Genomic DNA, 56098 nt, shown 5'->3' with positions numbered 1-56098 from the left:
ATGTCACTGGGGTGGGGAGTGGCATGAGGGGAGGCTTAAAACTGCTGGGGCTTCTGCATGGGGGGGCCGGGTATGGGGCCTGGGATGTGATACCGAATTGAGAGCTAGGTCTGGCTGTATCTGTGTATATTTTGTGAGTTGGAGGTGGGGATAGAATTTAGATTGTGTGTGTGTGTGTATCAGTGAGGTGTATGTCTGTGTGTATCTGAGTCCGTATGCTAGTGTGGGACTGTATGTGTATCCATGCCTGTCTCCTACCTGTGGAAGTGTGTGAGGGTGCTCAGAAAAAGTCCCTTGCAGGCAGCAGGATTCAGCACAGTTGTGGAGCCTGACTCTCATCTTCCATAGCTTGTAAAAGGAGTGTTGTAAGGTGGTTCCAAAGGGCTCTCTCTGCAGGTCTGCGGGTCAGCTGTCCTTGCCGAGCTGGAGCTGGCCTGTGTGCCCTCTGCACCACCTGGCTGTAGCCTCTGCTAGCTGCCAGTGCGGTGAGCTAAGGTTGATCTCCCGGTGTTAGGAAAGTTGGTGTTGGCACGCAGGCAGCTCCTAATGGAAGTTTGGAAACAGAGCCATATCCACGTTGGGAGACACCGGGACTTTACTGGCCCATGGTGTGACTCTCCTGAAATCGTTATCAAGGGGTTTAGAAGGTGCGGGTCTGATGATGTAATCACTAGAGAGAGTTCCGCTGCCTTACCTGTACCATTGGTCACTGCCCGCCCCACCCCTGCCAACTCCAGCCAGGCTGTCGGGGAACAGAAACGACAAGGCCACTGTGAAGGGAGGGCTTCTTGCCACCTCCCAGGGGGCGGTGCCCCTCCTTGATACTTAGGGCTGGCGCATAAGGAAGAAGCAGTTTCAGTCACCCAGGCAGAGAGGCAGGTGGGCCGGAGGAGGGCTGGCAGCCCGCCAACCCCAAGGGGCATTCTCTTCCCTTCCAGGCTGCGGTCACGGAGGACCAGTAAGGCTGTGGCAATACCAGTAGCTGAGAATGCCCCAGGCCCTGGAACAAGCAGATGGCAGATGGGCCTGGGTCGTCCTGCTAGCCTCCCTGGTGACCCAGGCCCTCACCCTGGGCTTCCCTTCCTGCATTGGCATCTTCTTCACTGATCTGCAACGTGACTTCCAGGCCAGCAACACTGAAACCTCGTGGTTCCCCTCCATCATGGGGGCCACCATCCATGGCGGGGGTGAGTAGCTGGAGGAGGTGCGAAGGAAGAAGGGTTGGGAGGCTGGGGACAGCACCATCTTCCTGACATACTAGGTCCTTCTCTCTGAAGTCATAGGCCTCACCGGGATGTCCTGAGAGTTTTTCTCTTTCTTTCTTTCTTTCTTTCTTTCTTTCTTTCTTTCTTTCTTTCTTTCTTCTTTCTTTCTTTCTTTCTTTTCTTTTCTTTTCTTTTTTTCTTTTTCTTTCTTTCTTTCTTTTTTTTTTTGATTTGTTTTTTTTCGAGACAGGATTTCTCTGTATAGCCCTGGCTGTCCTGGAACTCACTCTGTAGACCAGGCTGGCCTCGAACTCAGAAATCCGCCTGCCTCTGCCTCCCAAGTGCTGGGATTACAGGCGTGTGCCACCACGCCCAGCCAGTCCCGAGTGTTTCTTGATCTGAGCAGGGTCCGGCCCACTTGGCTACACTGAGTCCCATCCTGAGAAGGCTGGGCTTGCTGGGATGGGAGACAGAGGGCCATCTGAGGCAGGAAGCCAGTCCATGATCCCAGAGTCCTCTCAGTGACCAATCTGGAGCAGAGGCATTAGATGACACCCTGAGTGACAGCTAGTGCTGGGACCAGAAAACCCAGGCCGTCTCCCAGGACATTCTGTCCTACAGTAAGGAGATAACAGCCAGCTCCCTGTCCAGCTCCTGTGTTATGAGGTGGCAGAGACCTACCTCATGGGTCCTGGAATTAGAAGGAGCTACATGGGGCTGACAATTATTAGTAAATTAGAGATCCTCACTGTGACTTCATAATAAGAAAGGACAAGCCAGAGAGAGGGGACACAGGAAAAGCCCCATCTCCCCGTCCCCACACCCCCACTGAGGGTCCTTCACGGAGTCTGGAGCTCAGAGAGAAGGCCGACACCTGTTGGCACCAGCAACCCCAATGGTCAGAGTCCCAGGTCTGTGTCCTGAGTTAAGTGACCTCTCCTCAGCCCCTGGGAGATGGATGACTCAACAGACAGAGACCACAAATGGCCACTGGGTCAATGAAAGTGAGAGCCAACTCTCCGTAGGCCACACACACATACACACACATACCACACCACACATACACACACACACCACACACATACACACACACACACACACACACACCACACACACACACATACACACACACACACCACACACATACACACACACACACACCACACACACACACATACACCACACACATACACACACACATACACACACACACACACACACACACACACACATACACACACAGGGCTTGGCTGATCCCTGTGCCCTTCCTTCCTCCTCGTAGCTGCAGCCTGATGAATATTCCAGATACTTTTCTCACACCAGGAAACAGGAAACTTGGGGTGGAGGGGGAGGATTGCCAGCCTCCACAATGAGCCATGAATTGACCTCTGGGGAAGTGTGGACTTAGGGTAAGAAGGAGAAGCCAAGGCTGGCCCAGAAAGTGGGGCATCTTGGCCTTCAGGGCTGGAGAGTGCAGTGGGAATCTCAGAAGGATCTTGTGAGGGGCCTGGGTGAGAGACTGGAGCGGAGACTAGGCATCCTGTGGAAACCCCAATACCGGCCAGCTTCAGGCTGGCTACCCTGTTGTAGCTTTGTGAACAAGTTGATGCTGTTACTCACCCCGAGTGTTGGAGAGAGGAGGCAGGCCTAGTGCCTGGTCTGCAGAGTCCGGGGAGGGGACTCAAGGCAGAGGGCACGGTTGGCTCAAGATCCCCACCCCAACTCCACTCCTTCCCTGTGACTCAGAACTCTTCCCAAGGTCACCTTCCTGAGGCAGGTGAAGTCTCAGAGGTGGGGAAGACGGGTGCCTGGCGTCACACCCAACCAAGGCTTCTTTCACTCTGCAGTAGCAAAGAGCGGCCTCTCAGCAGTGTGGGCATGACTGCATGCGAGCACCAGTTATTCCCTCTCCCTTTGTTGTTCTCAGATCAGGCAGCCCACGGCCCACACATACTGAGCTTCCTCCCACGGAAGATACACAGGCTCGAGAGCCGTGTGTGTGTGTGTGTGTGTGTGTGTGTGTGTGTGTGCTCTCGCACTTTATCTCTGCCCTCTGGCAAAGTAACGGAGGGGGGGGGGGAACTCCATTGCATGTGTTTCCTGGGCACAGGATGCCTGTGAACGTGTGACCCTGTGAGATATCTAGGGGCAGCTGGCCAGTCCGACTGGTTTCTACTTGCCAGGATGTGGGGCTAGTGAGAAAGCCACCGGGTGAGACAGGCCCTTCTCTATGTGGTGCCAAATGTTTAAGTATGGATTCAGGAAGCTTCAAGTGGATTGCTTTGGTGGCTTCTTTCCTTCCTTCCTTCCTTCCTTCCTTCCTTCCTTCCTTCCTTCCTTCCTTCCTTCTTTCCTTCCTTCCTTCCTTCTTTCCTTCCCTTTCTCTCAGTCTTCTCCCCTCTCTATCTCTCAAACTGTCCCTCTTCCAGCCTCTCTGTATTTCTTCCTCTTAGAATCTTTCTGTTTTATTTTTTCCCTCTCCCTCACCCAATCTCTCTCTCTCCAAAAGAGCCAAAGGCCTACATGCCAAACATGCTCTCTACACCTGAGTTCCATCTCCAGCTCTAGGCGCAAGGATTGGTGGGTGGCTAGAACCAGCAAGCGAGCGAGCGAGGGGAGCAGACATCCGGTCTGATGCTCTCCCCAACACTCCAAAGGTCAGAGTGAGGAGGTTCAGAATACTCCAGGACCCGGGGCAAATGTATGAGGTGGGAAGATTGTGGGGTGGGCGGAAGAGTGTGCAGAGATCAAATGTTCTAGGAGGTTCTTTCTGGAGCAAACCACAAGCAAGGGTATGATAGTCACTTGATCGTGACTCCAAACTGCAGTTGTTCTCGGCTTAGGTTAGTGAAGGGTCTGCTATGCCCTCCAGATGTCCTTATTGTGATTACACCGCACAACAGCTAGTCTGACCACTCATACGGTAGCAGAGGAGACTGAGGCAGAAAAGAGCATCAGATTTTGCTGTGGCCAGACTGTGGCGAGGTGGGGACCAGAAGCCATGCTAGCAGATTTTAGTTATCTCTTAACACCCTGGCTAGTTCCTACGAGCACCCTCACCCAGCCCCACTGAGCCCTGACTCCACACATTCTCACCCACTGCTACCTTTCTGACCTACAGGGCCCCTGTGCGGCATCCTGATCAAACGTTTCGGCTGCCGAGTGACCATGATACTGGGCGGGGTGCTGGCCAGCCTGGGCATGGTGGTCAGCACCTTCTCTGCCTCCCTCACGCACCTCTTCATCACCGCAGGACTGATCACAGGTGACCATCATCTTCTCCAAAGTGCTTAGAGTCTAGAGAAGTCAGACGAGGGCCAGGTGTCTGAGAATGTTTAAAGCCCTCAGAGTAGATGAGAGGTCAGGACCGGGGGTGTGACAGCATCCCTGCCTGAGAGAATGTCTATAAGTGTTAGAGGAGTCTTGAAGGAAGCAGATCCAGTTGTGGGGATCATTGTGAGTAGGCCAGACTGGACTACATGAGTTCCAAACCAGCTTGAGGTATAGAATAAAACCCTGTCTCAAGTGAAAAAGAGAGCTCCTATTAAGCCCCAACTCCCCAACTCCCTCTTTTGTTTAATTTTTTGTTTGTTGTTTGTTTTTCAAGACAGGGTTTATATATATTCATTTTTATATGTACCAGTATGTATGTCTGTATATCACACTCATGTCTGGTATCCTGGGAGGCCAAAAATAGAGCATTAGATCCCCCAGAACTGAAGTTACAGAGAGTTGTAAACCACCACGTGGGTGCTGGGGCTTGAGCCCAAGGCCTCTCTAAAGAGTAGCGGGGGCTCTTGACCATTGAGAGTTCTCTCTCCAGTTCCTAAGCCCCCATGCCTTCAAGTTTTCACTCTGCTAGGAACCAAGACTTTGCTATGAGAACATTTTGTTTATTTGTTTGTTTGGTTGGTTGTTCATTGGTTTGGTTTTGGGGTTTTCAAAACAGGGATTCTCTGTGTAGCCCTGGCTGTCCTGTAAATCAGGCTGGCCTTGAACTCAGAAATCCACCTGCCTCTGCCTCCCAAATGCTGGCATTAAAGGCGTGCACCACCACTGCCTGGCCAGAGGACTCTTTTGTTGGGAGCTTTTTCTCCAGCACTGACCACTGGGGGCACAGGAGGCAAAGCAGCAGGTAGACTCCTCACTCCTGGGAGGCAGCATCTCAGCTAAGCATATTCCAGACAGAAAACATGGCCCTGGCAAAGGTCACAAAGTCTGAAGGCAGCTTGCTGTCTGGAGGAGTTGATGGGACTTGATCCTGGTGATTGACAAGGAGTAGACTGAGCCGGATTCCAGGGCTTAGGCCAGAATCAAACCACACCAGTCTTCGGAGGCATAGAAGACACTTAGGATGTTTTTCAAATGTGACAGGAAATCTTTCAGAGGCCTTAGGTTGATGTTTAAAATGTCAATGAGAAGAACAAGATGGCCCAATGGCTCGGAGTATATACTGCTCTTGCAGGGGACCTGAGTTTGGTTCTTAGAATCCCTGTAAAGTGATTCACAACCACAGGTCAATCCAGCTCAGAGGCTCTGATGCCTCTGACCTCTGAAAGCACTGAACTCGGGTACGTACACACACTCATGAATGCACACACACACACACACACGCATACACACACAAGTATACACACACATGCACATACACATATGTGTACACACATGCATACATATGTGCATAGCTATATATACATAATTAAAAATAAAATAAATCTAGGGCCTGGAGAGATGGCTCTGCAGTTGCTCTTGCAAGAGGACCTGGGTTCAGTTCCTGGGACCCACATGGTGGCTCACAACTATCTGTAACTCCAATTCCAAAAGATCCTATGTTCTCTCCTGACCTCCAAGGGTACCAGACATGAACATGGTCCATATACATACATGCAAAACACATAAAATGAATAACTCTAAATAATTTTCTGAGACAAGCTCTCACTACATAGCTCTGGCCAGCTTGAAACTCACTGTGAAGACCAGGCTGGCCTGGAATTATAGGCCTCTACCTCCTGAATTCTGGGATTAAAGTCATTTGGAGCAGGGCAGTGGTGGCACATGCCTTTAATCCCAGCACTTGGGAGGCAGAGGCAGGCAGATTTCTGAGTTCAAGGCCAGCCTGGTTTACAGAGTGAATTCCAGGACAGCCAGGGCTACACAGAGAAACCCTGTCTCTAAAAACCAAAACAAAACAAAACAAAAAGTCATTCGGCACAGTGAAACCTGGCTCTAAAAGAAAGAATGAAAGGAAGGAAGGAAGAAGGAGAATTAAGGCACTGTAGTACTTGCAGAGGGGAGCGGAGAGGAGGAGCTGGGTGTGATGCTTATAAGGAGGTCAGGTACCTTCCATCATGAAAACTTGGAAGTGTGTCTGTCCTAGGGCCAAAGGAGGACAGACATGGAACCTGAGCCAAGACCCCCTACTCCATGTGGAGGTGAAAAGTCCTACAAAGTCCCTGAGATGGTGTCCCCTCTCGCACTGCAGGCCTGGGCATGTGTTTCAGCTTCCAGTCAAGCATCACAGCAGTGGGCTTGTATTTTGTCCGCCGGCGGCCGCTGGCCAATGCACTGGCCTCCATAGGAATCTCCTTAGGCGTCACGCTCTGGCCACTTCTGGCCGGATATCTTTTGGAAACCCTGGGCTGGAGGGGCGCCTTCCTCGTCGTTGGTGGCATCTTTCTCCACTGTTGCGTATGTGGAGCCATGCTGAGGCCTGTTGCCACCAACGTGGTCCCTGAGCCCACCAACGTGGTCCCTGAGCCCAAAGAAGATCCCCTTCTACCTCCCGAGAAACCTACGCGCAGCTGCCTGGCAACGTGCGTCGCGAGCATCCGGTACCACCTGGCTTTTGACATCCTTCGGCACAATATGGGCTTCTGCGTATACATCGTGGGTGCGACATGGATGATCCTGGGTCTCCCACTGCCGCATATCTTCCTGGTGCCGTACGCTATGCATCATGGGGTGGATGAATACTGGGCAGCAATGCTCATGTCCATTATCGGCTTCTGCAACATCTTCTTGCGGCCCGTGGCAGGGCTGCTGGTAGGCAGGAAGAGCTTGGCTGCCTACCGGAAGTACCTGTTTGCCTTGGCGATCCTCGCCAATGGGCTCACCAATCTGATGTGCACAGCGTCGGCAAATTTCCAGGTGCTGCTGGCCTATTGCCTGGTGTACAGCCTGTCCATGTGTGGGGCCGGGATCCTCATCTTCCAGGTTCTAATGGACATTGTCCCGATGGATCGCTTCCCCAGTGCCCTGGGCCTCTTCAGCATCCTGTGTGGCGTGGCTTCTCTCGTCTCTCCACCATTGGCTGGTGAGAGCCTTGGGAGGGAAGGCAGCCAGGCATACCCAAGTGGGGCCTCTATCTAGGTTGGGCAAAGGAGACCATGTGGACACATTTGAACCCAGTGTACCATTGTCACAAGGCACTTGGAATCCGTGATCCTTTCCTCTCCCCAGCAGCTCAGTGACCATGCTATGGTGTTACTTGTCTGACCCTCAAGGTATAAAAACTACAGGCTTGGCCAGGCATGGCGGCCTATGCCTGTAATTCTGCCAGCTGGGAAATGGAGGCAGGAAGATCTTTGGCTACATAGCAAGTTGGGAGCAACCTGAGCTATATAAGGCCCTGTCTCAAGCTTACCATCAGAGAGAGAGAGAGAAAGAGAGAGAGACAGAGACAGAGAGAAAGAACAAAGAAAGAATACTTGCTTCCCTTACAGAGGACCCAGGTTCATTCCCAGCACTCAGAGTGGTGGTTCGCAACTGTTCATAACTCCAGCTCCCTGGAATACAGCGCCCTCTTCAGGCCTTCTCAGTATACTTACATACACTCAGCCAAAACAATCTAACTTTTTTTTTTTTTTTTTTTTTTTTTTTTTGGTGTTTTCGAGACAGGGTTTCTCTGTATAGCCCTGGCTGTCCTGGAACTCACTTTGTAGACCAGGCTGGCCTAGAACTCAAAAATCCACCTGCCTGTTTCCCAAGTGCTGGGATTAAAGGCATGCACCACCTTCACCTGGCTCAGGCAAAACAATCTTAAACATAAAATAAATAGATCTTGTTTCAAGGGAGGGAGGGACTGGAGAGGTGGCTCAGAGGTTAATAGCACTTCTGCTCTTACAGAGGACCTGAGTTCAGTTCCTAGCACCCACAGAGTGGTTCACAGTCATCTGTAACTCCAGTTTTAGAGGCACCAATGCTCACCTTTGGTCTCTGTGGGTACCACACACATGCAGCACATATACATACATGAAGATAAAATATGCGTACACTTAAGGAAAAGATTTTTTTTTTCTGTTTTGGCTTTTTGAGACAGGGTTTCTCTGTGTAGCCCTGGCTATCCTGGAACTCACTCTGTAGACCAGGCTGGCCTCGAACTCAGAAATCCGCCTGCCTCTGCCTCCCAGAGTGCTGGGATCAAAGGCATGTGCCACCACTGCCCGGCTAAGGAAAAGATTTTTAAGGGTCTGGAGAGGGAAGGAAGAACAGAAAGAGAGAAAAGTTTTGTAGTCCAGGCTACAGGAATCTGTCATGTGCCTGTCTGGCCCTCTGCTCCTGTCAGTGAGGCATGGTGGTAAGAGGCCTCGCTGTAAGGATCTCAAGCAAAGAGCATGACCTGTGTTAACTGTGATTAACACCCTGGCTCTCCTAGTTCCCACGTTTGAGTCCCAGGAAAATCCCCGTTCTTCTCTGAGCTAGAATGCCAACTACAGAGTGCAGAGGAGAGCACGCACCAGCTCACCCACTCGGGCCATCACTGAGTGCACGCCACCAAACTGCACTGTTGAGGCTTGGGGGTGGGGTGGGGGGGTGGATGTGGGGATTCGTGCTAGGAAGGAAACAAGCAGAATTTGTAAGACCTGTAGGGGAAAGGCTACTGTACAGCAGAGGGAGGGCCCTTCAGAGCAGGTGGGAGGAGTCTGGTGCCAGAGGGTGTTCAGCAAGCAAGTGCTGTGACAGTCACTAAGGTCAGGCCTTGAAGCTCAGCTGTGTGAGGGTTTGGTGGTGGTGGTGGTGCTTGGTCGATTGGTTGGTTGGTGGGTCGGTTGGTTTCTCAAGACAGGGTTTCTCTGTGTAGACGAGGCTGTCCTCGGACTCATAGATCCACCTGCCCACCTGTGTCTGCCTCCTGAGTGCTGGGATTAAAGGTGTGCCCCTCCCCCCAGTCAGTGAGACTTTTCCCTAAATTTGAGTTCCAGTTTCCAAGGAAGCCTTGCTGCAAAAGAGTCCCAAATTATCCAGAAAGAGACAGGGTTAGGGCCTGAGGCAGGGTTAGGGCTGAGCAAAGTGCTTGGATCCCAGCAGCCCTTCAGTCTGTTTCCCTCTGCCTCCAGGGTAACAGGCCCTTCGGCTCTCTCCTGGGGAGGATTCTGTCTAGGCCAAAAGCCAAGAGTCTCCTCCCTCCTTTCACCACACAAGTATCTGTTTGCACTTCCCAGGGCTCAGCCACAATTTCCTATTAGTGGAGACAAAACTAAAGTCTCTGCCCACACTAGTCTAGTCGGAGGAGCAGACTAACTTGTCCTCTGTTCCCCAGGACTGCTGCTGGACAAGACCAACGACTTCAGCTACGTTTTCTACTTGTCCAGCGCCTTCCTCATCTCTGGTGCTCTGTTCATGGGCGTGGGCTTCTATGCTGAAGAGAAGAAGAAGAAGAAGAAGAAGAAGCAGAAGCAGCAGCTGAAGCGAGATGGGCAAGCCAAGATGGAGGACGCCACCTCAGAGATGACCTCAATGTGCGCTCTTACCTCAGAAGACAAGGACAGTGCCAAGAGGCAACCGTACCCTGAAAACACCTATGTGACCAATGTCTGAGCTCCAGAGATCACATGTGACCTGCCTCTGAGCTCTGAAGACAGTAAGGGGAACCTTCCTTCCAGGAAGGTGGGTATAGAAGTAGGCCTTCCTGGCTTTCTTCTTTGGGCCCGGAGAAGACTGGTCTGAGTCGTGCATGCAGCAGGCACGCCTCGCTACCTTGGGCTGACTCCTCACAGTTGGTCCTACAGCCCAACACTCTAGGGTTTCTCATCCAGACATTCTTCCCATGTCAACTGTCTTTGTCCTTCTTGGCCTCAGACGATTTTTGAAGAATTTGCTTCTCTTCCAAGAACTTACTTACTGCTCTTCTCTTCCCAAATAACCAAGCCTGACCCCCTCAGGTCAGGAATGTTATGGGAGCTTGCTGCTTCAAGAAGCCGAGTCTCATGCTAACTGGAGCCCTAGCAGAACCATGGATGAAGGACCAGGAGAAGAAACTGGCCTTGGTACGAGATTGGTACTAACTGGCTGTTTGGGGGAATGCTGGTCCTAACCTCTCCCAAGATCAGGAAAAGAGACTTCTCTGCTGGCCTGGAAGACGCCCTCTTGCTTGGGTCTCAGAAGTTATAAAGTCTGAAGAGTCTTCAGCCATTGAGCATGGCCTGAACCAGAATCTTCTCTTTTACCCGGCTCTGTATCCATGTAGGGGAAGGCAGGCCTTTGACTAACCAGGAGACAACAAGGCAAGCTAGGTAACTTAAGGAACATTATAAAAACTGAGTCTATATATGCAAATGTTAGTCTGTGCTCTGCTCTTGGCCTCTGAGATTCACCTTTCTCCAGGATGTGTTGGAGGTATCAGCCCTGAGGCGGTTACTGGCTGTCAGCAGCTGCTGCTAGCCTGAGTCCACGGCCTTGAGCTATGTCCACAAACATTTCTGGTGCTGGTCTCTGAGGTCATCACTTAAGGCTAGTTGTCATCAGCATAGGCTTGTCCCAGCAGGGTACTCCAGGGAATGGGAAAACAATCTGTTTGAATTATATACAAAACCATTCCCTGCCGCGGGTCATGAACTCTGGACTAATAAAAGAGGAAAACAGGCCTGAGTAAATTTCCTCCCATACCCCCAGCCTGGCAGGAACTTCTTGGGCTTGTTTGTTGGTTCAGGCTCGACCAGGCTCTGGCAAGGAAACCTTATCAGGAAAAACGATTTTATTTTCACGCCTGACGCCAGCCTTCCTCCTCCACGAGTCCATCTGGCATGAATAAGCATCTTTAGGATTATTCCGGCTCCTCTAGGGTGCTGTCATGAGTGCCCCCTCATGGCCAAAGGAAGTACTGCAGCGGTGCATTTGCTGAACTGCTTTGGGCAATTGTGTTCAGTGCCTCTAGACCTTGAGTGGAGACTGCTGTGTAGGTAAATGTGCTTGCTGCCACGCCGACAACTTGAATTTGATTCCTGGGACCCACGTGGGAAAGGAGAGGCCCCACTATCACAAGTTGTTCTGTGGCATGCGCACACACACACACACACACACACAAATAAATGTTATTTAAAAATTTTTTTTTGCCTGAATGAGACGTCATCTTCTAATTGAAAAGTCTACTTTTATGTCTAATGTCCCCAGTGCTTTCCTGATCCCAACTTAGAACTGAGCTTGAGGACCAGGCATAGTTTCTACCCTGGGGGGGGGGGCGCGGCAAACACCAGGACCTATTTTTTTCATTCTAATGGAAAACAGAGTTGGGGGCTGGCTAACAGGCCCACGTCCTGGAAACACTCCAGGTAAAATAGAATCTCCGGCTTGGGAATTTTCATCGCACTTGCCCGCTGATTATAACGGCATTAATCTATGGGCAACAAGCAAAGAAGAAACGCAGAGGGCCCAAATGTAGTTTAGTCAAGTACTCTCTCCTTCAATTCAATCTCCAGCCCCACCCGGGCCCAGGAAAGCTATGATCCCAGCTCTTTGGATCCTGGGGCTTGGAGAGAACTTGGAAGCAAGGTCTACTCATTTGTGGCCAGGAATTGCTTTGGACCATCTCTGCAAGATTTTGAGGGGAATCTGCAAAGTGTCTGTTCTGGAATCTCAAAGGCTCCTGGTCCCCAGGTCTTTGATGCTCTTACTGGTCAGACACCATCTTGAGCTGAGATGTAAGAAGCCAGGCTTCTTACAAAACCTAAAGGGCACCGAGTGCTCACAGAGCCATCTCGGTACACAAGCACCCAAACGAAGGTTAAAACTCTTGGTTGATACTGGGCATGGATTGATCACAGGGACTTGAACCCCCGAGGAGGCGGCCAGGGAAAGGTGAAGTACATAAACCATCTGCTGTGATTCAGGTCCCTGGTACCAAACATAGAGCTAGTACATGACCCCTGACCCTACTGCCTACATTTTCTACCTCCATGACAGTATAGCAAAGCTGGCCCCCTTCCTGATGCTCCTTGTGACCCTAAGATTGGGTTTGACGGGTGTCTTGTTTTGTTGACAGGGTCTTGCCTGGTAGCCCTGACTTGCCTCAGAGACTAGACTGTTTTTTGTTTGTTTGTTTGTTTTTCCCAGACAGGGTTTCTCTGTGTAGCACTCACTCTGTAGACCAGGCTGTCCTGGAACTCAGAAATCCACCTACCTCTGCCTCCCAAGAACTGGGATTAAAGGCGTGTGCCACCACTGCCCGGCAACTAGGCTGTTTTTTTTTTAAGATTTATTTATTTATTATATTATTATATATCATATTATTAATATATAATAATATAATTAATATATTATATTATTAATATAATTAATATATATTATATTATTATTTATTATATGTAAGTGCACTGTAGCTATCCTCAGACACTCCAGAAGAGGGAGTTAAATCTCATTACAGATGGCTGTGAGCCACCATGTGGTTGCTGGGATTTGAACTCAGGACCTTTGAAAGAACAGCCGGTGCTCTTAGCCGCTGAGCCACCTCTCCAGCCCAACTAGACTGTTCTTAAACTCCGAGTTCTGGGATTAAACTATCACCATGCTGGGCGGTGGTGGTGCACGCCTGTAATCCCAGCACTTGGGAGGCAGAGGCAGGCGGATTTCTGAGTTCGAGGCCAGCCTGGTCTACAGAGTGAGTTCCAGGACAGCCAGGGCTATACAGAGAAACCTTGCCTCGAAAAACCAAAAAAAAAAAAAAAAAAAAAAAAAAAAAAAAAAAAACCCAAAACTATCACCAAGTCTTGATGACCTTAATATCCGTCTGCATGCCTGTCACTCCATCCATCTTTCTCTCCCTCCCTTTCTTCCTTTTCCCTCCTTCCTCCTTTTCTCCTCTCTCCCTCTTCTCTTCCCTCCTTTCTCCTTCTTCGCATCCCTGCGTCGGCAGTGCAGCTGACGTTTAAAGCCTCCAGCCCTAGAAATCCGGGCGGGAAGCCCAGGAGGCACCCAGTAACCACGCCCAATCCTGTCCTGGTCCTGCCCACTTGGGGCGGGGCTAGAGCGACTTCCGCCCTGAACCCGGAAGCGGTGTGGAGAGCTCGGTGAGGGGCGTGCCTTCGGTCATAAAAAGCCACGGCGTCTCACCCGGGTTGCATTTTGGTTTTCAAACCCGGCTCTGATAGGATCCTGAGAGCCCCCGGCCTTCCCCACAGCGCACCCCTAGCTGCCAGTCACTGCAGACTCGGATCTCAGGGCAAGACTGGGTTTGCCGCCGCCGGGACAGGTCCGGATCCAGACGAGGGTTTCGACCTTGTGGCTTCAACACGAGCTCCCAACTCCTCCCAACTCCGCCGCCCCAGCCATGGCACAGAAACCCAAGATAGACCCCCACGTCGGGCGGCTAGGCTACCTGCAGGCGCTGGTCACGGAGTTCCAGGAGACGGAGAGCCAAGGTGAGAGGTGTGGGGTGGGCACGAGGGTACCCAGCAGGGCTCTGATGGCAGCAGCGCCCAGGCCCGACCCCAGTGCTGCTTCCCATTGCAGACGCCAAGGAGCAAGTCCTCGCCAACCTTGCCAACTTCGCTTATGACCCGGGCAACTACCAGTACCTACGGCAGCTACAAGTCCTGGACTTATTCCTTGATTCTCTGTCAGAAGAGAATGAAAATCTAGTCAAGTTTGCTATCGGTAAGAGTTAGGCTGGTTTTCCCCCACCCCCCAAGATATGGATTAGAGCGACTTGAGAGAGAGTCAGGCATGATGCCACTCTGTAAAACCAGCATTATGGGAGGCTGAAGCAGGAGGACTGCGGCGACTGGGGGCCTAGTCTGGGATACAGAGTAAGACTGTCACTAAACAAACTAGTGTTTGGGATGGGATCTCATCGGCTAAGGCAGACCTCCCTTGTGTGGACCACCACCTCCTCCACACATTGTCCGGGTCACAGCTCGTTCCAAACAAGTCTGGAAGTCATTGTTAGCTCTCGGAGTCTTTTCTTCCTCTTAGAAAAGAGATTATAGCCGGGCAGTGATGGCGCACACCTGTAATCCCAGCACTCTGGGAGGCAGAGGCAGGCAGATTTCTGAGTCTGAGGCCAGCCTGGTCTACAGAGTGAATTCCAGGACAGCCAGGGCTATACAGAGAAACCCTGTCTTGAAAAAACCAAATCCGAGCCGGGCCGTGGTGGCGCACGCCTGTAATCCCAGCACTCTGGGAGGCAGAGAGGCAGGCGGATTTCTGAGTTCGAGGCTAGCCTGGTCTACAGAGTGAGTTCCAGGACAGCCAGGGCTATACAGAGAAACCCTGTCTCGAAAAAACCAAATCCAAAAAACAAAAACAAAAACAAAAAAAAAAAAAAAAAAAAAGAAGAAAGAAAGAAAAAAAGAAGAAAAAAAAGAAAAAACCAAATCCAAAAAAAAACAACAACAACAACAAAAAAAGATAATAAGCAAGGAAAATGGGGTGAAACCTCTTTGAAAGAAGTTTGGAGCTTGCTCTTGTATTGTTTACTGTCAAGAGATGCACAGGTGACTTGGAATTTGTAGCTTAGGACTCCTGCAATTGAATTGTTGTAAGACTGTTTGAGTTATTCAATATGCCAGGCAGTGGCACGCCTTTAATCCCAACACTTGGGAGGCAGAGGCAGGAAGATTTCTGAGTTCGAGGCCAGCCTGGTCTTCAGAATGAGTTTCAGGACAGTCAGGGCTACACAGAGAAACCCTGTCTCAAAAAACAAAAAGAGTGAATTATTCAAGATAGGTTCTTTTAAATGTGCTGTGTATGTGGTGTGTGTGTGTGTGTGTGTGTGTGTGTGTGAGTGAGTGTGAGTGTGAATGAGTGTGGGCATGCATGTGCACCACGCTGTGTGCATGAAGTTTTTCAAAAGTCGGTTCTCACTGAGTATAGTGGCACAAGCCTTTTATCCCACAACTCTGAAGACAGAGGTAGGTGGCTCTTTCTGAGTTCCAGGCCAGCCTAGAATAAGTGTTGAATTCTAGACCATCTAGGGCTACGTAGTAAGATGTTACCTCTAAAAAATAAGGTAGAAGTAGTTGTTGTTTTGTTTTCCGCTTTCTGTTGCTAAGTCAGGATCTCTTGTGTCTTCAGTATACTCCTAGGCTAACCCATGAGCTTCCAGCCGACCCAACGTCCATCTCTCCTTAGAGTGCTGGGGTTCCAGATACCCACCCCTGTATCTGGTTTTCTTTTCTTTTTGGGGGGGTGGGGGAGGGTAGAGACAGGGTTTCTCTGTGTAGCCCTGGCTGTCCTAGAACTCACTCTGTAGACCAGGCTGGCCAGGAACTCAGAAATCCTCCTGCCTCTGCCTCCCAAGTGTGCCACCACTGCCTATCTGTTTTGTGTCTGGTTTTCTTATGTCGGTTCCCGGCATCGAACTCATGTCATCAGGTCTGTGTGGCGGGCTCTTGTGCCCACTGAACCGTCTTCACTGCCCCATGAGAGGTAGTGATTATTGGGTAGTCTGTAACGAAGGTACTGGTTCAGGTTCTAGGGAGATGGTGAGCAGGTTGGTAATTATATTCTAGAAGTGGAGCTAGGTGGCCAATAAACCAGCAAAGTAGAAATAAACAACAAACTCAGATGGAGCAACAGGAGGCGGCGCTACTTTATGATACTTACACGCCACTTCCGTTTCAGCCACCTTGGATAATACGATGTAGACAAAGAACCTAAGCAGGAAGCTGTTAGAGGTAAGGCTGATGTGTTAGGGATATTTTTAGTGAAGAGGCAGATGGAACATGGAGAAATTAGAGGAGTTGGCACAGGGGCTTTGGATCTAGATCGTGGGAAGAAGTTTAGAATTTAAGAACAGATTCTTTCAGCACATACCTTTAAAAAATAACCTTTCCCAATAAAATAAAATAAAATAACCTTTCCCGTAAGTACGAAAGGAACCCTAGATACACTGAGAAAGACTAACTTCAGGGCTGGGATGCGGCTCGGTGAGGGGCACCGGTGTTAGGGTGCGTAGACCACACACCCAGGGCGCACAGTCAGTCCTCAGCACTGGAAGAAGAGAATTCCAATACTGTTTAATGTTTAGTTATGCAAAAATTTCTAATAATACCCCAAAGAAGATTCTTTTTTATTAATGGGGAAGGACAGGGCATTTAAGGTCTCACTATGTAGCCCTGGCTGGTCTGAAACTTGTCTGCCTTGTGGGTTCTGGGATTTAAGGTTGTTCTGCCATCCCTGGCCCTCAGAGGATGATTTGTAGAGTAAGTTCCTCTACCATGTGACTCCTAAGGATGGAATTCAGGTCATGGAGCTTGACGGCAAGTGCCTCTACCCACTGAGCCATCTTGCAGGCCCAAAAGGACATCTTTTGGTTGTTGGTTTGTAACTAGGATCCAGTCTGGGACCTGCATATTTCATCTTAGCGAGACCTCTTCATGTTGCACATAAGCCTTTTATTTTATAGCAAGTTGAGAAAACTTGAAGAGACTGGAAGTATAACTCAGTATAGCGTGTGTGGCCTGTTCCTGTAATCCCAGCACAGGAAGTCGGGACAGACAGACAGACAGAGAGCTCAGGAGCACCTTCAGCCATGTAGTGAGTCCAATTTTGAGCCACTCAAGACTCTTTCTCAGCAAAGAAGAAAGAAAAAGAAAAAATTCCAAAGATAAGAGTTCCCGCATATTCACACCCACCTTTTCCTATTCTTAACTCCTAGCATTGTCTGGTTCGTTTGCTGTAATTAATGAGCTGGTATTGATCCACCGCCATTAGCCTGTCTTTATCCGTATCCCTATCATTCATATGACCTTCACTTTTTTCCTAATACACTTTTTCTGGCCCAAGATCCCACAGGACATACATGGCATTATCAGGCCTCATTTGGGTGTTTTTGTTGTTTCTGAGACAGGGTCTCACTGTAGCTCTGGCTTGCCTGGAACTCATGTTAGGATCATTTAGTGCCAGTGTGACCTAGCTCTCTATTTATTTATTTATTTATTTATTTATTTATTTATTTATTTATTTATTTTGGCTTTTTGGATTTGGTTTTTGTTTTGTGGTTTTTTTTTTTTTTTTTTTTTTTTTTTTGAGAACTCATGTTAGGATCATTTAGTGCCAGTGTGACCTAGCTCTCTATTTACTTATTTATTTATTTAGGCTTTTTGGATTTGGTTTTTGTTTTGTGGGTTTTTTTGGTTTGTTTTTTGTTGGTTTTTTTTTTTTTTTTTTTTTTTTTTTTTTTTTTTTTTTGAGACAGGGTTTCTCTGTGTAGCCCTGGCTGTCCTGGCACTCACTCTGTAGACCAGGCTGGCCTCGAACTCAGAAATCCACCTGCCTCTGCCTCCCAGAGTGCTGGGATTACAAACCTAGCTCTCTTGATTCACCTTCATGGCCTGGCTTTTGTCAGATGTCTCTGTTATGAAGCCGCCGCACCCCCCCCCCCCCAGTATACTCGGGACAGAGGTTATTACATAAATTATCTTAAATCTCTTTAAAAAATTTTTTTACATTTATTTAATATGTGTCTGTGTTTATGTGTGTGTGTCATGATAGTAACATGAGGTCCAGGGACAACATGTAGGGTCCGTGATCTCCTACCATGTGGGATCAAGGAAGGAAGCTCAGGTGGTGGCACACACCTTTAATCATAGCACTTGGGAAACAGAAGCAGTTGGATTTTTGTGTGTTCAAGGCAAGCCTGGAGCACTGCCAAGCACCTGAGTGAGTTCCATGATAGCCAGGGCTACACAGAGAAACCCTGTCTTGAAAAGCCAAGCCTGCCCTACTGTTGTTGCCCTCTGAATGGTGACAGTGGCCACCCTTCTCCCTGGGAGCCGTAGAGCTCTCCAAAGTAGGCTGCCGACTCTGGAGAGAATCACTCAGTCACAAAGATGTTCCTCCAGGTTCCAAACAGCATCTGCCCTGCTGGCTCCTCCTCCCCAGAAGGCAGCGTTGCCAGCACAGGGCACCCCCTCTGCCAGCTTGGAGGCTCCAGGGAGACTGGGTCTGAGCTCTGGGCAGTTTCCCTAAGCGATGACCACGTCCTGCCCCAGGATCTGTCGGTTTTCTTCCTGTTCTTCTGTCTTCATGCAGTCCGAGTCTCGAGTCTCAAGTGTGCCTCCAGTGCTCATCTTTGAGTCCCTGGGGTGCTGTGTTGATCTGACTGCTCTTGTATTTATCATATGCAACTTAAAGGAGAGTCCCAGTGGGAGCTAGATGGAGATTCCATGGCCGTTGTCACTTCCCGACCTTGGGCTGCCTCTGGCACTAAGGGGAGCACTGCCAAGCACCTGTTCTGCTGCTGAAAGCACTGGGAGCACCTAAAGTGGTGATCTCCCTGAGAAGCACTGGCTGTGCCGTCTCTGCTGCCTGGCTGTGCCCAAAGCTCAGGGTCGCATTTAATCACAGAGGAGCTAGCAGCTGCCGGGCAGTGGTCTTAGTCAAGAGAAAGCTGCCCATGATTGTGACCTTGGTTGAGAAGAGGCTGGATTACGAGGCACCAGCTGCATCTCAGTAATACTCGAAGAGCGGATGAAAGAGTGGAGAGGAAAGCTCCAGTTAAAAACCTCTTGTATCCCTGTCCATCCCAGGGCAACATGGAGGTGCAGAGAGCCCACAGGAGGATTCTGCTTCTCTGAAAACTGGTTCTTAGGTTGCCACAGGGCACGGGGCAGTTGCTAAAGCAGGATCCATTCCTTTGAGAAGCCAGATTAAATTGGCTTCCTAGATCTTGCAATATATATTACTGCCACCAGGTGGCAGCAGTGCTCAATGACTAAATCCCCTACAGCCTCTTTGGAGCAACGGTGTAGTTAACGTCTTTGACATTTGAAAAGACTTGGTTTTTTTTCTTACTTATTTTTATTTTATGTGCATTGGTGTTCTGCCTGCATGTATGTCTGTGTGAGGGTGTTGGATCTCCCGGAACTGGAATTGTAGACAGTTGTGAACTGCCATGTAAGTGCTGAATTGAACCTGGGTTCCCTTAAAGTTCAGCCAGTGCGCTTAACCTCTGAGGCCTCTCCAGCTCTGTCTTCTTCTTTTCCAGTAAAGCATGTGTGCACAGTCCCAGCTACTTGGGAGTCCTAGGCAGAGTGTCTCTTCTAGTTTGAGATCAAGCAGGCTTATTTTAGGCATAATAGTTAATGTGTGTTTTAAATATGTGACACACAGCTGATCAGTGTGGTACAGTGTTTACAGAATTCAAGAGAGTGATCCCCGTATGGCATGGTGGTACGTGATGTAATCCAGCATGGGAGCCGGAGGCTAGCGGAGCTCCAGAAGTTCCAGAGCAGCCTAGTGTACCCGGGAATTCCAGGCCCGCAGGCTACACAGGAAGGCCTTCTCATGTGCATACATGCACACAGGCATGACCACAAGTACACTGCTTGTGTATTTTCCGCTTCCTCACAGCTGGTGACAAGCATTTCCAGGGTGCTGAAGTAAACCCAACAACAGATTAGTGCCCTATGAAGCTTTGTGTGGATTTTTATAAAAATGTTTTAGGCGAGCAGTGGTGGTGCACGCCTTTAATCCCAGCACTTGGGAGGCAGAGGCAGGCGGATTTCTAAGTTCAAGGCCAGCCTGGTCTACAGAGTGAGTTCCAGGACAGCCAGGGCTATACAGAGGAACCCTGTCGCCAAAAAGCCAAAAATGCATCACATTATGATTGTGCATGTGATGCAGGAGGGGTGTACATACAACTTCACGGGGTCAGTTCTCTCCTCCCACCCTTACATGGGTTCCTGAGGTTAGAGTTTGGTCACCAGGCATGCTCAGGTACCTTGACCTGCAATCTCACTGACATGTTTTTATTTTTATTTTTTGTCTCTCTGTGTAGCCCTATCTGTCCTAGAACTCACTCTATAGACCAGGCTGGCCTTGAACTCAGAGATCTGATGAAAGCCATGCACTACCACCGCCTCTCTACCCTTTAGCCCCAGGCAGTCCCTTTGAGAGTCTTTCCCAGCACCAGCTCCGTCTCTGCAACTCCATGTCACCTGTGTCTCCAAGTCCAGCTCTTTCATCTCAGGTTCCTTGGTCAGGGGTTTCTATGGTTACCGGTGTCCAGCAGAGCCCTGCCTGTGCCTCTTGCCTGTAGCTCTCCCCACCCCCACCCCCATCTTTGTCTGTTTAAAGCAAATTCTTTAGCTAGTCAGGACTCGCTCTTCTCTCTTCTTTCCTTTCTGGTGGTACTAGGAGTGGGCCCAGGGGTGCGTGCAAGCATCCACCACAGCCACACCCAGTCTGCCCTTCTCTGTTTTGTAACTATCTTGTAAATGGAGTATGAGGAATGCACGGTAAAGTACACACAGTTTAGTGAGTTCTTGCATTCACTGAGGTACGTCCCTGCGCGTCCCGGCAGCTCCCTGGATGAGCCCGTCTTGTTCTCCCCACGCCCCAGGCGAGCTCACTCTCACCCTCACCCTCACCCTCACCCTGTACATTGCCTTCTCCTGCTCTTGCTCTTTATTTAGGTGATCCATCCCAAAGCTAGCTCTAGAAATGCATTTTAAATTTAAAACAATTCTTCTTTTATATATTCTCACCCCTACTGCAATTTTCCCTCCCTTCCCTCTCCCACTTCCCCCTCTCTCCCCTTTATGAGTCTCTCCCTCCCGCCTTCTCCCTCCCAGATCCACGCCTTCTGTAACTCCACTAAGAAAAGAACTGATGTGCCTGCTGGGGACATCAGCCAGCGCTGCATATCAAGCTGTGGTAGACCAGGCACAACCCTCACATAAGGCTGGACAGGCACCCCGCTAGGGGGAGAAGGGTTCCTCGAGCAGGCAGAAGAGTCAGGGACACCCCTGCCTCCACTCTAGGGTTCCCACAAGCACACCAAGCTTCTCAGCCAGAACATCTGCAGAGGACCCAGGTCAGACCCCACAGGCTCCTGATTCTGCGTCCTCATGAGCCCTGGTCAGTTGCTTCTGTGAGCCAAGTCCTCCTGGTGTGCCCTTGAGCTCCACCTAGTGCGTGGCTGTGGGACTCTGCATCCGTTGCTAGACGAAGTCTCCTTGGTCTCTTTGATGGTGATTCTGCTAGGCTCCTGTCCCAGAATGCGCTGCAGGTAGGACGGACCGAGGTCGGAGGTTTGGTGGTGGCTTGGTGTCCCAGTCCCTCTCCTTGAGGCCTCACCTGATTGCAGAAGGCCAGGCTCTGTCTAGACTTTGCTAGGGTTTCTCGCCTCGATCCCTTGGACTTTCCATTGCACTGCATTTCCACCTTTTCCCTGAAATGCCCTCCTACAGTTTCAGTCCTTTCTCCCAGTGTTTTCTCTCCTTCCGCCCCCACTAAATCTGGTTGCAGGAAGGCATGGTGGCACAGGCAGTTGGGAGACAGAGGCAGATGAATTGCTAGGAGCTCAAGGCCAGCCTGGTCTACACAGCAAGTTTCAGACCGGCTAGAGCTACACTATGAGACCCTATCACATACACCTACACACCAAGAAAATTCATTCTTTCTATGTGTGCTTTTTTTTTTTTAAAGATTTATTTATTTATTATATGTAAGTACACTGTAGCTGTCCTCAGACACCCCAGAAGAGGGCGTCAGATCTCATTACGGGTGGTTGTGAGCCACCATGTGGTTCCTGGGATTTGAACTCAGGACCTTTGGAAGAGCAGTCGGTGCTCTTAACCGCTGAGCCACCTCTCCAGCCACCTCTCCAGCCACCTCTCCAGCCCCCTATGTGTGTGTTCTTGAGTGTGGAGGCCAGGGGTGAGTGCTGAGGGTTATCGTCTGTGGCTCCCACTGTGGGTTCTGAAGGTACAGGGTCTCATTGAATCTGGAGCTCACCAAACACACACACACACATGCTCACACACTCTCCCGTCGTCTCTGCCCTTACAATGAAGAAGTTACAGACCCACACAATTATGTCTGGCTTAATTATATTGGTGCTAGGATCAAACTCAGCCAAGTACTTTAACAACTGAGCCATTTCCCAAAATCCAAAATTTATATTTTTGTTTCATCTCTGAGGCGTGCACCACCGTTGCCCAGCCCCACAGCCCTTAGCTCTTTGCAGCAGCCAGGCTCAGGGAGGCGGACTGAGGCTGGGGTCTGGGACTTGGTCTTGGTGCCCAGCCCATTCTTGTCTTAGAAACTCTGCCCTTCCCCTGGGCCCCCTCCCCCATTCCTCATTTCCTCGGATGCTGTCAGCGAAGCAGAGGGGCTGGCAGCCCTGATGGCCGGTAGCCCAGTCAGTGAGTGAGAAGCCAGAGCGAAGCAAAGTGTTCCTCTTAGAAAAGCCCTACAGGCTGGCAGTGGTGTTGCATGCCTTTAATCCTAGCTCTTGGGAGGCAGAGATGGGTGGATTCTGAGTTCAAGGCCAGCCTGGTCTACAGAGTGAGTTCCAGGACAGCCAGGGCTACACAGAGAAACCCTGTTTCGAAAAACCAAAAAGAAAAAAAAAAAGAAAAGGCCTACAGGGTCAGTGAGTTGAGGGGACCTGACCTGAGAGAATGGAGGGAGGGCTCTCGCTCACCTTCCTTGTGTAGACGCGGGTTTTGGTTCTTGTATCAGTGTTCTTGCCTGCATGAAAGGACATGCACTACATGCGTGCCTGATAGCTATGGAGATCAGAGGGCATTGGCACCCCTGGAACTGGAGTCACAGGTAGTCGTGAGGCACCATGTAGGCACTGGGAACAACTCAGGTCCTCTGGAAGAGCAGTCAAAGCTCTAGACCTCTGGGCCACCTCCTGACAGTGTTTAACTCCAGAGTCCCTGGTCTCAGTCTAGATACTCCTGCTCTCCAGAGTCTAGTAACAGCACAGCATGGCGTGTCCATTCCACTCAGAGGACACGTAAAGGCCGGACTTCCTGAGGCCTTGGCAGAGGACTGGGGCTTGATGACCTTGCAGTCCTTGTCCATGGGCAAACTTCTGCCCAAGTCCGAGTGCTTCCTCGACTCAGTAGCCAGAGAGAGGCTGGGAGGGGAGGGGAGAGGAGGGGAGGGGGGCCACGCCCAAAGCACAGGCTCATCCTTGCCTTTCTCCAGGGGGGCTCTGCAACCTGTGTCCTGACAAGGCCAACAAGGAGCACATCCTGCAAGCAGGCGGCATCCCGCTCATCATCAGCTGCCTGTCCAGTCCCAACGAGGAGACCGTGCTATCTGCTGTCACCACACTCATGTTCCTCAACTCCCCGGGCCGCCGCTCCCGCCCGGAGCTGACCTCCCTGCCCGTGGTCCAGTGCATGCTGCGCTTCTCTCTCTCGGCCAACACAAGGCTCCGGAACCTGGCCCAGATATTCCTAGAGGACTTCTGCTCCCCAAGCCAGGTGGCTGAGGCCCACAGCCAGGAGGCCCATTCTGCCCTGGGTATCCCACTGCCAAAGACTGAGGCCCCACAGCAGCCCTGATCCAGGGAGCGATCAAGACCCTGCCACTCCCTGCCCGAGACCAGTCCCAGCACAGGTCCAGGAGGCGGAAGGCTGACAGTGTCTGAGCCCATCCTGCCCCAGCTGAGCAGGTGCACGCACTTGCAGTCTTGATCCGACAGGCATTTCCATCCAGGAAAAGCAGTAGGAGTGAAGAGGCCAGATTCGGTGCTTAGAGGAGAAAACCAAAGCTGGCACTCAAGAAACTCCAGACAGAAGACCAGCTCTGCCCCCAGTGCCCAGCTAATACCCTCATGTAAGAAACTCTACCTGAGCGGGAGAAGTGGCTAGCGGTTAAGAGACTGACTGCTCTCCCGAAGGTCCTGAGTTCAAATCCCAGCAACCACATGGTGGCTCACAACCATCCGTAATGAGATATGATGCCCTCTCTGGAGTGTCTGAAGACAGCTGCAGTGTACTTACAAATAATAAATCTTTAAAAGAAGAAGAAGAAGAGGAGGAGAAGAAGAAGAAGAAGCAGCTGTGCACCTGGAGACTGGCCAGCAGCGTGAGTGGCCAGCGTGATGTTGATGGAGCGAGATGAATCAGCCTATGGTCGGGGAGACGCAGTGGTTAACTCCTCCGGTGTTGAGGCTGAGTATCTGGGCGTGGTAGCGCTGACTTGGATGGCTCTGCAGACCCCGAGTCAGCCGTCCACACAGCCCTGCCCTCTGCTAGGCACCCAGTGAGAACTGCAGAGGTTCAGGGGGTCACGGCTTAGTGAGTGTTAACTGAATGGCCATGGGGCCTGAGCAAGGCCCTGCAGGTGTGGGAGCAGACTGAAAGAGCACAGGGCACACCTTTTCCCACAGGATGGGGAAGGCCCTACATAGGTCCTGGGGTATAGACAGCAAGACAGTGACTCAGCTGCCAAGTGTGACACCCCTGGCCCTTTGAAAGCATTGCTCTGCCCCCTTTGCCTATGGGTCGGGTCTTCTGACACTTGGGTGGGAGCCCTGAACGTGAACCCTTCACGGGCTTTCCCAGTCAGCTTCCTGCCATGAGCTTGTCATGAGGTGCTGTCGACCCCTTAGGATCGAGGCAGACCTTCAGTAAGGACACTCAGAACTAGATGTCAGAGGACTACGTGGGCTCATTGGATCCCTTGAGAAACAGAAGCAGGAAGATAGATGGGTCTGGTCCAGCCTACCCAGTGAGGCCCTGACCACAAAGGTCCCATAGTGTCTAACAGACAGCAAGCTCCTATAACTGCTGACCCTGCCCTCCTCTGCCAATGAGAAGAAAAAAAATTGGGACTGTGGGAAAAGTGAAAAGGGTAGGCCTGATGAGAAGTAGGGGCTTAGGAAAAGTGGGGGCCCTGGTCACTCAGCATTGACACCCCACCCCAAAATGGCAACGAAAACTAGAGGAAGGAAATCTACAAGGGCTGGAAGGGAGCTATCCACACAGCCACTGGGTGAAGGGAGGGAGGGAACCTTAGCAGTGTGGCTAACTCTCCCCCAGGCAAAGGGTTTCAAAGAACCAAAGCCTTGTGTTTGGATTTTATTTTATTAAAAAACCTGATCTTTCCACCGTATTCATGTGCTAGTCTCATTCATTCTGGGTGCAGGCTTCATGGGCGGGGCCAGGAGGCCGTTATTCAAATGGCTCCCTGGTTAAAGACAGTCAGCTGTCCAGGCAGGGGCCGGCTGACCCACCTCGGTCCTTCACAGGCTGGCCCGCTTGCTCTCTATGATCCCTCTCCAGTCGTCACTCCAGGACAGCAGCCGTCTCCTGGTGGGGGGCAGGACCAGGTGCTGGTTGTGGCAGCAGGTGAACAAGATGTGTTCCCAGCTTGGGGTCTCTTCCAGGCCTGGGCAGTAAAGGCAGTGTGAGGCTATAATCTGGTTAGTTTTACTCCTCTCCTTGATCCCTGTGGGGTGGGGGGGGGGGGGTGGCAGTGGGGTGTCTCAAGGTTAACTGGCCTCACCTTGAATGTTGTCTTTGTCATCAATGAGCAGGTCTCCCATGACCACTGTCTTGTCCCTAGTCAGGATAATCCGCTCCAAAAACTGTGGCCCCAGGTTCTGCTCCACCCAGCGGTACTGTATAGTTGGGGAAAAAGGTCATTGGAGCTTGCCAGGCTCAGAATGCAAGTAAGGCATGAGGGCTAAGTGGGACTAAGCCCTCAAAGCGCGGGACCCCTTTCACCCAGACCCATTTTCTGAAGCGTATTTTTTAAATTAAAATCGGAAAGCCAAATGCGCAGGCGCTGGCACCTTTTCGCCCACACAGTGGTGGTACTTGAGCAGTGGGCTGGTGCAGATGAAGACCTCGGTGCTGCGGAGGGAGAGGGTGCAGTTAGGCCTGGGACACTGGCCGTCTTCCCGCCGCCCCCTCCTCACCCTCCTTACTCTTGCATGTCGTTCATTTCTCGCAAAGCGTCCAAGGCCCCAGGGATGGGCTCCAAGTTTAGGAAAAAGCCTGGAGCTTCATACACACTGACCAGTTTTTCCTGAAAGAGAGATATCTTGGTCCCGCGACTGCTTTCCAGCAGGGGGAGCCCCAGAGAGGACCCACAAAAAAGGTTCTGCAGGAGACCTCGGTTCGTGTGTGTGTGTGTGTGTGTGTGTGTGTGTGACCCACAAAAAAGGTTCTGCAGGAGACCTCGGTTCGTGTGTGTGTGGGTGTGTGTGTGTGACCCACAAAAAAGGTTCTGCAGGAGACCTCGGTTCGTGTCTGTGTGTGTGTGTGTGTGTGTGTGTGTGTGTGTCTGTGTGTGTGTGTGCGCGCGCGCGCGCGCGCGCCAAGCTTTCTGGTTCGGGATGAACTGTGGGTTCACACAGCTTGGCTGCCTAGAAGAGAACTCAGACTAGAGGTTCCCCATCGGGTCTCCCTACCTCCAGGTCCGGCCGCAGGGCTCGGTACTGCTCGTTGGCGAGGAAGCCCCGGCGCTGTTCCAGCGGCACGTGCGGGTCCCCGGGAAAGCGGCGGCGGAAACCCTGCAGGAGGGCGGACTCGAAGTCAGCTAGCACGCCATCCATGTCCACCAGCACGCGCACCGGCCGCTTCACCGCCATTGCCACGCCCGGGATGTCCGCGGAGCAAGGCAGCAAGCAAAGAGGATGCCAGACCCAAGGAGCTTCCGGGAAGAGGGGAGGGGCGGGCTGGGCCCGACTCCTCATTTGCATAGAGTGGCCAACGAGGTGCCCAGGATGGCATTGCGTCCCTTACAACGCTGCCGCTCCTGAATCCCTCTCTCGTGACCTCCAAGATCTGAAATATGTTCTTGGCAACAGGGAACCTGCTTTGCATGTTGAATGCATACTTTGCCTCTCCCGTGCTTGTCCAGGCTGGAAGCTGTCAGGATCATGAGTCTCCCAGTTCAAGGTAAGAGAAGGAGCCCTTAAAGGCAACCGTGGCCATGAGCTGGGACTCATAAACCAGACTTAATTTGAAACAGTAGCATTGTTTTTTTTTTATTTATTTATTATATGTAAGTACACTGTAGCTGTCTTCAGACACTCCAGAAGAGGGATTCAGATCTCATTACGGATGGTTGTGAGCCACCATGTGGTTGCTGGGATTTGAACTCAGGGAAGAGCAGTCAGTGCTCTTAACCGCTGAGCTATCTCACCAGCCCAGCATTTTTTTCAATCTGAGTCCACTACTTTCTTCCGTGGAACCCAGGTCTCTCTCCTGTAGAATCGAAAGCTTCTGTCCTAAAAAATGTTAAAACGTTCATACACACACAACCTGTTCTTGTAAATTTCAGAGTCCATGGTGATATCACATCAATTTTCCAACCTATAAATGCAGATTTAAGTAAGCGAGCCTCTTACTAGTCTTTCTTTTGTAGTACTTTTTGTTTTTTCTGACTTGGGGTTTTGCCACACAGCCCTGGCTGTTCTGAAACTATGTGAACTATTTGAACTTCAAACTCCCATTGATTTGCCTGCTTCTGCTTCCCATGTGCTGGGTTTAAAGGTGGGCACCGCTACACCTGGGTATGACATGACTTCTAAACCATGACAGAAGGATGTCAGTATGGAGCCCAACATCTCACTTGAAGAAAAGCCAGTTTGAAACAACAAAGGGGTTGGGTATGGTGGCCCACATCTTTAATCCTAACACTCAGGAAGCAGAGGCAGGCCGACCTCTGAGTTCCAAGACAACCAGAGCTACATATCGAAGACCCTATCTTAAAATAAACAAATTTCAAAAACACAAAAAAGCAAACAAACCCTGTCAAACAAACAATAACAACAACATATCCCAGTAAGTTCTTACTTAGGGACTGATTTTTCACTAAGCCAAGCCAATTTTCACATAAACTGAGTTAAAAGGTCCATCTGCTGTTTTTTCTCTCCTGCCCTTTCAGTAACTTTTATTTAAAAATATTTTAAGAATCCCATGCATGTATACAATGTTTTTTACCCTATTTACCCCCAGACTTCCCCCAGCATCCTCTGAACACCCCCTTATTTTATTTTATTTTATTTTATTTTTTGCAACAGGGTTCTATGCACCCAGGTTTGCCACAAATTCACCGCCTATCTGGGCTAGCCACTAACTCCTGATGCCCCTGCCCCCATCTCAAATGTTGGGATTAAATGCATGCAGCACTGCACCCCACTTTATTTTTTTAAAGATTTATTTATATGAGTACACTGTAGCTGTCTCCAGACGCTCCAGAAGAGGGTGTCAGATCTCATTACAGATGATTGTGAGCCACAGTATTGTTGCTGGGATTTGAACTCAGGATCTTTGGAAGAGCAGTCAGTGCTCTTAACCGCTGAGCCATCTCACCAGCCCCTGCACCCCACATTTTTAAGACTATTTTTTAAATATTTTACCTGCATGTCTGTATGTGCACCACATACAAGCACGCAGAGGCCAGCAAGCTTCAAGGCCATGGAGCTGGAATTAGAACCAGTTGTAAGCTGCTAAGTGGGCACTAAGAACTCAACCTGGATCTTCTGCAAGAGTGGATAGATCTTGTTTTGAGGCAGGGTTTCTCTGCATAGCCCTGGCTGTCCTGGATCTCCCTTCATAGACCAGGCTAGCCTCAAACTCACAAGAGATCCACCTGCCTTTGCTTCCTGAATGCTGGGATTAAATGTGTGCAACGACCGCCTGGCCCAGCTTACATTAAGCACTGCAGTCCTCCAAGCATATCAACCCCATTGATCAACACATGGTTTGAAAATGTTGAGTTTACAGATTCTTGTTTTTGGGTTTTTTTTGGTTTTGAAACAGGTTTCTCCGTGTAGCCCTGGCTGTCCTGGAACTCACTCTGTAGACCAGGCTGCCCTTGAACTCAGTACACATTCTTTTTCTAACTTGGGGTGTTAAACCCCTTCCTCCAAATGTTTCCAGACAGTCCCCTAAAATCTGTTCCAATAATGCTAAGGCTGGCTGATCCTCCACATCCCCCCTCCCCCAAACACCTGCCACCAGGTGCTTATCTCTATAATACAAGTTAAGGCCAAATACCAAGTTAGAACACCAACTAGGGAACTCCCTTCCCATGAGTCCCACCCTTGCTAAGAGGCTGAGAAAAATGGGTACAGGTTTACTCCGTGAGATTCATAGTAGAAAACCAGGCCTTTAAAAGCCATTGCCCTATTCAGGAAGCTAGCCTGTTGCAGTACACAGAAATGATCATAGGTTTCAGCTGTCTGTAAAATGTTTTCTAACAGTATAGGAATACAGTGTCCATCTCTTCAGCCACACCAGGACATCAGATCCCATTACAAGATGATTGTGAGCAACCATGTGGTTGCTAGGAATTGAACTCAGGACCTCTGGAAGGGCATCTAGCACTGCTGAGCCATTGGCTCCTGCCCTGCCGTAAGCAGTCTTAACTGCTAAGCCATCTCTCCAGCCCTGTAATCTCTACTCTCAAAGATGCACCTAGTAGTTCCACGGTCTGGCTTTGCCAGTAACTATTAGGCTCAAAAGACAGGCAAGGGGGAGCCCAGCCTGTCAGAAACACAGGTGGACCTAGAGGCAGGTCTTAAAGCCAGATTTGGGAACCATAGGACATTGTGACAGTTGATCTAAACCTTCCTGTCGTCCATCCACCCCGTCTGTGGGGCGGCCTGCTGTAGCTCTGGGGACTTTCCCTTCGTCGCCTGCATCACTGAACATTAACCATTATGGATGATCTCAAAGTAGAGATCTACCTTGGCACTAGGAGTAGGAGCACATGATGGGATGGGGTGACAGTGAAAGTGACAAGGAAACAGAAAGGATCTCCACAGAGAAGGCTGGCTGCAGAGGGTCAAAGTCATGGCCTCCTACACCCGCCCCGGATCCAAGACCGTCCTAAATGTTAGTCTGATCGACCCTACATAAAGAATCAGAGGTAGGAAAGCCCATCCTGACCAGCGAGGGTGGTGTACTGCAGCCTGGGTAATGCTGACATGAACTCAAGGCAAAGCAAGAGCAACAGGGTGACAATCTGTCTCAAAGGAAAAGAATAAAATCTAACCTGCATTTTTTGGAGAAAATTACACTTCCCCTTGGACTTTCACACTACACTGCTCAGCTTTGTTCTGGTTTTTTTAACAATTTTAACTTATTTACCCAGACATGTGTGTCTTTATGACTGTATGCTATGTATATTGGGGGGGTGCTAGAAGAGGGAGGGAATCCCACCTGGACCTCCTGTGTATTGCTAGCAGAAGTGAGCCACCTGCTGAGGGTGCTGGGACTTCAACTCAGATTCTCTGGAGTAGAATCCCAGGGGGTGAGCCATTTCGCCAGCCCCATGGGCTCAACTTTAAATGCTTTATCAAATGATCAAATGCCATTAGGTGGCATTGTTTCTAGGAAAGGAAAGGTCCAGGAAGGACTTTCAATCATTGTCAGAAAGACAGGACTGGAATGCAACTCCACTGGCATGCAGGAAACTGTAGGAAACCCTCAGTGGGTTCCATCTCCAGCACTATGTAAACTGGGCATGGTGGCACACACCTATACTACAGCACTTGAAGGTGGAGTCAGCAGTACAAGGGCAGCTTGTGTCACTGTCACACACTCACACACACACACACACACACCTCTACCTTAAAAAAATAAAGACAAAACACAGAGCTTCAAAAGGTGGGAGTTGTTTACTTTAAGCAACAGTCCACAGAAGTACAGATGTCAAGGATGAGACTTTCCTCACGGTCAAGCACCAGCGTCAGCACACAGCAGAGTTCCTCCATTAGGAGGTCCCCATGGGTGGGACGGGCGCCTATAGCCTTCCTTGTGTGCTTCATCTTGCAATTCCAGGTAGCTTGCTTGTATACCTGCAGCCATCCTCTGCTCTGCCCAGCAGCTGGCCAGTTGCAGTGGCCGCTGGCATCCTCAGGGTATGAAAGGCAGCTCCTCTGCAGGCAGCAGGATGTGAGGTGCAGCTGCTTTGACCACTCCATGTGCACAGGAAGGGACACTTAGCAACGGACACTGATGGTGGGGCAACAGCAAGGAGAGCGCAGTGGTGCTCGCCCTGTGGACAGCTGGGAGCAGGGGCTGCCGGGCAGTGCCTGTGGCTGCTATCTGTCCCATCACAATAAAGCCAAGGACAGTGTCAAAAACCTGGTACATAAGAGTCTACACATCAGGAACCAGATCATTTCTTCTTAAAACAGTCTACTACTCCAGTCTACTACTAGAAAACACTCATGCCATGGCCCAGACCCAGGAGTCAGACAGACAGAAGGAAACAGAAGAAAGAAAGAAAGCAGGGAAGACAGCGGTACATAAAGTGCTTCTCCTTTAATGAACAAATCTGAAGGATGTACAGCCAGGCTCACGCTGTGCAGTTCACAAGCATGGAAAAACAAACAAACGGAAGGACAGAGTTCCAACACAAGAAGCTAACCCAAGACCAGGCTGGACTTGCCGCCGGGGGGGTTTCTCCTGGATGGCGCCGGGGCCGGAGCCACTGGGCTGGGCACGGGAGCAGCGGGCACCGGCTTCTCTTCCATCTGCGCCAGGTTGGCTTGGAAGTCTGTGTCCACGTTTTCTAGGAAAACAAAATTTCAAAATGGTTCAAACAACTGGAAACAAACAGGGCAGGAGGTAATACATGCCTTTAGTTCCATGTGCTGGAGGCAGGAGAATCAGGAGTTCAAGGCCATACTGTGCTATATAAAATGTTTGAGGCCAGTCAATGGTTACAGACTGACACCTTTTCTAAAAACAAAATATATGAACAGACTGTATCTGCAGTCTGTGCATGTATGCGGAGGCAGAGTGTGATCTGGTGACTGCTTTTGGGTGGGTCTCTCGCAGATGCTTCAGTCTCCACTGTCCACAGCACTGGGTTGCAGGAGGATGTGGCAGCGCCCAGATTTGAATGGGTGACGGGTCAGGCTCTCTTACTCGGCGTGCCACTGCCCAGCGCCAGGAGCTTTGAACTTGTGGCCTTCCAAAGGTCTCCTAGATGGTGTGTTTTAGGACTACACACCATACTGGCAACTCCATTTATGAATCTTGAAGTCAATAGCCATGGAATGACATAACTATTCAGCTACATGTAAAAGTCCTGCCTGAAGCTTTTTTCCCCTAAAAGAAGAGAGAAAAGATCCCAAGTATCTGGCTACAATTCCATTACTCAAGAAATAGGATCAAATGGACAGCACCTGTTTTTGTTTGTTTTTGGTTTTTTGAGGCAGAGTTTCACTGTGTAGCCCTGGCTGTGCTGGAACTCACTATATGATGCATGCCTTTAATCCCATCACCCAGGAGGAAGAGGGGGTAGATCTCTGTAGGCCATCTGGTCTGAGTTACAGGAGAGATAAGGCTACATACAGAAACCCTGGCTCAAAAAAACAAACTAAATAAAATTATCTTCCAACAACTCTATGGCAGGCATTTATAGGTGCCCTGTGTAATCAATGAACCTATTTAATTTTTCACAGTAGATAAAGCCAAAAAGCAAAAAGAATACAAAAACAATTCTACAGACTAAACACTAGACAGGAGCTGTCAGGAGACTGTTGTGAACCCCAAGAGTTCCAACGGGAAGTGGAGGGCAGATAATGTCCAAGGCCAGCCAGGGTCACCATAAGACTTTGCCTCAGGAATACAGTATTTCTGGGTAGAGGTGGCGCACGCCTTTAATCCCAGTACTTAGAAGGCAGAGGCAGGTGGATTTCTGAGTTTGAGGCCAGCCTTGTCTACAGAGTGAGTTCCAGGACAGCCAGGGCTACACAGAGAAATCCTGTCTCAAATAACTAAAATTAAAATTAAAAATATAAGAACAAAACAATGAGAGGAAGTCAAGGACTAAGTATAGCCAGGCGTGCAGTGCACACCTGAGACAGGTGTAGCCAGGTGTGGCAGTGCACACCCAGACAGTCACATTTGACTGCAACCCCAAATTGACAGTCCCAGAATTGTAAAAAAAAATAAAATTAAAAAAATTTTTTAAAAAAGGCAGCAGGGGAGGTGGAGAGAGGGCTCAATTTAAAAGCACTGGTTGCTCTTCCAGTTCAGTTCAGAGCAACACCCATACAGCTGCTCACAACCACACCTCTTACTCCAGTTCCAGGGTTATCAGGCCTGCTTGGACTACAAGTACACACACGGTGCACAGCCATGCCTGTGGGTAAAACACCCATGCACATAAAATAATGCCAGGCGGTGGTGGCACACACCTGTAATCCCAGCATTCTGGGAGGCAGAGGCAGGCGGATTTCTGAGTTCTAGGCCAGCCTGGTCTACAGAGTGAGCTCCAGGACAGCCAGGGCTACACAAAGAAACCCTGTCTCAGAAAAAAAACCAAATCAAAAAAAAAAAAAAAAAAAAAAGAAATCACTTAAAAAATTTAAATTAGGAACTAAAAGCAAGTATAAGGCAATTTGAAAATAAATACCAGTGCTCAAACTAGTAATTCTAAAGGGGAATACTTTTTTGTAACACTGAAGATCAATCTCAGGCCTTGGTACATCAAAATAAACATTGTATATACCAACTTGCTATCTAGCCCATTTACAAGATAACTGAACAAGACACTAGTGCCTGAGAAGAAAAGAACAATTGCTTCAGAGTCAAAACACAGGAAAGGTAACTATCTCTCTAGCCTGCACATAGGGAAGACTGCGGCCTAAATTTCCTTTCTCCAAACATACTTCTGGGCATAGGTTTGCTTCTCATTGCTAAGGTCAAGCCTACCAGTGAGCCCCCTCACCTCCCTGACCCTGCCCCCCCCCTTTTTGGGGGACAGCATTTGACTATGTAGCCCCGGCTAGCATGGAACTAGGAGATATTCTCCTGCTGTCTCCCAAGTGTTAGTGTTAAAAACTAAAATAGCTAGGCGTGGCGGTACATGCCTTTAATTACAGCAAGGGCAGGCAGATCCCTGTGAGGTTAAGGCCAGCCTTGTCTACAAAGCAATTCTAGGACAGCTAGAGGCTTGTTATATAAAGAAACCCTGTCTCGAAAAACAAAAAATAAATAAATGAAGAATGATTAAATACAGGCTAGCACACCCAATTCATTAAAAACAAAATGAATAAAGATAGTGTGATTGAGTAAAGACTTATGCTAACTCGCTCACTCATTAGCGTAGCTCATAGCCACCACCAGCCTCCTCTCCTCCACAGCCCCAACCTCTTTCTGCAGCCATACCCAGTGACTGCGCCTTGAACCCTAAGAGCAGGGCCGACCTCCTCCTTGTAGCCATTCTATCTGATTACCCAGAGGCCTTGGCTCTTTGCCTCATATTAAACAAAGCCTAGAAGATGTTGAATGCATCCCCCTTGAAGCTAACTGTAAGAACTGGAGCTGACCTTTAATCTAACCAAGTAGGTATTAGTTGTTATGACAAATGGGCTAATAAGTTCCAGCAGTCAGAAGCCCAGACTAACCGGGACAGCTTGCTGACTGACAGTTTTTAGAGAGGTTGGAGTGAGCCCTTTCCCCGCACACTATGCAGCTGCAGGGGGTGGAGAAGCAGGAGGTAGCCGCCACTCCAGACATGCTGCGCTCTCCTGGCCCTCCCAATCAGACAGGCTGGCAAAGGCGTAGCTCAGTGGTAGTGCTCACTGGCAGTCACAGGGTGGTAGGCTGTGTGTGGGAAGACTGTCCTGGCAGATTTGTTAAGTGCGGCCCCACAGTGAGAGTTCTCAAAGCCCTGCGCTGCACCATCAGGGCACACCAGGTGTGCTGATCTGGTCAGTGCTCCCTTTACATGGGGTTTGAATCCAACCCTTTGTACTATGAAATTCAAACATTAAAAATCTCTTAAGTGTCCAGGTAGTGACACATCCCCTTAATTCTAAAATTCAGGTTTCGGTAAGTTCCAGGCTAGCCTAACCTATAAACTTGAGTTCCAGGCAAGACAGGCTTATAGTGAGACCCTGTTTTGTTGTTATTTTGTTTTGGTTTTCTGAGACAGGGTTTCTCTTTGTAGCCCTAGTGTCTGCCAATGCCTCCTAATGAACTTCTACTTTAACTTATTTTTTTTACGATTTATTTATTTTATGTATAGGAGTACACTGTCCCGTCTTCAGACACACCAGAAGAGGGCAGCAAATCCCATTACAGATGGTTGTGAGCCACTGTGGTTGCTGGGATTTGAACTCAGAACCTGTGGAAGAGCAGGTAGTGCTCTTAACTGCTGATCCATGTCCCCAGCCCGGAGACCCTGGTTTTTAAAATAGGATATTTTTCTTTCTCTTTTTTGGTTTTTCAAGACAGGGTTTCTCTTTGTATCTTTACCTGTCCTGGAACCCACTCTGTAGAGCATACTGGCCTTGAACTCAGAGATCCACCTGCCTCTGTCTCCCTCGTACTGGATGGCATGTACCATCACCAGGCCTACTTTGTTTTCATAAGTATTTTGTCTAAATATATGTCTGTAAGCCTTGGGGATGAATGATGGCCATAGAAGTCATGGGGTGTTGAACGCTGGAATTGGGATTACAGGTGCTGAGACTCAAACCTGGGTCCTCTGAAAGAGTAGCCAATACTTTTTACCATCTCTCCAGGCCAAAGACTCCTATGAAAAATGTCAATTAACATATCAAACACTGCCCTGATGGATACCTGCCTTTTAAAAAGGGTTCTTTGGTCTTTGCTTTGTTTTCTCTTTTTTAGCACATTTCTAGCAGATTAATCCTGATACTAGTGGGCTGGCTTGGCTGCCTCCTTCTGAGTACTGGAATTAAAGGCTTGTGTTGCATTACTTGACTTAAAAAAAAAAATCGCTAAACCAAAGCAAAACCAAACCTGCTGACTTGACCAAGATGCCAAGACACACATATGTATTTGAAATAAGTAGAAAGTTAACTCAGACCTTATAACAGCATTATAAAAACAGCAATCAGTGCTAAGATATATATACTCACCGTGCATATCTCCTTCTCCCTGGAAAAGAAAATTTCAGAATTAGTTTCTGTTTCAATTCTATAACACATAAAATGATCATAGTCCAAGAGAAGATAACCCAGTTGAAATTAAATGTGAAATTCCATTTAGGGCTGGATAGTGGTAGTATACACTTTTAATCCCAGCACTTGGGAGGCAGAGGAAAAGGATCTCTGAGTTCAAGGCCAGTCTGGGCTAACGCCAGTTCTAGGACAGCCAGAGCTACATAGAGAAGCACTGTCAAACACAGAAACAGGGAAAAAAGGAATTCTATTTTGGTAAGTGCAGGACCTAATAACAACCCCAGTGTAATCTGGGGTCACACTACACAGCTGACCAGCACAATAACCAGCCCCAAACCAAAGCCAGGAACAGACAGACAGACAGACAGACACACACACACACACACACACACACACCCTGAACCAGAGGATCCTTCCTCAAAAAGGGAATGGAGAAAAGGCTTCCCTTTTCTCCTTCCTTCCCTACACAGCCTCCCCATACCTAGGTTGTTGCCTCAGGGTATTGAGGCACCTAGTCAGAAAGACTTCCTCCCAAGGGAGCTCCCTCCCAGACAGGCTCAGGGGACTCAGTGGCTGCTCTTTCTGCAGACATATCTCACTTGGACATCAGTGCTGCCAATTCCTTGAGTTTAACTCACATATCAGACAACTGGCATAGCTCTTCAATTCCAAGATGCTAGATACACGAGGCTCAGAGGAAAGTGAGGGATTCAGAAGCCACAGAACACTGCCCACCTAACCTAACGCTAAGAAATGTCCAGTCGGGTCGGGTTCATCTGCTCGCCTGACTTTCTGGCCTCCCCAAGGCTTCTTTTCCTGAGGCGGCCTGTGTAGCTACTCCCTGTTTAGCTGATCTTGTTGCCACGCTCCCAGGTGCTGGGATTCTAGGTAGGAGCCACCATATTGGTCTCACATAGTAGTGCTGGGGGAGACCCAGGTCTTCTAGGAAAGTTAGAAACATTAACTGAGCCTGACTTGTCTGGCTTTTGTCTGACTTTACACTTTAATTTTCATCACCAACACTGCTCGGCACATCCTCCCTCCCTCCCCCCCTCCCTCTCTCTCTTCTCTCTCTCTCTCTGTCTCTCTCTCTAAGATCTATTTATTTTACATATATGAGCACACTGTCGCTCTCTTCAGACACACCAGAAGAGGGCATTAGATCCCATTTTGGATGGTTGTGAGCCACCATGTGGTTGCTGGGAATTGAGCCCAGGACCTCTGGAAGAGCAGTCAGTGCCCCCTCAGCACATTCTCTTAACTTACTGAGAAAAAAATAAAATAAAATAAAAATTTAAAAACCAAGGGGGCATTTAACTCAGAGCCCTTGGCTACCCCAAGAGGCTGTCTTGTTATCACACTGACCTTGAGGTCTAAGAAATCTCCAGAGTTTGCTTCAGAAGAGTTACTTCTCTGTGTTCCAGGCGACTCCGACTCTTCCCTGCCACCACTAGACTTGGCACCTAGAAACCAATGCATACCACAGTAAGGACTGGCGAGCTGGCTCAGTGGTCAGGCAGCTCCTGCGGCTCCTCCAGAGGACCTGGGTTCAATTTCGGGCACCCACATGGCAGCTCACAACTAGAACTCCTGTTCCAGGGATCTGACACCCTCATACAGACATACATGCAGACAAAATACAAATGTACAAAAAAATTAAAAAAAAAAAAGGACATGGGCTGAGCCAGGTTCCACTCCTTGCACCACATGGTACCTGAAGGCAAAACACTCATACATTTAAAATTAATCTTAAAAAAAGAAGGCGGGCAGTGGTGGTGCACGCCTGTAATCCCAGCACTGTGGGAGGCAGAGGCAGGTAGATTTCTGAGTTCGAGGCTAGCCTGGTCTCCAAAGTGAGTTCCAGGACAGCCAGGGCTATAGAGAGAAACCCTGTCTCGAAAAACCAAAATCCAAAAACAAAAAAAAAAATAAAAAAAATAAAAAAAATAAAAAAAAAAAACAAAACAAAACAAAAAAAATCAACAACAAAAAAAGTGCTAAAAAAAAAAAAAGAACACTGTGTTTCATATCACAAAATGAAAGAAGATACCTGAAGGCAGGCTAGCTGAAAGCTACCTACCGCGGGGCCACTCTGCCTTTGGTCCTTACTCCAGCCTTCATGTAGACTGTCAAGAGTCCGGGACCTCCCTGAGCCCAGGAGTTCCCAACCACCACGCATGAGCCTACCAAGTACTGGATCACAGGCTGTGCACCACACCCAGCCAGGATTGTATTTCTTGCTTGTTTGGGTTCAGCCTTTGCTAAACAGTACTATATCCTGCTGAGTCAGTGACTTTAATAAGAACAGCCTTGTAAAACCAGTACCTGCTCACAGTGCGGTGCTGCACACCTTTAATCTCAGCACTCGGGAGCAAAGGCAGGCCGATCTGAGTTTGAGACTGGCCTGGTTACAGGGCGATCTACCGCTATACAGAGAGACCATGTCTTGAAACCAAAAACAAACAAGCACCTGCTGACTTGGCCCAAGATGGGGGGTTCTCCTCAGGTGTCCCAAAGATGTTAGAAGCCATCTTGTTCTTCCTCACAGGCTGTTCTGTTGGCTCATCAAAGCCTAATGAAAAATTGGACCCACCACCTGGAGGCCGCAAAACCCTAGAAACAATTGTAAGAAGTTAACTTCAGATCACACCAAAACACTCTTTGGATAAATATGTCCAAAAACCTTCATTTCTCTGACCCTTCTCCAAGATTGCAGCTATGGAGGAGGACTTGGACCATCAGGTGTAAACCACGGCTGGAGGGTCACGGTACCAATAGCTGCTTTCTTTTTTGTTGTTGTTGTTTTGTTTTTTTGAGAGACAGGGTTTCTCTGTGTAGCCCTGGCTGTCCTTGAACTCAGAAATCCACCTGCCTCTGCCTCCCATCTACCACACCTGAAAGCTGCAGCAGCAGAGTGTCAACCACAGGTAACAGACTCCATGTCCCTTTGAGCAAGTTACCGAAGGAACTTTGTCTCTCTGGACTTAGCTAAATATATTTGCAAAGAAGTTTAGAACAACATCTTGTAATTACAGCTGTAATCACAATTTGGGACACTGAAGCAGGACTGCCAGTCCCCACTGACTACAGCATCAGAGTCACCAAAAAAACAAACGTCCACTTTTATTCTCAACTAAATAGAAAAAAAAGAATAGATCATAAGATACAAAAGCTGCCTGGAGGGTCAGCGATGCCCAGCAGACACAGCGGAATGACCACTGAGCCTGAGACCTAAGTCAGGCCCAGCACCTACATGGTGGCTCACAACTTCAATTCTGGAGGCTCTGGCACTCTCTTCTGGCCTCTGCAGGCACTGTTCACACACGCACAGGCAAAGCACTCATATGCATGTTACACTATCTGGGACTAGCCTTTAGTCCCAGCATTTGGGAGGCTGAGGATCTTCATGGGTTCAGCACCAGCCTAGCCTAGGACTGGGTATGTCTACAGTTTCTAAGTCTATGGCTCAGCACCATATATGGCTCCCAACCATCTATGATTCCAACTGCAAGGAACCTGATGCTGTCCCCCTGGCCTCCATAGGCACCAGGCTAGAACATAAGACAAACATTACATGTAATTTTTTTAAGAAATCAACACAAAGCCAGGCGTGGTGGCACATGCCTTTAATCCCAGCACTTGGGAGGCAGAGGCAGGCAGATTTCTGAGTTCAAGGCCAGCCTGGTCTACAAAGTGAGTTCCAGGACAGCCAGGGCTACACAGAGAAACCCTGTCTTAAAAAAAAAAAAAAAAAAAAGAAAGAAAAGAAAAAGAAAAAAGAATGAAAAGAAATGAACACAAATATTGCTGAAAAACCAGAGTATCCACATCTTTGGAAGAAAACCAGATCCTTATCACTCACCTTTTATCACCTTTTATAAAAATCAGTGTAAAATTATCAAAACCTTGCTGGGCAGTGGTGGTGCACACCTTTAATCCCAGCACTTGGGAGGCAGAGGCAGATTTCTGAGTTCAAGGCCAGCCTGGTCGCCAGGACAGCTAGGGCTACACAGAGAAACCCTACCATGGAAAACCAAACCAAACCAAATCAAAAACATTTACCAGAACCTTAACGTAAGACTGGAGAGTCCCCGGCTAGAGGGTGCTCGGTGCTGTCGCTGCTCCTGCTCCTGCTCCTCAGCTGGGCTCCCAGCAACCATGCTGTGGCACACAACCACTTGTAACTCTTGCCCTGCACATTGCACTCACATGCATGAGCACACAGGTATACACTTAATTAAAAGTAAAAATGAAATCTTAGCCAGGTGTAGTAGCATGCGTGTGCCTTCAGTCCCAACCCTGGAGGCAGAGGCAGGCAGATCTCAGAAGGCAAAGTTCAAGACCAGCCTAGTTATGTATGGAGTCCCAATCTAGCCAGGACTACATAGTGAGACTGTCTCAGAATGATAAAATATAAATAAAAACACACTTGGCGTGACTCACTGCAGAGCCTCAGTGACACATAGGCGCCTGTGCTCACTGCAGCACTGCTCAGGTGGCCACCGGGAGGGAGGAAAGCTACAAACCGGGAGGTGGGGACCCATGCCCTTAACCCCAGCCGAGAAGGCAGAGACAGGGGAATCTCTTGGAGTCTGAGGCCAGCCTGGTCTACAAAACAAGTTCCAGGACAGCCAGGGCTACATAGAGAAACTGTCTTGAAAATAAAACAAGCTGGGGCTGGAGAGATGGCTCAGTGGTTAAGAGCACCAGCTGCTCTTCCAGGGGTCCTGAGTTCAATTCCCAGAACCCACATGGTGACTCACAACCATCTGTAATGGGATCTGATGACCTCTTCTGGGATGTGTGAAGACAATGGTGTACTCAAGAAAGAATGAAAGAAAGAACAAAAGAAAGAACGAACGAATGAAAGAAAGACAGACAAAAGAAAAAGAAAAAGAAAAGAGAAGAAAAGGAAAGAGAAGAAAAGAAAAGAAAGAAAAGAAAAGAAAAGAAGCTTTAGTCAGCCACAGAGGTCTGAGGTGTATTAAATGAGATGAGACAGATACACAAAGACAAATCCAAATACTTTACCATAAGAGCAGAAGGAATATAGGGTGGAGGGAGGAAAAGGAGGCACACTAGCAGCATGGAATATACTTGTGAGGATGAAGGAACTCAGGTCATCCTTGGCTATATGAGACCCTGTCCCAAAAACTAAAACAGAAAAAATCTGTCCTAATGAAACCCAATAGTATGTACAATAAGCACATGCCAAGTATCTTTGTTTATTTTGACCTGGTGGTTGGAGTGCCTCAGCAGGGAAGTGAACTGGTTCCCCTCAGTTCTGGTCTCACACAGCTCCATGCCATTGAGACCATACTTTGACCATTCTTTGTGTTGCTTTGATTTCTAAGACAGGGTTTCTCCTTGTAGCCCTACAGTCCTGGAACTCAGTCTGTAGACCAGGCTGGCCTTGAACTTGCACAGATCTCCTGCCTCTACCTCCTGAGTGCTCAGATCAATGGCATGGGCCACCACTGCCAGGCTTCCCAGCTAGTCCTAACTCTAGTCCTAAAGGATGCCAGCACTGCTTTCTGACCTCCAGAGGCACAGACATGCGTGTGGTGCACACAGATACAGGTCAGGCACATAAAAAAAAAACCTAAAAAATTTGTTTAAATTTGAGTGTTTTAAAAAAAAAAAAAAAAAACAAAACCACACAATAGAGAGCTCAGGCTGCTGATGCCACCGCTCAGGAGGCTGAGGGAGGGAGATTGCTCCAGTTCCAGGCTAGCCGAGACTACACTGAGACGTCTCAAAATACCAAGAAATAAAGTGTGTTTCCAAAAGTCTTTCTAGTTTGTTCATTTTTAGCTGTAAAGTCAACAGACAGTAAAAATATGCTATGACAAGAACCCTTTGACATTTGTCTTCTGGCTTAATTAAGGTGCCCGATTTTATAAAGCCATGTGCTTGAAGAGTCTGCAGTCACCAGTTCTTGCAGTGTCTGTTTTGTTCCAGATCCTGCTTCTTTGACAGGCTTAGTGGCTCATGCTTATAATCCCAACATTTAAGAGGCCCAAAGAGAAGGACCACAGTTAAATTCAAGGCCAGACTTGGGCTACTAAGACAGAGAGGGAGGTTAGATATGGCTGTGCACACCTAGGATCCCTAGGGAAACAAGAAGGCAGCCTGATCCACATGGCAGGGCGGGGCGGGGTGGGGCGGGAGGGGAATGAGAGTGAGGAAGGCCTCCTAAGCCAGGCACAAAGCCAGGGAGTAGGCAAAGAGATAACAGGACAGAAGATAGGACCACAAAATGCTCTTGAAGATACTAAAAAGAAGCACAAGAGAAAAACAAAACTTGGGCTGGAGAGATGGCTCAGTGGTTAAGAGCTCCGACTGTCTTCCAGAGGACTTGAGTTCAAATCCCAGCAACCACATGGTGGCTCACAACCATCTGTAACAAGATCTGACTCCCTCTTCTGGAATGTCTGAAGACAGCTACATTGTACTTACATATAATAAATAAATCTTTAAAAAAAAGAGAGAGAAAAACAAAACTTTCAACCTCACAGCTGGGCACTGGGCCAGGCCTGCGCCTCAGGTTCTCAGAGACTAAGGCTGGACAGTCACCAGTCCAGAAAGTCGATACCACCTTGGACAACATTTCAACAGTGTCATTAGCTCTGGCATTTTGTGTGCCTTGGTTGTATCTGTGGTTCCTGGGATACAGCTCCCTCCCCATGGGAAGCCACAGAGGCCCACAATGCATGCACATCTGTCACTACCAGGCCCACTGCTGATACTGGCTGGACTAAAAAACCAGAGCATTTTTTCTAAACAACAAAATTTTTAAAAGTTATTTGTTCTGTGGGGCGTGGGGGCTCAATGGCATGTGTAGCTGTACACCATGTGTGTGCCTGGTACTGGGTAAAGAGGTCATGGATCTCTCCTGGGACTGGAGTTCCAGATAGTTGTGAGCCACCATATGGATGCTGGGAATCAAACCTGTCCTGAAAAGGCATCTAGAGCTCCTAAGGACCGAGCCATCTCTCCAGCCCCCAAACATGTACCCATCTCCCTTCACACTGGCCACCAAGACAACATGGGAGCGGAAAGACAAGGCCGCAGAGCAGCAGTGTACAGTGGTGCATGCCCCCTTGCATCCCCACACTCCACAGGTCAGGAAGCTGTGAGGCCAGCCCAGTCTACACAGTGAAACCTTATCTTCAAAGAAAAGCAAACAACCCACTGGCAGAGCATTTGCCTAGCTTATATAAGGCCCTGTCGGACCCCCTGAAAACCAGAAAGAAAAAAGCCAGGTGGAGGATGCTGGGAGAGGACCACAGGCCTCTAATAGCAAGAGCTTCTGGGCAGCAGCAGAGGAATTACAACTCAAGGTCTGCCTCAGCTTTATAAACATTTGACCAAAAAGGAGAGGCAGAAAAACCTTGTTTCCTGACCCACTCTGTTAGAGTTAAACCACAAGTTCCATTTCCTGAAACAGAGGCACAAGTAGCCCAGGCTAGCCAGGAACTCATGGACTCTCTTGCCAACCACCCCCCATCCCCCTACACCCCCATCCCCCTACACTCCCATCCCCCTACACCTCCATCCCCTGGTCTGGAATGAGCTTTTTGTCCAAGCACATTAGAGTTAGTCTTTAATCCTAGCACTCGAGGTCTACAGAGTTAGTTCCAGGACAGCCAGGGACAAATAAAAAGCCCTGCTTCAAGAAACAATGACAGACGAGTGAGCCTCTGAGTGGCTGAAACTGGAGGTTTCAGGAGGAGACGCTCCTGGGTGGCCACCAAAGTCCGGCACCTTTCTCTCAAAGGTACTGTATACCTAATTATAGCCTTCATGATAAACCCATAAACGTGGGAGGTTTCCCTGAATTTAATGGCAAATTAATTAAACCTAAGGGCAGTTACAGGGATCTTGCTTTGCAGCCAGTCTGTCAAAGGGCGGGGAGGGATGGGGGAGGTGTGTGGGGGGGGACGGGGACTAAAAGCCAGGCACTATAACTCATGCTCGAAATCCCAGGAGGTGGGATGCTGAGACAGAACGACTGCTGTGAATCTGAAGCCAGCCTGGACTAAAGTGAACTCAAGATTACCCTAGGCTAGAAACAAAATCCTGCTTTAAAAAAAGAAAGTGAGCTGGGCGGTGGTGGCGCACGCCTTTAATCCCAGCATTTGGGAAGCAGAGGCAGGTGGATTTCTGAGTTTGAGGCTAGCCTGGTCTACAGGGTGAGTTCCAGGACAACCAGGGCTACACAGAGAAACCCTGTTTCGGAAGGAAGGAAGGAAGGAAGGAAGGAAGGAAGGAAGGAAGGAAGGAAGGAAGGAAGGAAGGAAGGAAGGAAGGAAGGAAGGAAGGGAGGGAGGGAGGGGAGAGAGAGAGAGAGAGAGAGAAAGAAAGAAAGGAAGGAAGGAAGGAAGGAAGGAAGGAAGAAAGGAAGAAAGAAAGAAAGAAAGAAAGAAAGAAAGAAAGAAAGAAAGAAAGAAAGAAAGAAAGAAAGAAAGAAAGAAAGAAAGAAAGAAAGAAAGAAAGAAAGAAAGAAAATGATTACCAGTATAGTTCAGTTAGTTGGTAGACCATTTGTCTTGGGTTCGATTCCCAGGACTGCATAAACAAGGCTTGCAGGGTACCCTCAAATTTGTGGCATCTGCCGCCAGCAAGGCCCCACACCTTAAGTGACAGATGTCTGCTGTGGTTTGCAATCAGAGGAATACACATGGCTGGGTTTTTCCCCTCAGACTAGAAAATAAATGAAGTTTAGAACAAAAGGGTTAATAGGGCAAAATGGTTTAAAAATGAATAAAGGTATAAATTTGAACAAACCTGAAAGGCACAAAACTCCTACCCAGCCTGAGTACTGGGATTACAGGAGAGAGCCACCATATCCAGCTTGGAACAAATTTTCTAAGGGACACAGTGGGAGGTGCCTAACCTCTCTATGCTTCAGGTTTCTCCTCTATAAATGAGGGCCTGTAGTAGTTTCTGTCCCATCAGACTGTTATTAATAGGAACATCATACATATATATCATTTGGAACATGGCAATCATGTACAAACTATTATTAAAGCATCTACATGTCACAGGATGCTATCGGGTGTTCCCTCTCACTAATGGATTTCAGATGAATGACATCCTTTTTTTCTGCATTGCTATTAACCAAAAATTTTAAAGACTGCTTCTAGACTGGTTAGATGGGTAAAGATGCTTGCTGTGAAGCCTGACAACTTGAGTTAGATCCCAGCAGTCCACAATGAACGGAAAGAACAGACTCCTGAAATTATCCTGACCTCCATACACATGCCAGAGAAAACGCACATGCGTGTACACACACACACACACACACACACGTTAAGGCAAAGGGAGCAGAGATGGCTCAGTGGAGATGCAGAGTGCAGTTCCCAACACCCGTGTCAGGCAGCTCCCAGTTCCCTGCAACCTCTGCTCCAGGGGAGGGAGACGAGGTAACAGATAGATAGGTGACTGAGGCAGCTGGGCCGTACAGTAAAGGCTGGACTACAGAGTGAGACTCTGAATCACTTTCCCTCTCTCTAGAACATCTCACAGTACAGCCCCCGCCAGCCTGAGACTGCCATCCTACTTTCTCAGACTGGGATTCCGTGTGTGCCATCAAGCTGGGAGAGAAGCGCTACTTCTCCCAACACCCCTTTCTCTCCTGTCTGCATTGGATCCCTTGATAGAAATCCTGGCTCCTCAGGCTGGTCCCTGGCCTCAGTCAGTACTGGGGACGTTTTCTCCTTCTCACTGCACCCCTGCACTGCCATTTCTACAGGAAGCAGTGGCCTCTCCTCTCTCTGCCGCTTCTCCGACCAACCACGATCCTCCCTGGCCACCCTCCTCTCCACTTCCTTCACAGCTGCAAGTCCTCTCTACTTGGAGCGCTTCCTGGCCTGTCTCCTCTGGCTCAAGATGCTCCACCCTTGCCCTCAGTGCCCTCTAACCTTCAGGTGATCTCTTAAAGCCCACTTCCACACCCTACCCTGCTTCCTCCATGAGCCCAGGACACAGCACAGGTTGAGAGCATGGCTGTCTGAACAGACCTGACTTATGGACACTGAGACTTTACTGTCAGGATTTTCCCAATCATGTAATCTTGGTTTCCACAGCCACTTCCCAACATAGACACTGCCCAGTTTACTGCCTATGAAGCCAGGCGAGGCTGAGGCAGGGCGCTGGGCTCGGGCACTGCTCTGTAGTTTATTACTACTTGTCAGGAGAAGAGCCGGAGAATGGAGACTCCAAGCAGCTGCCTGGTGACTGACAGCGGGCCTCACGTCCGCCAGCCTGGCAAGTGCTTCAAATCAATCAGTGGGCAATCAAACAATGGCATGTTTGTCTTCAGGGCCAAATACACAGAATTTCCTTTAGGTTTGTTTTCTTGTTGTCTAGCCCTGGACTGCCTTCTCTCTAGACTGTGACATTAGTGTCTCACTTAGTAAGATGCAAGGCTCAGGCCTGGGGAGAGCTTGCTGCTCCTGTAGTTGGGCCTTGTTCAGTTCCCTAGTGTGCGCAGCTCACAGCCACCTGTAACTCTCTCTCCAGGGGATCCAACACCTTCTGGACTCTGAAAGCACCCCTCCAACAAACAAATAATAAAATAAACCACTCTTTTACTGCAGGAGGGAGAAGGGCTGAAGAACACTGCCTGACTGCTCTTGCAGACCTCAGATCCAATTGCCAGCACTGACCTGGGGCTCACAACCATTTACAACTCCAGTTCCAAGGAATTTGACACCCTCTTCTGGCCTCTGTGGGGACCAGGCACACATGTGGTTTCAGGAAAACACTCATACACATAAAATAAAAATGAATATAAAAGATTTTTTTTTTTTTTGGTTTTTTTGGATTTGGTTTTTTGGAGACAGGGTTTTTCTCTGTGTAGCCCTGGCTGTCCCGGAACTCACTCTGTAGACCAGGCTGGCCTCGAAATCAGAAATCCACCTGCCTCTGCCTCCCAGAGTGCTGGGATTACAGGCATGCACCACCACCGCCCGGCAAAAGATTTTTTTTAAAGAAATGACATCAACTTGAGAAGCAGAGGACTCAGCAGTAACAACATCTGCTGTGTTGCCAGGCGTGGTGGCGCAAGCCTGTAGTCCTAGCACTTGGGAGGCAGAGGCAGGCGATTTCTGAGTTCGAGGCCAACCTGGTCTACAGAGTGAGTTCCAGGACAGTCAGCACTACACCGAGAAACCTGTCTCGGAAAAAAAAAACCAAAATAAAAGAACATTTGCTGCTCTTGCAGAGGGGACTAGAGTTCAGATCCTAGGACCCACATCAAGGATCAGAATTTCCTGAAACTTCAGAGCACTGGATGCCTCTGCCCTCACAGGTTTCTGCAACTCATGCACAATTATCCATACTCAGACAGATATACATACATATAAAATACTCACCAGGCCTGACCATTGCACCTGACTTAGACACTAATGTCACAGTCTAGGGAGAAGGCAGAGGCCTACAGAAGACAGTCTCGTTTTAGAAAACAAGAAAACCTTAAAGAGCGCACGTGGTGGCGCACGCCTGTAATCCCAGCACTTGGGAGGCAAAGGCAGGCGGATTTCTGAGTTCGAGGCCAGCCTGGTATATAGAGTGAGTTCCAGGATAGCCAGGGCTACACAGAGAAACCATCTCAAAAAACCAAAAAAAGAAAAAAAAAAAAAAAGAAAATCTTAAAGTAACTCCATGTGTTTGCCACATGAAGATGTGTGTCTGTCTGCTGGCTATTGTGACCACACCTTAAATCCCAGTACATAGGCAAGTAGATCTCAGTGAGACTGAGGCCACCCTGTTCCACATACTGACTTCTAGGCCAGCAGCTGAGGCTTCACAATGAGATGCACTATGTCTGCAGGTGCTTTTCATCTCAGCACACCCCCCATGCAAGTTCCCAGGAAATTAAGTTGTTTAAATTACTACTAAAGGTATAGATCAATTCTGGGGTGATTTGGGGGTGTGGGCCTAGGGAGCTTCTAGGGGTGGGCCCCTGGGTCTTGCCCAGGCTACGGACAAGCCGTCACATCTCCAGACCTACTGGGTAGGATTATTTTACATTTTTATCTTAAATGACTGAAGACACTTGAAATATTAGAATCAAACCGAAAATGTCTCTTTGTCCTCCCTCACTCCCCAGAGAGGGAGGCTTTCATTGCTAAGTGGAATTAAAAGCTCATGAAATTCTTCAGAACCCTAGTGGACTTGTAAATATGTTTTGGCCAAGAAAAAACAAGGGTGGGGGAGCACTAGCACCCAGCTAGCTGACACATCTGCCAGACCTGCCTGTCCAACTTTTACTGGTCCTGTGATAGCAGGTACTACCTCCCCAATGACGTCAGTGTTAGAGAGACCATCTGAAGCAGAGAGCGGTTCCCAAACAAAGGATTTGCTTGCAAGACAAAGTACTTCAGCTGTGGCTTGCACTCTTTCTTTATGAACCACATAGAGAGAAACTGCTTCAAGGTTGCCGAGTTAAGACCCAAAAATGTTATAGCACAGACAGCAATTTAAAAAATAACTCCTTTCTTCCAATTCCCAACTCCCATCACTCCAGTACAGCACTCACCACTGAGGGTGCAGAGTAAGCACACTGAGGAGAGGGGTGAAGAGAGCTCGGATTACAGGAGAAACGGGAGAACCTTAGCACCAACACCAGAGGGAACACTTTGTATTTGTCTCACATGTAAAGGCCCTGGCTCTGAAATGCTCTGCAAAGCCTTGAGCTGAGCTTGACTCCCAAAAGATAAAACCCAGCTTACATATTATCTTAACAGGAAGGAACCAGTGTCTGACCAGGAAAAGTTGGCCTCATCACACAAAACAAAAACCCAGGGCTCAATCTGTCCCTGTGTCCGTTGTAACAAATTACCTCATTTGAAGGATGACAAGAGGGAGTGATCCAGTCTCCTAGGTCTACTCTCCAGTTCTGCCCCGCCCTGTAATCGCTGGCCCCTTCAGTTCCCTTCCATCTCACCAATTCTTTTACTACTTCCCGAAACTGAAAGCAGCCTGTTCCTGGCCCTGGCTTCCTCATGAGACTCACGAAGGCTGCTTTTTGTTAGCAAGCTGTCAAGCCCCAGTGTGATCCTGCTATTCCGCGCTGCCTTCTCAGCCCCACAAAATGGCTCCCTTTTGTGCCACTTGGTTGGGACCCTAAGGCTGGGTCAGTCAGCTGTGGGTCATCATCAATGGTAAATAGATGGCCAGAGAACATGGATCCAAGCCGTTGGAAAGATCCAAGAGGTCTGAAAGCCAACTGAGTGGACTGTGTGCCGCTGGCTGAGCCGAGGCGGATGGACTCCCTCCACAGAACACGATCCCCCACCAAGTTAGATGAGGTGTAGGAAAAGGGTCCCAGTCCGGACAAACAGCTCCCCCCACAAAATGCAGTCTACTGGGTGGCAAGCAAGGTCCCCCGCTTCCAGGAAGGGATACTACATACTACTGGAGACAATGGATGGCTCCCTAGCCCCGCCCAAGCGCAGACAACCTCCCCCTCCAAGAGGAGCCTGCTCCGGAGTGAACTCATTTGGCCAAAGTCAATGGGAGAAGTAAGAGAGGTGACATGGAAGGACTGAGGTCCGAGGATCTAAGCGCAGAAAACCCACTAGAGCAGGCTCACGGCCCCGCGCACTCGGAGGTGGGCGTGGGGAGGGGGAGGAGACCCGATCTCTCCTTTGTTAGGCGCAGGGAGGCACTTTGAGAAGAGGACTCTGATCCGGGGCTGAAGTGGAGGGAGGGGATGACCAGCCCCGCCCTACCAGAGGTGCACCTGCTGCGCAGACACGGACACCCGGCGGGGCACCACGAGGAACAGAGCCTGCAGACCAGCCGGATCAGGGCTCAGATTTGCTCACAGCGCCCAAGGCCGGGGCCAGCACACGCCCGAGCCAGAAGCGGGGAGCGCATGGCCCTCATGTGGGACAATGGGCCCAGGAGCCAAGGCCAGTGTCGCCGCCGGTGGCTAGAAAGACGATCCTCCCGCACACTCTCACCGACTCCAACCTGCCGCATGGCAAAGGGCCGCCACCCACGGCCCCCTCAGCAATCGCTCCGGGGAGAAATGTATAGAGTCACCGATTGGGGCGGGGCCACAAGCCGAGGCAGTCCTGCCGCACAAAGCGGCGCCCACTCCTTACTCTGCCACCCTCCCCCGGGCGCGAGCGAGGTGCTCCCGGCCCGTTACCACCAACGCCCCGCGGCCCCCACAAGCCCTGCAGGGCTCGAGCCCTACCCTGTCGCCTTACCGGGAGCTGTTCCTGCTGTTAGGGTCCACACCCTTGAAGGTGGTGGTAGTGGTCATGGCGCCAAGGGGCGAGGTAGGCTGGCCCTGAAAACGCCGAGGGGGACTGGGACCAAGCGGCGCAGACGACTCTACAAGCCTAACAAGCCGGGCTCCACGAGCTTCTGCCGCCGTGGGGTTCGCAGGATTCCTCTTTTATAGGGCAGATAGGGCCCACCCTCCACATGACACCATTGGTCCATTTAAAAAGATCTCTTCATTTCTATTGGTTGCCTATAGTGCTAATTATAATTCGGCATCAGGACGGGCTGCGCAAGCCAAGGCTCAGCCTAAGCCCCGCCCCCTTCCTGTACTTGGACTGGCCGCTACAGTCTCCCCTCCTCCACGCCCTAGATAAACTGGTGGTGCCGTCACTTTAAAAAGTTACTTGAGGGACTGTCTAGGTGTCTCAGAAGGAAAAACACTTGCCGCCCAGCATGACAATTTGAGTTCAAACTCCAGAACCCACAAAGTATAAGAGACCCAACTCTTGAACCTCTGACCTCCAGGTGTGCGCTCTGAGACACACACACACACACACACACACACACACAATCTAGCTACCTAAATAAAAAGCTACCTCAGCAGGATGTGTTGGCACTTCCCTGCAATACCTTCACTTGGGAGACTGAGGCAGAAGGATCACTTTGAGCTTGAAGCCAGACTGATCTATAACAGTAAGACCGTGTCAAAAAGAAGGGAGGGGGGAAACAGAGGACAGAAGGAAAGAGAGGGGATGAAGTGTTAAGGGCATATGCTAGTACTGCAGAAGACCTAACTAGGTTCAGTTCCTAGCACTCACAGGGCAGCTCCAAACTGTAGCTCCAGTTTCAGGGGATCTGACCTGGCTAGTTACATGCAGTCACACACATATACACAAAATAAATCTTTTTTGTTTGGTTTGGTTTGGTTTTTCGAGACAGCCCAAGTTGCCCTGGAACTCACTCTGGCTGGTCTCAAACTCAGAAATCCACCTGCCTCTGCCTCCCAAGTGGGAGCATGCACCACCACCACCACTGCCTGGCCCCACAAAATAAATCTTTTGCCAGGCAATGTGGCACAAGCCTTTAATCCTGTAGTCCCATCACTGAGTCAGGAGGCAGAGACAGGTGGATCTCTGCATTACAGACTAGCCAGAGCTACACAGAGAAAACCTGTTTTAAGTTTGTTTGTGGGTGCTGGAGAGATGGCTCAGTGGTTAAGAGCACTGACTACTCTTCCAAAGGTCCTGAGTTCAAATCCCAGCAACCACATGGTGGCTCACAACCATCTGTAAAGAGATCTGAGACCCTCTTCTGGAGTGTCTGAAGACAGCTACACTGTACTCACATATAATAATAAATAAATAAATTAAAAAAAAAAAGTTTGTTTGTTGTTTGTTTTTAGGGTCCGAGATAGGGGTGTAATCCCAGCACCCTAGAAACAGAAGCAGGATTTCTTAGCCTCAAAGTAGTGGGGAGGGGGAGGAGAAACAGCAGGGCACACAGTGGTCTACATCTTCGATCCTAGCTCTAGGGAGGCAGAGGCACGTAGATCTCTGTGAGTTCAAGCCAGCCTCATGTACAATGTTTGTCCCAGGACAACACACAGTGGTACATAGAGAGAGACCCTATCTCTAAACAAACTAAAAAGGTGTGTGTGGAGGGTGGTAATGGCTGGAAAAATTTGCCACACAGGATCTTAATTTCACGAGCACCAGGCACCACTGAGTGCACATTCAGGCAAAACATGTGTACACATTTTTGTTTGTTCGTTTGTTTTTCAAAACAGGGTCTCGCCCGGACAATGGTGGTACATGCCTTTAATCCCAGCACTTGGAAGGCAGAGGCAGGTGGATTTCTGAGTACAAGGCCAGTCTAGTCTACAGAGTGAGTTCCAGGATAGCCAGTGCTATACAGAGAAACCCTGTCTTGAAAACCCAAAAAAAAAAAAAAAAAAATCAAAACAGGGCCTCTCTGTGTAGCCCTGGCTGTCCTGGAACTCACTCTGTAGACCAGGCTGGCCTTGAACTCAGAAAAGGCCTGCCTCTGCCTCACAGGTGCTGGGATTAAAGGCGCGCGCCACCACTGCCCAGGGTGCATACACATTTTAAAAAATCTTTCTAAAAGTTAAAAAGGAAACTGGCTGTGGTGGTACACACCTGTAATCCCAGCACTAGGGAGGCAGAAGCAAGTGGATCTCTGTGAGTTGGAGGCCGGCCTGGTCCAAAAGAATGTAGGACAGCCAAGGATGTTACACAGAGAAGTCCTGTCTAGAAAACAAACAAACAAACAAACAAATGAAAAGTTAAAGAATTACTGGATTAGCCTGTGCTACACCATCATCCCACATTCCTCTGCAATGGTTTTAGTACCTTCCTGGGGTTGAGTTACACCTGCACTCCTCCCTACCCCTCAGCAGTATAAGGCAATGCTGCTGTCTGCTGTGCCCGGTAGATGGCAATGAAATACAGCTGGGCTGGTGGCACACACCTGTAATCCCAGCACTTGGGAGGCTGAGGCAGGCAGATTTCTGAGTTCAAGGCCAGCCTGGTCTTCAGGGTGAGTTCCAGGACAGCCAGGGCTACACAGAGAAACCCTGTCTCAAAAAAACAAAACAAAATGAAAACCTTAAATATGATCTTTGTTATTTTATAATCTTGTATTTCTTTAGGAAATAACACATGCCCCTAATAAGCCTTCCGCTTTCCATGCTTCCGGATGGAGATGAGATCTTTCACGAGGACAATTTTCTGAAGGGTTAGAAATCCTACAACCGGTGCTGGAGAGGTGGCTCAGCGGCTAAGAGCACTGACTGCTCTTCCAAAGGTCCTTAGTTCAAATCCCAGCAACCGCATGGTGGCTCACAACCATCCGTAACAAGATCTGATGCCTTCTTCTGGGATATTTGAAGACAGCTACAGTATACTTACATATAATAAATAAATAAATCTTAAAAAAAAAAAAAGAAATCCTACAACCTGACTTTAAACAAACAACAACAACAACAAAAAACCTACTATGAGTCCCATTGGCACACATAACAAAGCAATCTCAAAGACTCGATAACAGAAAAGGAGCTGAAATTATGGGGGTTTGGTTTTGTTTTATATGTGATCTACATAGCTCTGGCTGTCCTGGAATGAATTCCCTTTGTTGACCCGGCTTCCTTTAAACTCAGAGATCTGCCTGCCTCTGCCTACCAATAAAAGGCCCTTGCCAACATTTTCGGGAAAAACTGGAATCTCTTTAATATTAATCTTCCAGCCAGTGATAGAGCCCACCTTTAAATCCCAGCACTCTGGAGACAGAAGTAGGAGGATATCAGTGAGTTCAAGACCAGCCTAGTCTGTCTCAAAAAACTTAAAAACAAAATAAAACAACCAGACGAACAAAGCAACACTTTAACCTTACTCTCTAAGCTCCAATGGGTGGCACACCAGCAAACCCAAACCATGTTTTGAGCTCAGACTGTCCTAAAGCAGGCTCATGCCTGGTCAGGGAATGGCCTCATCTCTAAAACTATCGGAGCTGCCGGAAGCTCGGCAGCTGTTTCTAACCCTTAAGTCATGACTCTTCCACCTGTCTGGGTAAATTTATCCCTGCAACAAATGCAGGCAACTCTTTAGAGGACTTGGAGGATGGTATAAAGATCTTAATAGGCAAAGCCTGAGGTAAAGGCATGTAGGCAGCTGAAGGGTGACCTTTTCTCATGACGAAATCTAACCCCTAAAAGTAGGTGTCTCCCGTCCCATGTACCCTCCAGATTTCTATAAAACTCAACAGCATTCCTATTCCTGGGGCCTCTTCAGGCAGTTGGCTAGTGTTCTCAGCAGTCTTAGGAAAAATCTCTCCCTTTGGCCTTTCACAGAGAACCAGAACTCCCTTCTCTGTCACCGTATGATCACCCACATCTGTGGCAACCCCTGTAGCATAAAGGATACTTCATGTCTAGCCTGGACTCTTCCCATCCTGTCTCCTGCATGGATGTTGGGATTATAGAGGGGTACCATCCTATCAACTGGACATCCTTTGAGCAATGAAGATTAATTACCACCTGCTTCCAGTGTTTGTTTGTTTTGTTGTTTTGTTTTGTTTTGTTTTCTGAGACAGGGTTTCTCTGTGACAGCCCTGGCTGTCCTGGAGCTCACTCTGTAGACCAGGCTGGCCTTGAACCCAAAATCTGCCTGCCTCTGCCTCCCAAGTACTGAATTAAAGGTGTGTGCCACCGCTGCCAGGCTTACTTCCAGTGTTTTGAATTGTAAGGAAGCGTATTTGCTCAGGGTCAGCCAAGATGGCTCAGTGGGAAGAGGTATCACTACCAAGCCTGAGGACTCAAGTTCGATCCCCAGACACTTACTGACTCCCAGAGGTTGTTCCCTTTCATCCAAGCGTGGGTTCATGCATGCAGCCACACAGATAAAATAAGCAGATGTAAAGTGGGCACTGAGGCACACTTTAATCCCAGCACTCTGGAGGCAGAGGCAGGCAGGTCTCTGAGTTCAAGGGCAGCCAAAGATACACAGAAAAACACTGTCTTGAAAAAAAATAAGAGCCTGGGCATGGGGGCGCACACCTGCAATCCCAGCTCTCTGGGAGGCAAAGGCAGGCGGATTTCTGAGTTCGAGGCCAGCCTGGTCTACAGAGTGAGGTCCAAGACAGCCAGGGCTACACAGAGAAACCCTGTCTTGGAAAAAAACAAATCCAAAAAACCAAAAAAAAAACCAAACCAAACCAAAACAAAACAAAAAAAAACAAAACAAAAAAAAAAACAAAACAAAAAAACAAAAAACCAAAACAAAACACAAGTAGTAAATGTTGAAAATAATGTGTTCACAAAACCTAAGAGAGCCCACACCTCTGGTCCTGGGTTCCATGGGGGTGGGGGGAGAGGGGAAATGCCCGGGTGTGCTGGCGTTTCTAAATTACAAATGGCAGCTTGAATACTTGGAAAAGCAGTTTGACTCTAGGGAAAACAACAGTTGCTGAGTTAAGAGAAGTCATGAAGAACATAGCAACTGCTTATTTTCCTCTTAACTCCTGGGACTTGTTTCATGTTTATCGCGTGAAACATGATGGGCTAAAGAATGTAGTGGTTTAAAAAAGTGAACTATGATTAAGATTATTATTATGGTGGTGATGATCATTATTATGTATGTGTGTGTTTTGTAATATTGGGCCTCCTCACTATGTAGCTCAGGCTGTCCTGGAATTCACTATGCGGACCAAGCTGACCTTGAACTTGGAGATCCTGCCCGAGCCTCTCCCTCTCCAGTACCATAAAGGCCTGGCTCTTAAAACTATATCATAAGCTGGGTGTGGTGGCAGATGCTATACAAGATATTTTCTTTTCCTTTTATTTTATTTTATTTTTTTAAGGAAACACTTTGCAGTCCGAGTCCTTTATTTCTCTTTTGTACATTAGGCCATGAATCAGATGGCATGAATCGGAATGGCTCCAACAGTTCCTTCCCGTTAGTCCTCACAAAGTGCTTCTCTGGGTGGCGCAGGCTGGCGCTTTAGCCGAACCCAGGTGCCCTTCTCTTTGGCTTTCTTTTTCTTCTCTCTCTCTCTCTTTTGTTGTTTTTTGTTTGTTTGTTTCGAGACAGGGTTTCTCTGTATAGCCCTGGCTGTCCTGGAACTCACTCTGTAGACCAGGCTGGCCTTGAACTCAGAAATCCCTGTGCCTCCCAAGTGCTGGGATCCCAGGCGTGCACCACCACCGCCCCAGCGTGGCTTCCTTTTTCTTCTGTGTGGTCTCCTTCCCCCACTCCAGGAA

The 56098-nt window shown here is 49.0% G+C and overlaps 4 protein-coding genes across 6 annotated transcripts; 2 read left to right on the top strand and 2 right to left on the bottom strand.

Annotated features, from left to right (window-relative positions):
* Nucleotides 1-874: 874 nt before the first annotated feature.
* On the top strand, nt 875-11530 carry Slc16a5 (solute carrier family 16 member 5). 2 transcript variants are annotated; one of them, XM_052195276.1, is made up of 4 exons: nt 875-1187; nt 4327-4470; nt 6688-7518; nt 9745-11530. In XM_052195276.1, exons 1-4 carry the CDS (start codon nt 989-991, stop codon nt 10020-10022), a joined length of 1452 nt encoding a protein of 483 aa, XP_052051236.1. In that variant the 5' UTR covers nt 875-988; the 3' UTR covers nt 10023-11530. The 2 variants fall into 2 exon arrangements, with proteins under 2 accessions (XP_052051236.1, XP_052051237.1); XM_052195277.1 differs by lacking the exon at nt 6688-7518.
* A 1952-nt stretch (nt 11531-13482) lies between these two features.
* On the top strand, nt 13483-25283 carry Armc7 (armadillo repeat containing 7). The gene is made up of 3 exons (XM_052195862.1): nt 13483-13837; nt 13929-14072; nt 23367-25283. Exons 1-3 carry the CDS (start codon nt 13747-13749, stop codon nt 23726-23728), a joined length of 597 nt encoding a protein of 198 aa, XP_052051822.1. The 5' UTR covers nt 13483-13746; the 3' UTR covers nt 23729-25283.
* Nt5c (5', 3'-nucleotidase, cytosolic) lies at nt 25237-26842 on the bottom strand. Of its 2 annotated transcripts, none has more exons than XM_052195860.1 (5): nt 26587-26842; nt 26101-26201; nt 25966-26026; nt 25677-25791; nt 25237-25583 (listed from the first exon to the last, which is right to left on the bottom strand). In XM_052195860.1, the coding sequence occupies exons 1-5, from the start codon at nt 26764-26766 to the stop codon at nt 25414-25416; spliced, it is 627 nt and encodes a 208-aa protein (XP_052051820.1). In that variant the 5' UTR covers nt 26767-26842; the 3' UTR covers nt 25237-25413. The 2 variants fall into 2 exon arrangements, with proteins under 2 accessions (XP_052051820.1, XP_052051821.1); XM_052195861.1 differs by having other exon boundaries at nt 25237-25559; nt 26587-26839.
* A 3946-nt stretch (nt 26843-30788) lies between these two features.
* Jpt1 (Jupiter microtubule associated homolog 1) lies at nt 30789-50483 on the bottom strand. The gene is made up of 5 exons (XM_052195650.1): nt 50307-50483; nt 38549-38691; nt 37444-37541; nt 36037-36055; nt 30789-31706 (listed from the first exon to the last, which is right to left on the bottom strand). The coding sequence occupies exons 1-5, from the start codon at nt 50360-50362 to the stop codon at nt 31558-31560; spliced, it is 465 nt and encodes a 154-aa protein (XP_052051610.1). The 5' UTR covers nt 50363-50483; the 3' UTR covers nt 30789-31557.
* Nucleotides 50484-56098: the final 5615 nt, after the last annotated feature.

This window comes from Apodemus sylvaticus, chromosome 10 (assembly GCF_947179515.1).
Source record: "Apodemus sylvaticus chromosome 10, mApoSyl1.1, whole genome shotgun sequence".
NCBI lineage: Eukaryota > Metazoa > Chordata > Mammalia > Rodentia > Muridae > Apodemus > Apodemus sylvaticus.
This window is presented reverse-complemented; position numbering and strand designations above follow the sequence as displayed.

Excerpts from the sequence above, each read along its gene's own strand:
- Nt5c (XM_052195860.1), bottom strand. The coding sequence starts at position 26,766 with ATGGCGGTGAAGCGGCCGGTGCGCGTGCTGGTGGACATGGATGGCGTG. Across the intron at positions 26,027-26,100 it reads GAAATGAACGACATGCAAGA|CACCGAGGTCTTCATCTGCA; the intron begins GTAAGGAGGGTG and ends CTCCCTCCGCAG. Across the intron at positions 25,792-25,965 it reads ACCACTGTGTGGGCGAAAAG|TACCGCTGGGTGGAGCAGAA; the intron begins GTGCCAGCGCCT and ends CCAACTATACAG.
- Jpt1 (XM_052195650.1), bottom strand. The coding sequence starts at position 50,362 with ATGACCACTACCACCACCTTCAAGGGTGTGGACCCTAACAGCAGGAAC. Across the intron at positions 38,692-50,306 it reads AACAGCAGGAACAGCTCCCG|GGTTTTGCGGCCTCCAGGTG; the intron begins GTAAGGCGACAG and ends AATTGTTTCTAG. Across the intron at positions 37,542-38,548 it reads ATCTTGGGCCAAGTCAGCAG|GTGCCAAGTCTAGTGGTGGC; the intron begins GTGCTTGTTTGT and ends ATTGGTTTCTAG.
- Armc7 (XM_052195862.1), top strand. The coding sequence starts at position 13,747 with ATGGCACAGAAACCCAAGATAGACCCCCACGTCGGGCGGCTAGGCTAC. Across the intron at positions 13,838-13,928 it reads CCAGGAGACGGAGAGCCAAG|ACGCCAAGGAGCAAGTCCTC; the intron begins GTGAGAGGTGTG and ends TTCCCATTGCAG. Across the intron at positions 14,073-23,366 it reads TCTAGTCAAGTTTGCTATCG|GGGGGCTCTGCAACCTGTGT; the intron begins GTAAGAGTTAGG and ends GCCTTTCTCCAG.
- Slc16a5 (XM_052195276.1), top strand. The coding sequence starts at position 989 with ATGCCCCAGGCCCTGGAACAAGCAGATGGCAGATGGGCCTGGGTCGTC. Across the intron at positions 4,471-6,687 it reads CACCGCAGGACTGATCACAG|GCCTGGGCATGTGTTTCAGC; the intron begins GTGACCATCATC and ends CTCGCACTGCAG. Across the intron at positions 7,519-9,744 it reads CGTCTCTCCACCATTGGCTG|GACTGCTGCTGGACAAGACC; the intron begins GTGAGAGCCTTG and ends TCTGTTCCCCAG.